Here is a 66,148-nt window from a genome sequence, read left to right as displayed (position 1 = left end):
GGGCAGAACAATGGCATGCCCATATTCCATGTGACCGCAGCACCTGGTAACTACAGTACTGGCTCTCCACAGTTATGTGTTGGATTGGATTCAGTTATCTCTGAAGTGGGCATCAGACATCCTTCTCCAAATATTATTCCACTGGATACTGCTGGAGGCTTTGACCTTGGAAATTCCAGCCAGACCCCGACCATGCACCCTCTGCAGGACCACTGTGTGATGTGGTGGGTGGCTTCAAGAGGAAAAAAGCAGTCCTTCAAGAAAAGTATTTATCCAGCACCTGCTCTGGGTGCAAGATAGAACAGTGGACAAGTCTGTCAAAAATCTGCTCTCAAGGACCCGGTGTCATTTTCCCATTCTCCTTCCACTTTGTAAATGACAAAGACATACTTAAATGCACTCATTGCTTTGGGAAGCACTCTTCCAGCCTTCTGTATTAAAACTTATTTTCCAGTGAGATGAGATGACCAGTAAATAAGATAATTTCAGATGGTGTAAAGATTATGAAGGAAAGAAAACAGGTTACTGGTTAGGGAATCTAAGCAATGGTGGTGGGGTGGGAGGGTGGGGGGGAAGGCACATGGATTCTGTGCCTAAATTGGAGTGGATAGAAGGTGACCAGAATGATGAATAGGTACCTTTTGTGCAAACATCAGGGAGATTCCCGGTAGGTAGGACATCAAGTTCAAAGGTGCTAATAGAAGAGGAGAGGAAGCAAGAGAACAGTCAGGAAGCTAATGCAGTGACTCCTGAGAGCTGACCGGTGCCAGGCCTGGTTCTGATCATTTTAACATACATTGTATTTTTAAAACCTCAAATACATTCATCCTTTATCAATAAAGGAGATTCTCTCTAGGAAGAGGCAAGCTCATGATCACATGGTTAGCTAGTAGCTGTGTAACTTTTAAGAACCCTAGTTTGGGACTCTGGTGACTGCACCCCTCTGGCTAGAAGCCCCCCACTGTGGCTTAGGGCAGCCTCCCTCCTTCCCTCCTCAGCTCTGCCTGGTCATGCCCCCATTAAATCATGTGTTGGAACACTAATTCTTTAGTGTAAGTCAATGTTTGCGTTTGTCTCCATGAGAAAGGGACCAAATTGCTGTTGTGCAACTTTTTCCAACCCCTTGAGCAGAGTTCCAAATTACAGGCTTTAATAATTCCAGCTAGTTAGGCATTTTGTGGTCCTCATACTGAACAGAAAGCACGAGTATGACAGTTGGATTCTGAGCAGCAATTATTACGAATGTTTATAATGCTTGTCATGAGCAACAGTAAGATCATTTACGTTTTTTCATTATTAGGTAGCAACATTTTGTGACTTTGGTCGTTGTGCTTAATTGGGAAATTTTGTTGGTAACATTGAAATATTCAAGCTCAAATTATCCAAAGGTTGGAGTTTACATTTTATTTTGGATAGGACATTTGTCTTTTGCAAATAAACTACTTACTTAGTACATTGGAGAGACCTTAAAAGGTATGGAAAATTACTACCCACCACCCCACTCACCCACCTCCATTTTGGGCCGAATGAGGGGTATGTGTCCTGGGAGAAGGGGTGGGGACCAAGGAGAGGGAGTTGGTAGGAGTTAGGTAGAGAGTAGTGGCTATTTACCAACTGACATGGCAGTGTCTCGATCTTTTAATAAATGATACAGCTAAACGGGCTGTTTCCCATTTCTGTCTGCAAGAATAGCAATGAAATCCAGACTTGTCCCTTGAGGTGGTGTAGACCAGGACTTTCCAGCTCATGTGTTCCAGCCCATATGAGGTCATCCTCATATGCCGATATATTGATCCCCTCATCTCTCAGTTCAGCTGCCTGGGGCCCAGAGAACAGAGTCCAGGGTGGGCCCTCTTGGGCAGTGAGCATCCTATCCATTTACCCTGGTGTTTTAGATGAACATTTTAATTTTGTGTCTGTGCCATTGCAGAAAAAACTTTGGGTGGTATGCAAATAGCAAATCCTTATGTCTACTTTTTATAAATGTTGACAAACTTGGAAACATTGGCAAAATCTTTCTTTTAGAATAAGGGAAACATGTTCAGGGCACAGTCTTCAGCTTGGATATATCGTTTCTTCTTGACATGAGCCAAACTCAGCTTTGCAAACTGAACAAAGGTCCACGAAATGAAACAGGCTTTCCTCTCTGATGCCTTCTCTCGGTATTGGACTTGTTCCCTAGCTGCTCCCCTAACTTTCTTCTTTCCCACCTTCTGCCTCTGACATTCCCTTGTATTTCTCACGAGGACCCAGTATACGTCTTTTGTTTTTTTTTTTTTGCGGGGGGGGGGGTGGGTCTGGCCTGTATTTGTCCCCACAGCTCAGCTGAAAATATCCTTAAGACTCTCTGTCAAATCAAGTCTCTCCCTCTACTCTTTTTTCTCAGAGACTTCTCTGAAGACCATGTCCGAGCTGGCATCTTTTGCCCTTATGTCCCTTCCAAGGTCCAAAGGGTGTTCTCTGCAATTACCTGCTAGCCATTCACACTTAGATTTTCCTTCAGTAGCATAAACTTTAGATGTTTAAAAGCAGTCCTTCACTTTTGCTTCTCTTCTACTTGTCAGCCCTTGCCTAATGTCACCACCTGCAACATGAACTTTTGGTCGTCTAGATTCCCTAATGTTTAATTATGTGACATGTCCCATCGATCCAGCCTCTACAATGTGTCCCATTCATTCCTTTCCATTTCATTATTTATCCCACCAGCTGAATACACATTCTCTTTATCTCCCACCCAGGTTTTTGAATTAGTCACCTCACTGGTCTCCCTTCCTCCATGCCACTCATCTTCCAATCTTCCCTTTGTGTGGTTCCAGAAGGGTCTTTCCAGCTCATAGTTTCCCTGTGGGCCCACGTAGTCTACTAAACCAAGCATCTATTTTCCAGCCTGGCATTTTAGATTTTGTTTCAATGTGAACTCAGTTTAACTTCACAGGCATACCTACCATAGCTCTAATTAATTATTCATGAAAACATTTACTAGCACCCACTCAATGCCAAACAATGGGCGGGTCAGTAATAAAATGATGAGTGTAGTGGGTGTACAGGCAGGAATAAGTTGTATCCGTAAGGTTCATAGGGGATCAGAACTTATCAAGAGAGACTTAACCCGGTCAATTAAGTCTGGGAAAATGTCCCAGAGAAAACCATGCGTGTACAAATAACAGGAAATTATTTTTTTGTTTTTGTTTTTGTTTTTTTTTCTTCAACGTTTTTATTTATTTTTTGGGGGACAGAGAGAGACAGAGCATGAACGGTGGAGGGGCAGAGAGAGAGGGAGACACAGAATCGGAAACAGGCTCTAGGCTCCGAGCCATCAGCCCAGAGCCCGATGCGGGGCTCGAACTCACGGACCGCGAGATTGTGACCTGGCTGAAGTCGGACGCTCAACCGACTGCGCCACCCAGGCGCCCCAGGAAATTATTTTCAAATGCTGCAGAAAAACCAAGACAAACAAGACCCATTAAAAATGAAGTTGAAGTGTAAGTGAGGGAAAAAGCTGGTGCACTAGCTCACAGACTCACACACCTCTACTCTGTTCTTTAAACAGTAGCTCGTTCCTACCTCAGGGACTTTGCACTTGTGTAGTGATTTTGCTCATCAGAATCTCATGGCAGGCTCCTTCATGTTCTTCTCAAATTCACCTGCCCCTGACCACCTTATCTAAACTAGTCCCCAGTTTATCATTCTCTCTTACAACACCCTGTTTATGTGTTTGTGGGTAATCATCTTGCTTTCTCTTCATTTTACTTGTTTATTGACTGTCTTCTCCAGTAGAATGTAAAATTCAAAAGACCAGTCTACCCACTCTTGATCACATCACCTCTCCAACGCCTGACGCATGGTAGGTACTCAATAAGTATTGCTAAATGAAAGCGAGTGATGAAAATAAATGTATATGAATAAGTGAAAAACAAAGAAAAATAAATGTGTGCATGGTGTTTATTGTTTTGAGTTAATAATTTTGCAGAAAGTTACATGCATTATATTCCCTTATAGGAAAATTCCCTTAAAATCCCTTCAAAGATGAAGCTGTTCCACGATGGTCACCAATTCTTTACCGAAGAAGAGGAATGTACTTTGTGGTTTGCATAATCTGAAGCTTATTTTTCAAAGTAAATTCCTGGAAATTTCCTTTGAAGCACATGCAAAAATCAGATGGACTAATAGACAGATAGGTAGACGATAGGAATGAAATGAGGTGAGTTTTATAAAATGTTAATGTTGAATTTAGGTGATAGATACTCAGATGCCTTACTCCTTTGTCCCAGTCACGCTATGATATGGACGGGCCAGCTAATACTAGGCACACCTGTTACACAGATTGAGGTAGGAGGGTATAAATGACCTGGCCAATTTCGCTGTAGGGTGTTAAGGAGCTGAAATTAGGATCTGGGTTCTGACTTCTATTCCAGTCACTCTTACTTAATGCCCAACTGACAGTGCGTGCAAGTTCTCACTGCCTCATTTTACCAAGAAGAATGGTGCTTTTGAGGAAATAGGGTTTCAGGGAAGACCATATGAAGACAGCCACAGGGAAGATGAAATTTCCTTTGGCTGAATTCATGTTAAATCACCACAAAATCTCAAATCCTGTTCCTCTACAGCTGATGCAGTGTCTATCATTTCTGAAAGCTTACATCTCAGCTTGCCCACTCCCAAGTGAAATTTTTTATGAGCAGGATACTCTTTTAGGACTGGTGAGTAGAAGTGAGTCAATAGGAATCTTCCTTCCTTCCTTCCTTCCTTCCTTCCTTCCTTCCTTCCTTCGTTTCTTTTTCTCTCTTTCTGTATATTTTACTTTCTTTTTTCAATGTTTATTTATTTTTGAGAGAGAGAGCGAGAGAGCGAGAGAGTGTGCGAGCAGGGGATGGGCATAGAGAGAGGGAGACACAGCAGGTTCCAGACTCTGAGCTGTCAGCACAGAGCCCGATGTGGGGCTCAGACTCACAAACTGTGACATCATGACCTGAGCCAACGTTGGATACTTAACTGACTGAGCCACCCAGGCACCTTACCAGGAATCCTTTCTGAGTTGGTGCTGTGCCTGTCATATGCAACTCTGGCCTTCCCTTCCCCGGGGCACCTGTTCCTGTTGAGGTGAAAAGATAACTATCTTAATACTTATTCCATCACCTCCTGGCAAGTGATTGAAATTATTCCAGAAATGCCCACTGTCAGTATCTACTAATGTCACTTAATTCCCCTTTGCTTTGAATTCCTTGACTTGGAAATTAATGAAGGTTGTCTATGGAGTCAGACATCGCTGGGTCTGAAACTACTCCAGCCACGTCCCATCTATAACATCAGGCAAGTTGTTTGGCCTGCCTAAGCCCCAAGTTTTTCATCTATAAAGTGAGATTAATTATAGGACTTGCCCCAAGGGGCTATTATGAAGATTAAATGGAATAATGTCCACAAAGGGGGTAGCTCAGTACTTACTGCTTAGTAGATGTTCTTATGTTTTGATGATAATTTTAATAATTCAGAGTTAGAATATAGAAATGCTTTTCATATATATGACATTTTTTTCCTTTCTATCAAATTAGAAAGAATTACATTCACATACTTGTCTTCCTCCTTTCCCTCCCTCTCTTCCTCCCTCCCTCCCTTCCTTCCACACATCTTTGTTATGCATCTCCAACAGATCAGACACTCCCTACTCTCATGGACTTTGCAGGCTGGGGTAGATGACAAACAAATTAATGAATCACACAAACAGATGTACAATTTTACCTGTAGTAATTGCTACAGAGTGTATAACAATAGGTCTTGATTTACAATAGGCCTTTAGTGTGGAGGCTGCCCTGAGATCAGCAGGTGAGTGGCAGGTAACCAGGAGAGAAGAAGTGAGGTCAGGGAGGGTGACAGAAGGGTTCAGACACTGGGCTTAGGGGCAAAGACCCTGTAGCAGAGCAAGTGTCATGACTGGAAGAAGCCACTGGGGCCGAAGCAGAGGGAACAAGGGCCAGTCTGGTACAAGGTAGGGGAGGGCAATGGGGAGGGGCCAATGCAAGCAAAGTCTGTTGGCCATCTGAGGGTTGGCTCTTCATTCCAAGAGCCATGAAAACCCATTGAACAGTTTCAGGTAAGGCTGTAACCCAATTCTCAGGAGTCATTTAGTTTAAAGACGCAGAGGTCTGGCCCGGCAAGCCACCTTCATTCAAGCAGCCATAGAGCAGAGAGGACAGAAATGAAATACCCTGAGGACTGACCATCTAGATTCTCCCTCAGCGCTCAGTGTTGTGGGAAGCTGTGAATGTGACAGGCCTTGGTTCTCCTTCTCCAAGAGGCTTGTTGAACAGGTAATAAAATGTAGTCACATTCCTCACCAAGTGCAAATACCTGTCAGCACAGGGTGAGGGAGAGAAATCAGTTGAGATAGTTCATGAAAATGACTACTATACTGACTTGGGACACCCTAAGCAGGTTAAAGTTTACCCACCATAAATTTTTATTCTTACCTAGCAACTTGCTTGAACTAATTTCGCATGTTTTCCCTACAAAATGTGTCAAAATCTCCCAGATGTGTTCAGTCCCCCAGTAACCAACTCCATTCAGGCAACTGCCAAGTGGTCTGGTCTCAACACAGAGAGGGATGCCTTTGAGTTACTGAGTCTGTCCAGGGAGAAGTTGACTTGCTATTTCTAGTGAACAGGAGGAGAAACAGGACTTGAGCAACTCTGGGGCTTGGACGAGACGAGGCAGAGAAAACAACCACTGTCTTCCACACCCACTTGCAGCCCTGATTTCCGGCAGGAGAAATCACTTATAGATCCACCAGTAGGTGGAATATGGGTTATGGCCATATCCATTAGGGCTTATATTACAAAGAATCATAAAACCAATAAAGCCTTTCTTCCTTTCTATCCTCTGCTTAACTTCCCTCTTCAATATTATTACCATTTCAATGCTCCTCCCCCCCCCCCCCAACCAGTTCTTGCTTTCCTGGCTTTGACATACATGGTTAACTCCCCTGGACCTGTGAGTCACTTCACATACTGTCCTTCATTGCCCCATCTTGTACCTCTCTGGCCCCTGCTCCCTCTGCTTCAGCACCAGTGGCTTCTTTCAAGTCATAACACTCACTTCTGCCACAGGATCTGTGCTCCTGAACCTGGGGATTTAATGAAGAACAAAGAAAAAGAGTATTTTGCAGGGTTTGGAGTAAGGGAATGAAATGCTTCCTGGTAGCATTTCAGACAACAGATAAATCCCTAATGCTGACTTGCCTGGAGCTGCAGATGGGAGTTTATACTGTTTGCTTTCCCTCCTCACAGCGAGGGTGAGCTCCAACATGACCCCATGAACAGATGAGCAAAAGCACCAAAGCCAGACATCAGTATGGTCTTGAGAGTGTCCACTCATCCTTCTAGCATTGAAACTCTCTTATCTTAAGAAATGCATAACTCGGTGCTAAGCTTGGAAAATGCCTTGACACAGCCTGGGGCCTACATTACAGAAAACAAATCTCTTTCCTTCATCAGAGTTACTCAATAGCAAGGCACAGTATTTCCGCTCTTGTGGGTAGGAATTAGGCAAATCAGTCTTATACTCAGGACCAGTTTATGCTTTAGCAGAAGGCCGGTAATGCTAAAATACAGAAGCTTAACCTCCTGTGTCAGTGGATATTGGGTCTGGATGTAGGGAGCTCCTTAAGAGCTTTTATAAGTTGGAAGAAAAATACATACACACCATAATTACACATATGCCATTACAATAAGAAAAATCCAAAGTGAAGATTGAAACATTTAAGGAGACTTTAATGTTAATTATGTTTAATTTTTAGAGAAAAAAGAGGCTCACACATTTAAGTAAGGAATAAGCAAAAATTTGTATGGTCAGCAGAAATTTCTTAAATACACCATTCTCTTCTAAGGGCAACCGTGCTGTTTTCCCAAGTGTCCATCAGAGGTCTCTCTTTTGTCCCAGTTCTTCTTATACCCAGTTTCTCAGTGAGACTTTTGCCTGGTTCCCTTGCATATGCCCCAGTGATGGAGATGATCTGATTAGGTCTATTAGTAGGACTAAGTTTAAGATTCTATAGAAGAAATAAAGAAAATTGGCACCCATTTCCCTTTTGGCACCCTAACCATCTTGTGTTTCCATTGCTTTGCAATTGCAGAGAAAACCTTCAGGGAAGGGGTTATCATGTGCCCTTGGGGTTCACACTCCTGGCACCGCAGGTATGCCTATGGCACCAGCAGGTAAGCAGGAAAGAGCTCTTGCACATTCATTAACCCCCTTCAGAGACACAGCTACATGTGTGTCAAGGCTGATGCTCTGCTTCATGTTTCATAGTAAGCATCCAACCAGAGGGCTGCAGATTTCTTCAAGTCCCTGTGGGAGAGGTAAACAAAATCATCAGTAGATGAGACTTTAATGTAAATGGAGATGCGCCATGGCCCATGCACTCCTTTACTTGGCTCAGGGAAATGTTGTCATTTTCAGTTATGGCTGAAAGATGTCTTTTCTGTTGCCCAGTGGAGGGAAACAAATACACTGCATTGCATGTTAGCAGATGATTTCACATTTCCTTTAGGGAGGGGGTTCAGTTTTTCTTTCATTTTATTCTTTTTTGTACCCCAGACTATCAACAGTCCTTTTCCCTAGCATTAAAAAAGAGCTTCTCTGAATCTCTGTAAGATAAAGCATATACCTCTATACCAACCCATCCTATTACACGCTCATCATATTTTACAATGTGAAAGGTGTTTTTCTAGGCTCTGGGAATACAGCAGTGAGTAGGAGCAACATGAGTCCCACCTATGTGGAGTTCCTCGTCTAGCTTGGGAGACACGTATTAAATAATTTATTACCCACGATGTTATTTGTTCATGATTGTGATAAAGCTCACAAGTGAAGAGAAGCTTGTGCTAGAGCACCTGCAAAAGCAGGTGACAGGTTGAGTCCTGGGGTTGAGGAAAGACCAAGATGAGGAAAAGGCATTTATGAGCCTTGGAGAAGGGATGGGAATTGACAGGTTTTTATGAGGGGAGGCCATGGACTGGAAGAACATTCTAGGCAGAAGATAAGGGGACAAAGGACAGGAGATGGCAAGGGACAGGGAGTTCTGTAGCAACTGAAGAAGGGCCAGATCTCTGGAGGGCAGAAAAGTAAGATGGGCATGGTAAAGAGTATGTAACTGGAGCACCATCTAATGGTCAGATCAGGCCAGGCCTGGCCTAGTTGGCTTCATTTAAGACACTGGCAATTTTTTTCCTAAGTCCAAAAGACAGGGAAACTTACTAAAGTCTGATCATAGGCTGTTAATGTTCTCTGTGGAGCTTTGAATGCACCAAGATGAGTACTGACTTTCAGTTCTGGTGGGTTTCTCTGCTCTTGGTCAGTCACCCCTCCCTGATCCATACAGTTATGTCCCTGGACCCTGTAGGCATTTAGTTTGCAACTCTGGACCATGATTTGAGAGTCCCTCCCAGCACATAAATTCTAAAGCAGGCCAAGGTTCTGTAGGGGATACAGAGTCAAATAACATGCAGCCCTGGTTTTAAGAAGCTAGATACTTAGTAGTAGGGTAGCAAGGCATTTTCACTAAGAAGTGCCCACAAGGCAGTAGGTAAATGGTAAGAATTATTTTTTAACATTGCATTGTTGATGTTCCCTGAAGGGTCTCATGTCCACGCTGGGCATACAGATGTCCCTTAATAAATAGCTTATGGGTAAGTGATTCACAAGCCAGTGAATAGTGTGGAGACAAGCAGTTAGGGGGAAATGAGAGCTACGAGCTGAGAGACTCTGTAATTACCTGGTGATTATCTCCAAATGCTTTCAACAGGGGCTTGTTCACATACTGCAATCCATGCTTGGCACACAGCGACCTCACCAAGGGTGCCACCTTGTGATAATTATGGCATGGCATTGTGGGAAACAGACTAGGGAAACAGATACAGGAGATACAAAACTTAGATCAAAGGAGCAACTTGAAGGAGTTTTTGTTCCCCTATTATTGGATAAAACTCTATTAGCAATGCAGACCTTGACATTGTACAATACTTCTGTTCCAGGAAGCTCAAAATCTGTTGCCAGAACACTCCAATCTTATCTCTCAACCCTCTGTAAGCCCTGTGGGTGGCTAATGTTTGGGAAGACCTAAGAGAATTACCTCTATCAAATATATTAATTTGACCAAGTCATATGAAAGTATAAGATTTTCTACCATTCTGAATTATCTAGAGAGCTGGAGGGGTGCCTAGCTGACTCAGTCAGTGGAGCATGGAACTCTTGATTTCAGGGTTGTAAATTCAAGCCCCACAGTGAGTGTAGAGATTACTTAACAATTAATTGCCTAGTGAGCTGGAGATACCCCCCCTCCAATTCTGTCTCTGTCTCTCTCTGTGGATACCTCTAACTCGTGTACAATAAATGAGTGAGTATTCAGTAAGTTTTAGTCAAGGTATATGGGGGAAAGTTCTAAGATAGGAATAAGAAGGGAGGAGAGATGGTTTTTTTTTTATATGAGATTTATTGACAAATTGGTTTCCATACAACACCCAGTGCTCATCCCAAAAGGTGCCCTCCTCAAAACCCATCACCCACCCTCTCCTCCCTCCCACCCCCCATCAACCCTCAGTTTGTTCTCAGTTTTTAACAGTCTCTTATCCTTTGGCTCTCTCCCACTCTAACCTGTTTTTTTTTTTCCTTCCCCTCCCCCATGGGTTCCTGTTAAGTTTCTCAGGATCCACATACGAGTGAAACCATATGGTATCTGTCTTTCTCTGTATGGCTTATTTCACTTAGCATCACACTCTCCAGTTCCATCCACGTTGCAACAAAAGGCCATATTTCATTTTTTCTCATTGCCACGTAATATTCCATTGTGTATATAAACCACAATTTCTTTATCCATTCATCAGTTGATGGACATTTAGGCTCTTTCCATAATTTGGCTATTGTTGAGAGTGCTGCTATGAACATTGGGGTACAAGTGGCCCTATGCATCAGTACTCCTGTATCCCTTGGGTAAATTCCTAGCAGTGCTATTGCTGGGTCATAGGGTAGGTCTATTTTTAATTTTCTGAGGAACCTCCACACTGTTTTCCAGAGCGGCTGCACCAATTTGCATTCCCACCAACAGTGCAAGAGGGTTCCCGTTTCTCCGCAACCTCGCCAGCATCTATAGTCTCCTGATTTGTTCATTTTGGCCACTCTGACTGGCGTGAGGTGATACCTGTGTGTGGTTTTGATTTGTATTTCCCTGATAAGGAGCGATGCTGAACATCTTTTCATGTGCCTGTTGGCCATCGGATGTCTTCTTTAGAGAAGTGTCTATTCATGTTTTCTGCCCATTTCTTCACTGGGTTATTTGTTTTTCCGGTGTGGAGTTTGGTGAGCTCTTTATAGATTTTGGATACTAGCCCTTCGTCCGATATGTCATTTGCGAATATCTTTTCCCATTCCGTTGGTTGCCTTTTAGTTTTGTTGGTTGTTTCCTTTGCTGTGCAGAAGCTTTTTATCTTCATAAGGTCCCAGTAATTCACTTTTGCTTTTAATTCCCTTGCCTTTGGGGATGTGTCGAGTAAGAGATTGCTACGGCTGAGGTCAGAGAGGTCTTTTCCTGCTTTCTCCTCTAGGGTTTTGATGGTTTCCTGTCTCACATTCAGGTCCTTTATCCATTTTGAGTTTATTTTTGTGAATGGTGTGAGAAAGTGGTCTAGTTTCAACCTTCTGCATGTTGCTGTCCAGTTCTCCCAGCACCATTTGTTAAAGAGGCTGTCTTTTTTCCATTGGATGTTCTTTCCTGCTTTGTCAAAGATGAGTTGGCCATATGTTTGTGGGTCTAGTTCTGGGGTTTCTATTCTATTCCATTGGTCTATGTGTCTGTTTTTGTGCCAATACCATGCTGTCTTGATGATGACAGCTTTGTAGTAGAGGCTAAAGTCTGGGATTGTGATGCCTCCTGCTTTGGTCTTCTTCTTCAAAATTCCTTTGGCTATTCGGGGCCTTTTGTAGTTCCATATGAATTTTAGGATTGCTTGTTCTAGTTTCGAGAAGAATGCTGGTGCAATTTTGATTGGGATTGCATTGAATGTGTAGATAGCTTTGGGTAGTATTGACATTTTGACAATATTTATTTTTCCAATCCATGAGCAGGGAATGTCTTTCCATTTCTTTAAATCTTCTTCAGTTACCTTCATAAGCTTTCTATAGTTGTCAGCATACAGATCCTTTACATCTTTGGTTAGATTTATTCCTAGGTATTTTATGCTTCTTGGTGCAATTGTGAATGGGATCAGTTTCTTTATTTGTCTTTCTGTTGCTTCATTGTTAGTGTATAAGAATGCAACTGATTTCTGTACATTGATTTTGTATCCTGCAACTTTGCTGAATTCATGTATCAGTTCTAGCAGACTTTTGGTGGAGTCTATCGGATGTTCCATGTATAATATCATGTCATCTGCAAAAAGCGAAAGCTTGACTTCATCTTTGCCAATTTTGATGCCTTTGATTTCCTTTTGTTGTATGATTGCTGATGCTAGAACGTCCAGCACTATGTTAAACAACAGCGGTGAGAGTGGGCATCCCTGTCGTGTTCCTGATCTCAGGGAAAAAGCTCTCAGTTTTTCCCCGTTGAGGATGATGTTAGCTGTGGGCTTTTCATAAATGGCTTTTATGATCTTTAAGTATGTTCCTCTATCCCGACTTTCTCAAGGGTTTTTATTAAGAAAGGGTGCTGGATTTTGTCAAAGGCCTTTTCTGCATCGATTGACAGGATCATATGGTTCTTCTCTTTTTTTTTTTGTTAATGTGATGTATCACGTTGATTGATTTGTGAATGTTGAACCAGCCCTGCATCCCAGGAATGAATCCCACTTGATCATGGTGAATAATTCTTTTTATATGCCGTTGAATTCGATTTGCTAGTATCTTATTGAGAATTTTTGCATCCATATTCATCAGGGATATTGGCCTGTAGTTCTCTTTTTTGACTGGGTCTCTGTCTGGTTTAGGAATCAAAGTAATACTGGCTTCATAGAATGAGTCTGGAAGTTTTCCTTCCCTTTCTATTTCTTGGAATAGCTTGAGAAGGATAGGTATTATCTCTGCTTTAAACGTCTGGTAGAACTCCCCTGGGAAGCCATCTGGTCCTGGACTCTTATTTGTTGGGAGATTTTTGATAACCGATTCAATTTCTTCGCTGGTTATGGGTCTGTTCAAGCTTTCTATTTCCTCCTGATTGAGTTTTGGAAGAGTGTGGGTGTTCAGGAATTTGTCCATTTCTTCCAGGTTGTCCAATTTGTTGGCATATAATTTTTCATAGTATTCCCTGATAATTGTTTGTATCTCTGAGGGATTGGTTGTAATAATTCCATTTTCACTCATGATTTTATCTATTTGGGTCATCTCCCTTTTCTTTTTGAGAAGCCTGGCTAGAGGTTTGTCAATTTTGTTTATTTTTTCAAAAAACCAACTCTTGGTTTCGTTGATATGCTCTACAGTTTTTTTAGATTCTATATTGTTTATTTCTGTTCTGATCTTTATTATTTCTCTTCTTCTGCTGGGTTTAGGCTGCCTTTGCTGTTCTGCTTCTAGTTCCTTTAGGTGTGCTGTTAGGTTTTGTATTTGGGATTTTTCTTGTTTCTTGAGGTAGTCCTGGATTGCAATGTATTTTCCTCTCAGGACTGCCTTCGCTGCGTCCCAAAGCTTTTGGATTGTTGTATTTTCATTTTCGTTTGTTTCCATATATTTTTTAATTTCTTCTCTAATAGCCTGGTTGACCCACTCATTCGTTAGTAGGGTGTTCTTTAACCTCCATGCCTTTGGAGGTTTTCCAGACTTTTTTCTGTGGTTGATTTCAAGCTTCATAGCATTGTGGTCTGAAAGTATGCATGGTATAATTTCAATTCTGGTAAACTTATGAAGGGCTGTTTTGTGACCCAGTATATGATCTATCTTGGAGAATGTTCCATGTGCACTCGAGAAGAAAGTATACTCTGTTGCTTTGGGATGCAGAGTTCTAAATATATCTGTCAAGTCCATCTGATCCAATGTCTCATTCAGGGCCCTTGTTTCTTTATTGACCGTGTGTCTAGATGATCTATCCATTTCTGTAAGTGGGGTGTTAAAGTCCCCTGCAATTACCACATTCTTATCAATAAGGTTGCTTATGTTTATGAGTAATTGTTTTATATATTTGGGGGCTCCGGTATTCGGCGCATAGACATTTATAATTGTTAGCTCTTCCTGATGGATAGACCCTGTAACTATTATATAATGTCCTTCTTCATCTCTTGTTACAGCCTTTAATTTAAAGTCTAGTTTGTCTGATATAAGTATGGCTACTCCAGCTTTCTTTTGGCTTCCAGTCGCATGATAAATAGTTCTCCATCCCCTCACTCTCAATCTAAAGGTGTCCTCAGGTCTAAAATGAGTCTCTTGTAGACAGCAAATAGATGGGTCTTGTTTTTTTATCCATTCTGATACCCTTTGTCTTTTGGTTGGCGCATTTAATCCATTTACATTCAGTGTTATTATAGAAAGATACGGGTTTAGAGTCATTGTGATGTCTGTATGTTTTATGCTTGTAGTGATGTCTCTGGGACTTTGTCTTACAGGGTCCCCCTTAGGATCTCTTGTAGGGCTGGTTTAGTGGTGACAAATTCCTTCAGTTTTTGTTTGTTTGGGAAGACCTTTATCTCTCCTTGTATTCTAAATGACAGACTTGCTGGATAAAGGATTCTCGGCTGCATATTTTTTCTGTCTAGCACCCTGAAAATCTCGTGCCAATTCTTTCTGGCCTGCCAAGTTTCAAAAGAGAGATCAGTCACGAGTCTTATAGGTCTCCCTTTATATGTGAGGGCACGTTTACCCCTTGCTGCTTTCAGAATTTTCTCTTTATCCTTGTATTTTGCCAGTTTCACTATGATATGTCGTGCAGAAGATCGATTCAAGTTACGTCTGAAGTGAGTTCTCTGTGCCTCTTGGATTTCAATGCCCTTTTCCTTCCCCAGTTCAGGGAAGTTCTCAGCTATTATTTCTTCAAGTACCCCTTCAGCACCTTTCCCTCTCTCTTCCTCCTCTGGGATACCAATTATGCGTATATTATTTCTTTTTAGTGTATCACTTAGTTCTCTAATTTTCCCCTCATACTCCTGGATTTTTTAATCTCTCTTTTTCTCAGCTTCCTCTTTTTCCATAACTTTATCTTCTAGTTCACCTATTCTCTCCTCTGCCTCTTCAAGCGGAGCTGTGGTGGTTTCCATTTTGTTATGCATTTCGTTTAAAGCGTTTTTCAGCTCCTCGTGACTGTTCCTTAGTCCCTTGATCTCTGTAGCAAGAGATTCTCTGCTGTCCTCTATACTGTTTTCAAGCCCAGCGATTAATTTTATGACTATTATTCTAAATTCACTTTCTGTTATATTATTTAAATCCTTTTTGATCAGCTCATTAGCTGTTGTTATTTCCTGGAGATTCTTCTGAGGGGAATTCTTCCGCTTGGTCATTTTGGATAGTCCCTGGCGTGGTGAGGACCTGCAGGGCACTTCCCCTGTGTTGTGGTGTATAACTGGAGTTGGTGGGCGGGGCCGCAGTCAGACCTGATGTCTGCCCCCAGCCCACCGCTGGGGCCACAGTCAGACTGGTGTGTGCCTTCTCTTCCCCTCTCCTAGGGGCGGGATTCACTGTGGGGTGGTGTGGCCCGTCTGGGCTACTTGCACACTGCCAGGCTTGTGATGCTGGGGATCTGGCGTATTAGCTGGGGTGGGTAGGCAAGGTGCACGGGGGCAGGAGGGGCAGGCTTAGATCGCTTCTCCTTAGGTGATCCACTTCAGGAGGGGCCCTGTGGCAGTGGGAGGGAGTCAGATCCGCTGCCGGAGGTTTGGCTCCGCAGAAGCACAGAGTTGGGTGTTTGCGCGGAGGGAGCAAGTTCCCTGGCAGGAACTGGTTCTCTTTGGGATTTTGGCTGGGGGATGGGCGGGGGAGATGGCGCTGGCGAGCGCCTTTGTTCCCCACCAAACTGAGCTCTGTCGTCAGGGGGCTCAGCAGCTCTCCCTCCCTTTGTCCTCCAGCCTTCCCGCTTTCCGAGCAGAGCTGTTAACTTATGACCTCCCAGACGCTAAGTCGCGCTTGCTGTCGGAACACAGTCCGTCAGGCCCCTCCGCTTTTGCCAGCCAGACTCGGGGGCTCTGCTTGGCCGGCGAGCCGCCCCTCCGCCCCGGCTCCCTCCCGCCAGTCCGTGGAGCGTGCACCGCCTCGCCGCCCTTCCTACCCTCTTCCGTGGGCCTCTCATCTGCATTTGGCTCCGGCGACTCCGTTCTGCTAATCCTCTGGAGGTTTTCTGGGTTATTTAGGCAGGTGTAGGTGGAATCTAAGTGATCAGCAGGACGTGTGGTGAGCCCAGCATCCTCCTAAGCCGCCATCTTGCCGCTTCCCCCGAGATGGGTTTTATTCAAAGCTTTTCATTACCAGCCAGGTGAACTTTTTAGGTTTTAAACTTTACTTTGATAACATATGAATAATAAGCTTTCTTGCTTTGCCGAGATTTTAAAGGAATACCATGAGAGAAAGGATGAGAAAATCCCATGAATAGGTATAAGAACTTTTTCCTTCTCTATCATAGATACAGCCTAGATGAAGAGGAAAGATGAATAGGAAAGTCTCTTCCTTGAATATTCTGCCGCGATTGACTTTCAAAGTACTATCGTTTTCTCCTTTGGTACATGTGCAGATAACTACCTATTGGTAGAGTAGTTCAAATATCATTTGGAAATTGCAGCAGAAACTGGATTTCAGTTGATTGTTTTGTAACCTTGGCTCTAAAGATATAGATACAGGTTGGTATTAAAAATAAAAATTAATTTCGACATAACTTTGTTACACAAGTATCATGATTTTTCTTGGGTTTTGCCAACAAACCACATGCAAAGAAAACAACCACCAATTCCTAAGTCCTTGGGAATCTACGAACTGAGTCATTGTTATTTTTCCAAGATTTCCCTCCATTTACTCAATTATTACGCCTTATGCTTTTCTTTCTTCACTTTCTTACCTTTGAAGTTAATAGAATTTAGAGAATTCTGATTCATTTTTTCCCTCTGAAATCCCTAGCCTAGGGCTCTGCTCTGGACTGTATGGGGGGTGGGGGACTGTTAGAAGTGACAGCCTTTGCCTTTTATCATGAACTGTTTCCATCACTTACTGGTGCTCGATCTGAAAATTCTGGTGCCCAGTGAACCAGTCATTGAAAATGGACTGTTCAACATTACAGGTGGTCAAGACCTGCAAAGAAAAAGCTTACATTAGATGTAAATAAGCCCATGTGTCAGATTAAACAAATTAAACCTTTATTTATTCTCTTTAAGTCAATTAGTCAACAAGTATCTATTTTCTGTAAGAAACTTTGAAGGATAAGAAAGATACACAGTGGGGCCCCTGGTGGCTCAATGCATTAAGTGTGCAACTCTTGATTTCAGCTCAGGTCATGATCTCATGGTTCATGAGTTTAAACCCCTGGTCGAGCTCTGCGCTGACAGTGAGAAGCCTGCTTGGTATTCTCTCTTTGTCCTTCCACCCACCCCACACTGTTTCTCTCTCTGTGTCTCAAAAAATAAATAAACGTTAAAAAAAAAAAAGCACAGTGTCCGGTCTCAAGGAGCTTATGATTTATATAGGCTTTTAATTATAGCTTTATAATTTAAAAAAAGTGATGAGGGGCGCCTGAGTGGCTCAGTTGGTTGCGCGTCTGACCTCAGCTCAGCTCATGATCTCGTGTTCGTGAGTTCAAGCCCTGCATTCGGCTCTGTGATGACAGCTCGGGGCCTGGAGCCTGCTTCAGATTCTTTGTCTCATCTCTGCCCCTCCCCTGCTCATACTCTGTCTTTCTCTGTCTCTCAAAAAATAAAGCGTTAAATTTTTTTTTCAAAAAATAAAAAGATGATAAGACATATTGCTAAGAAGTTTATGCAATGCAATAGATATGAAGAAGTATGTGGGATTTGAGGGGCTAAGTCACCATCAGCCCTTGGATACAGAAAGCTGTGTCACGAATGATGACTGGCAAATGGGAAGTGGGATTGTAGGATTTGGGTAGAGACTGTAGAGATTAGAATACCATTTCCATACAGTACATTTGAAGGGCTTCTAAATGAGAAGTAAGGCAGTTAATTGTTTGACCATGGGTTCTGAGAATAGAAATGCATTTCAGTAGAAGTAGTTTCCTTTGAAATCTAATGTATTTTATTTACACATTTAAAACCATTATCCTGAGAAGGAGTTCATAGGCTTCTCTAGGCTTCCAAGATTAAGAATCTTTATGATTGCCATTTTATTCGCTGCCTTTCTAAGGTTTAATTCCAGTTGGGGTTGTCGCTATTTTGAATGTCATTTTTGTGGTTGTTCTATGTCAGCATTTCTCAGAGTGTACTTCAGAGCACCCCAGGGTTCTCTAAGAACCTTTCAGGAGATCTGCAAAGTCAAAACTACTCCCAGAATACCTCTAATGCAGCATTTGCATTTTTCATTTCCAATTTCTGATGCTTGTGCAGTAGATTTTTTTTCCAGAGGACTCTAAACCTAGAATGGCATCATCAGTTTGATGTTTAAAATGTACTGGCTTTATTCTTGTTGTTTTAAAGTTAATTAATAAATAAACTTTAAAGATTCTCAGTTTTAGTTGCAAATATAGTAAATATCAATGGCTATAACCCACATTAAAAAAAAAAAGCTCATTGAGGTCCTCAAAAACTTGTACGAGTATAACTTTGCAGAGTGTAAGGTGGTCCGTGACCAAAAAGTTTTAGAACCAATACTCTGCTTTAATGTAAGGTCCACTGAATTTGGGAATGAGCTTGGAGAAGGAAGTGGTATAATCATGGCCTAACTACTGGAAGGCTTAGGAGTCAAGGGGATTCTATACTGATCATAACTCTGTTAATCATTAACTGCATGCTCAAAGAGCATGCCGTGTCTCCTCTCTGGGTCTTTCTACCTATAAAATGATGTGAAGTGACTTCCAGGGACCATCTAGGTGTAAAATTCATTTTGTGATTCTAAGAGCTCAGATTCACCTGAAAGACTGGGTCAGGTGGGAGACAGGTCAGCAAATATTTTCCAGAAAGTGCAAGGCAGTAAATATTTTACTTCTCTGTCATAGTTACTCTGTTTTTCTTTTATAGAATGAAAGCAGTCATATATAATCTGTAAATGTACAAGCACGGCTGTGTTCCAATAAAATTTGATTTACAAAAGCAGGCAACGAGCTCCATTTGGCCCTTGGACCGTAGTTTACTGACCCTTAGTTTAGAGCAAAGGCTCTGAAATCAGACTGCCCAGGTTTAAAACCTGCTTTCTACCACTTATTAGCTGGGCAATATCATACAAGGTACTCCACTTCTTCATGCCTTATTTTTATCATCTGTAAAGTGGTAATAATCATAGCACTCGCAAAGCAGTGGGCAGTGCCTGCCTCTTAGCAAGCATTTCATAAGCATAAATTATTATCATCTGAGGTAACTAGGCTCTAAATCAGTATAATCAGAAGGACCTTTTCCCAGGAACTCCACCATTACCTGAGCGCTGAGCCAGTCCCGGTTCTCCTCTTTGCTTATTCTCATAGGTACATGGCTCATCTGGGTAACATATGCTATCCAGGGACTTTCGAGAAACCTTTCAGAGAATAAAAGGAGAAAGTGATGACTTCTTGGGGTGTTTCAGTTCCCAACACTGGGCTGGCACAACTGCTGGAAGATCTGGCTGAGCAACTGAGGAAACGGAAGGGAATCAAAGATTCCGATAAAATGGAGGACACTTGTTTTCCTCTTTGGGGACACTTTATGTGTAGAGATGACACACTGAGTTTTGGGCACAAAACCAGCCTTGCAGCCTGATGTATGAGTGCAGTGACCCCAAAGTTTTCTGTGGCATCTGTGCAAGGATCAAAGGATACCTAGGGCATATGCAAAGTGATCGACAGCCTCGGCTTTGCCATCAGGTAGAACTTGGCTCAAGTTCTGGTGTGGCACTGCCACTGGCCCTTACTTGCTCTGTAAGTTTGACAAATGACTTAACCTCTCTGAGGTTTCGATCCCTTAGCAGAAAAATGAAGATGATGCTATCTACATTACAGGGAGGTGCAAGGATTACATCAAATAATATCATGCAGGTAAATCCTTTATCAAAGTTGTGATGCCTAGTAGTTGTCAATGGCATTATTATGTAAGATTTAGGATAATAATGTGAAAGAATGGGAGAGGAATAAATTGGGAAGTTGAAGAGAGCTGTTTAGTCTGAAGCCATTTTAGTTTTGGGGAAATCTCTAGTCATAAAGACTGTCCTTCCATTATTCTTGGCGAGGTTATGGTGTCCAACTGGATTACAATTCTAAAGAATTTGGGGATCAGATGGAATTCTTCAATTGAGAATTAAGTATGTAGGAAGAAAAGGACAAGATTGGGCAAACTCTTTTTTCAAACGACTCTTCTTATTCAACTATTTCAACTTAAAAAAAAACGTTTTTATGGAAATGTCTCAGCTACGGAGCTTGGGCATGGTGTTCCAATCTTCTGCTAATCACAAATATCTTAGATAAGGAATGTAGGAGAATCATACAGGTTATGGGAATAAAAGAATATTCTTGCTTTCTTACTTGACCAAAAATATGAGCAATATGGTTCCGAAGATTCCATAAAAAGGGCCAAACATGATAAAATAGTGGATATAAAAGCTGATGACCCAGGCAAACTCCTGCAGAGAAAAGTAATTGACAGTTAAATGCACTGGACACAATTTCATTTCCCCTTCCCCAGGTTAGGGCCCCTTCTCATACTGGCTAAATCTTATGCCTTATTGCTCAAGGAAGCTGCATCTAGAAGGAACCAGGCATTTTCCACCCCTTTTTCTACCTGATCTAGCTTCAGAGGATGAGTCAAGTTACTCACCCCCCAAGACTTTTGGAGGTACATCATTTCCATGGAATTCAGGTTGGCATACACAGGCATTAGGAGAGGGAGCCCAACTGAAAAAGAACACAAAGAAAAGATGGTGAGTAAAAGATGATGTAAGTAAGCAGAAATCTATCTCCTTAACATGCTACTCCTGGATGTTGCCCCTGAGAAGGGATGAAAAGTGGAGATCCACAACCACTTTCTGGACTCCATGGAGTTCTTTGAGTCTCTGAGGCTGAACCAGGTTTTGGGTCAAGCTCTCTCAAAGAGACTAAGAAAGAGGAAGCTTTGAAGATTTGAATCATTCTTGATGGAGCAACCCAGAAGAGCTTCTGCTGCAAAATTTCAAGCTTTCTCAAGGTCCATGGAATCCATCATCATCACAATTTTAGGAATGGACCCTGTCACAATATGTCAAGGTGGCAGAAACACAGAACCTGTACTCACTTTCTGACCGGATGGTTATTTACCTGCTTCTCCAGGACCAGGGGGGCTGTCTAGAGCACAAAACAGTGTGTTGGAGTCCTGACTTTAGTTGAGCCCTCTTTCTCCACTAGGTCTCAATACTGGGTTTCTGACTCTCAAACTCTACAAACTCTTAGCATGAATGATTTTGTCCAACCCCCACACTGAGATACTTCAACAAACATGAGCATAGTTAGAAAACTTACAATTGTAAAATACTTTCTCTGACTCCTTGTGATTGATCTTCTACAACCCATAAATGCCTTTATCAAAGACCTGAGAGTCATTCCTTTGAATGTAGTCAATCAGGATAGGATACTATCTCCCAGCCTCTGTACGGGGGGCAATAACCTGACATTTTTGTCTATGTCCCAGTAGGACAGTATTTTTTTGGTTGAGAACCACTGATCTAAAGTAAATGTCTGGGGCCTGCCCTAATTTTGTCTCATTTCTCAAATGTGTAAGCATGTTTAGGACGAGCATAGCTTGGGGTTTCATGAAAACTTTCTTTGTGAGTTGGTATGGGTTTGATTTTGGTTAAGAGCAAAGTATTTTTGCTTATGATATTTTATCATAGTCAGAATTATTTAGCTTCCCTATTTTCTTTCAAGCCAGAACACATATTCAGGTTTATATATATTTCTTTCAAGCCTGAACATGCATATATATTATATATATATTTGTACATACATATGATTTTCACTTAAATTGGGTGAAAATATCATAAAAGATTTCCGGTGACTTGTGGTTTTGTTGTTGTTGATTTTTAGAGAGCACCTGAGTAGAGGAGGGGCAGAGAAAGAAGGAGAGAGACTCTTAAGCAGTTGCACACTCAGCACAGAGCTCAACTTGGGGCTCAATCTCATGACCCTGGGATCACGACCTAAGCCCAAATCAAGAGTTGGGTACTTAACCAACTGAGCCAACCAGGTGCTCCATGTGACTTGTGTTTATGAAGCAGGCATTTAAACATTTGCAGGATTACTGAACCTCAAAGATTGGTTAGAAATGCCCTGTACTTTCTACTGAGAAACTGAACACATGTCTTAACAGTTATTATTGCTCCTCTTGAAAGCTTTTTAATTTTAGGTTTATTTATTTATAATCTCTGTACCCAACATGGGGCTCGAACTCACCACCCCAAGATCAAGAGACACATGGTCTGCCAACTGAGCCAGCCAGGAACCCTGAAAGCTTTTTGATACACATGATCCCAGTTTAGAAATTAAAAACCCTTTATGTTACAAAATATACTTTGAATGATGGAAGGTTTCCTTTGTGTTTTAAAATATCTTTACAGTTGATTGTTCAAATACTGGCTTTCTATAAAAAAAACTTATCATGATAATTTAGACTGTTTGTATTAGGATATCAATACATTTTGTTTGGGCTGTTTTAATTACTATCTTACACACACACACACACACACACACACACACACACACACACACACATTCTGCAGCTGTATGTAGACCATGGGAGCAACCCGCTTCCTCTCACACAGTAGCTCTCAGGTGCCGTTTATTCCTGAGCTTCTGTATTCTCTGGCTTCATAATGTCAGTGCTTTGGCATTCTTTTCCTACTTTTCCTCCCTATCAAAATACCATTATTCTTTTCTTCTTGACAGGTGTTTAGTTTTCCTATGATAGCCTCAGATGCAAGGCTTAGATTGGCATCCTGACTTCATCCCTCTTGAACTATCTCATTAGATGCACGTTAGAAGTACCTATTTGCAGGACGCCTGGGTGGTGCAGTCAGTGAAGCTTCTGACTTGGGCTTAGGTCATGATCTCATGGTGTGTGAGTTCAGGCCCTGCATCAGGCTCTGTGCTGACAGCTCAGTCTCAAGCCTGCTTCAGATTCTGTGTCTCCATCTCTCTCTCTGCCCCACTCCACTCACACTCTGTCTCACTCTTTCTCTATCAAAAATAAATAAATATTAAAAAAAAATTTTAAATACCTATTTGCTTTTTTTGCTTTCCTTTTCAGACTTTTGCCCCCAGGGAGTCTGAAATAAGACATGTTACTACTTTTCCAAGTCACAATAAGACATGGGCTGGTCTCTCTGTGAGAGCATTGCTGTTGTGCCGTCTGGCTTGACAACGGCTTGCTTCAAGGACATGGTATGATAAGGAAAGTGGCTCCAAGGAGACTCACCCATGTAGAAATGCAGGTGCTGCTTTTCATAGTTGATGTACCTGATTTTCTTCTTGCCATTCTGAAAGGAGAGAGCATAAAACTAAAATAAGAGACAGTACTTGTGGTCGTTAATACTCAAGAACATTGCTGTGTGTGTGTGTGTGTGTGTGTGTGTGTGTGTGTGTGTTTAAAATCTCTATGGAAAGAGCCATATGGTCAGAATTTGTTGGTTGTCACGCTCGAGGCACTGGAAGAACCAGAACTGGAATAAGAGGAATATTGCAGCATCTTTTTGCTTTAATTAAATGTGGGTAATTCTTGCATTTGACTATGGGGATTGTGATTTTTTAAAAATTCCCATGGAAGCCATTTTGAAATTTTTTTGTCCTTCTATGGAGTGGAGTGGTGATCAAAAGGGAATATTTCTGATGAGTTTTCCTAGCTTTTCTTCACTAGGGTGTTTAGAAGTCTGCTTGAAGCTCTGTCTCCATCTCTACTCATTCATTCAACAGATATTTGTCACATGGTCATGTGATAGAAGATAAAGGCATGGCCCCTCTTATCTGTTCCATCTTCCCTCCTTTGTGTTCTCATTGTGGATCTCACACTGTGATGAACTATTTCTAAGGTGTAATGATATTACTAAATCTTAATGCTGGTAATTTGATTCACTTTCTAGAGGAGTCTCCTTAGTTAATTTATTGTATGCTTAGTGCACAAGGACAGCAAACACCCTGAGGGGAGGCATAGAGGTAATGGTTAAACTTCCAGTACCTAGTAAACATACAATTAATGCTCAGTTGAAAGAAAGAATGAATGAATCAAATTTACATCTGCTCTGTAGTTTTATGGTCACAGCACTACGGGCAGTGTTTGATTTCTGCTGTCCCCCATTCTGCTGATACCTTCCCTCCTACATATAGATACCTTTTTGCATTTGGATGGCAGGGTTGACCTTTTCTGCTCTTACTATGATAGGTAAAAATAAATAGCATAATGATGATGTAATAAGAACCATTTCCAGTTACTCTCAAACCTGCAGACATTTAAGTAGTGGGAAACATGGGGAAAAGAGCAGGTGGAAATTCCTGGGAGCTGGCACACCTAAACAGAGGACTGATTTTGAGTATCACTCCAAAGGAGGACTCCAAGTCTTTCAGAACATGAGCACAGAACCTGGAAAGTAGAACGTTTGAAGAAAATGGTAGAAATATGACAGTAAAATGAGAATGAAGAAAAAGTTCAGGGCTCATCAGAACCATTTTTTATGTAAAACAACTGAATTTTAGAGTTTAAATAATTTCAAGCAATGTCTCGGACAGTAGTAGCTCTGCAACTGTATTAAATGGAGCCCTAGGGTCTAGCGAGATGTTGACGAGCAACTGTAAAACTTGGAGAGGTGACCTCCACCATTTGTGAAGAGGCAGCATGCATACTGAACACAGCCTTAAGGAGGTACTTCTGGGGAGGGGCAGCCTGCTTCATAAAATTCAGTAAGGCACACCCTTCTTTTTTTTTTTAATTTTTTTTTCAATGTTTATTTATTTTTGGGACAGAGAGAGACAGAGCATGAACGGGGGAGGGGCAGAGAGAGAGGGAGACACAGAATCGGAAACAGGCTCCAGGCTCTGAGCCATCAGGCCAGAGCCTGACTTGGGGCTCGAACTCACGGACCATGAGATCCTGACCTGGCTGAAGTCGGATGCTTAACCGACTGCGCCACCCAGGCGCCCCAAGGCAAACCCTTCTTACTCTGTGGGGATGATTAGAGAAATCAAAGTATCACACTTTTGTTGATGAGCGTAGGAGTCCACAAACATCAGGCAAGTCCAATTTGTTTGTGGAGCCATTGTCAAAAGCAACTGATTTGTGATGGCAGCCAGAGATTTTTTTAAGATTATTTATTTTGAGAGAGACAGAACAAGCAGTGGAGGGGCAGAGAGAGAATAGGAAAGAGGATCCAAAGCGGGGTCCCTGCTGACAGCAGTGAGCCTGATGTGGGGGTTCAAACTCAGGAACCATGAAGTCATGACCTGAGAGGAAGTCAGACGCTTAACCGACTGAGCCACCCAGGCACCCTCAGAGACTTTTAAAAATCTAGTCAAGGGATTGTTTCCTAATTCAGTGGAGAAGAACATTGGGTCTTCCAAAGCTGGGAAAGCTTATTTTCAAAAAGTTGCACAACTTTTGGTTTATGTAGCACAAACCACAGGCAGCAACTGACAGAGCTATTCTTACTTTTAATAAAACTCCTAAGTTGTTTTAGGAAATAGCAGCCTCTTCCTAAGCACCGGACTCTCGGGATCTACCATTTCCCTAGAGGGGGGAGATCTTTCTGTGATTATCCTCATAGCTCCTTTGTTGAAGTAAGACTTTCTCCTAAAAAAAATTGGTAATAGTCCTTTACATGATGATTTTAAGTGGAGGCTAAATAAAGTCAATAACTGAAAAATTCTGGAGTTGACTTTACCCTCCCTTTTCTATTGTTTAACAAGTCCAAACGAGAGGTGAGATCTCTAAGTGTCTTACAAAGCATTTGGGCTGTGGTTCATGTTTAAATGAAGAAAATGAACATGAACTAAAAATACCAGCACAGCCTTTCCTCACTGAGCTAGACTTAGTTGAGATAGCTAGTTATTCAGATATTTGTGATTTAGTGCTTATTGGATGTACTGATACGTTTTTTTCTGAGCGAATGTCTCATCCTCGTCCAACTTTGGAAAGTCATTGCCAACCTCAGTCATGTGGTTTCACTACCTAACATTAACTTTTGTTGCCTTACAAGTAGTGAGGGCCACTGGGCAGGGATCTATCTATCACCAGGATTGCTCAAGCAGAGTGATACGGGTTATCATATTTCCTGCTGTTGGAGATTGGCCACATGTCCTTTCAAGTCACAGAGTCCCATGCTTCACATCTTCTTCTATTCATACAACCCCAGAATCAGTTACTTCACATCTCTATACCAGACATAAAAGAAGGAGACATGTTCTGAGAACATGCTTGAAGTGGGAATTCTCAGCTCGATCTTTCCAGGACAAGACCATAGACGTTTCCAGGAACCACTTCCAGGAACGTTTCTCATGTTTGCAGCAGCTCTAAACATACCTGGGCAGGCTTCAAATATCCATTCACAATAAGTGGGCCTGTATCAATATCTGGGTCTTTGAGGTATATATTTGTTTTTACATGATGTTGGAAGTGTCGGTGATTCCACCAGGATGTTGACAGGCCCTGAGGAGAAGAGAGGGTTCATTAGCTGCAAGATTTCTCTCCTGGGATGTCCTTCGCTCTCAGAGTTTTCTGCATGCATCTCCAAAGTCAAAGTAAGATATCTGAGCTTCTGGAACTTGTTCCCTGACTGCTGGGTCACAGAATGGCTCATTGGACAGAGCCTTTCAAAGCCTACAATCAAATAATCATGGGATCCAGGAACACAAATTCAGGCTAATGCAACTCCTGATCATGAAAATTCACAAAAACCGGTAAAATGAAATGTTTTTCCATTCTTTATTTTGGGTGGGTTCCTCATTTAAAAAATTCTGAAGGTAGGAAGGGCAGTTAGTATTCTTATTTTACAAATAAAGAAAATTCAACTCTAAAACTTTAATTAGCTCTCGGGAAAAAACGGTCCTAGGAATCCTGCTTTAATCAGTATTTCAAAGAATCATGGATCTGAAATGATTTTGTAGGGGGCTTGGCTCAGATTCTTGCATGTTCAGGCTTCAATGATCTCATATAAATATAAATGAGAATAAAAATATTTTAACTGATGCCGAGTTCAAATCATCTCTGATTAGGTTGCTTATGATTTTCTTTCTCAATGACAGTATAAAGGTTTTAATAGAGCAAGGATTTGGTAGCACATCAGTGTGGTTTCATACCCTGGATATATAAATACTGCTGTGTGGCTTGGGTAAATTTCACCCTCTTTGAGGCTGTATTCCATCTGCAGTAATGACATTTACCTCCATGGGTTGTTTGGGGAGACATGAGATGATGTATGTAAAATGTTGGCATACTGAGATATTCAATTTCTTCTTTCCCCTATTACATAAATTATTACATAAGAATAAGCAGTATTTGGTTTTTATTGCATATTTGATATATCTCAATAACTGGCCTATACATGTTTTACATCATCACTGTCCAATATGGTAGCCATGAGCCACATGCTGGCTTTTGAGCACTTGAAGTGTGACCAGTCAAATTAAGATGGCTGTATGTGTATAATATTGGATTTTGAGGCATGGTATGAAAAAAGGAGTGTAAAATATCATATTAACAACTTTTATATTGATTACATGTAGAAATTATAATATTTTGAATATATATGTGGTAATAAAGTTATCTTTTAAGATGTGGCTATGAGAAAATTTAAAATGATTTATATCATTTTAATGTGGCTTAGAATTATATTTCTGTTGGACTATACTCATCTAGACACTATACATCCATGGTAGAGGGGGAAGGGAATGTTTGAAAATCATGTGAGCATTGCCTTCTAGTCTTATTGCAGAGTCCTCTCTTAGCAAACCCTCGTGTTATCATCCCTCCGGAGTGATAGTCTCTTTTTACCACTAACACTCCCTACCATCCTTATGGTGGAATCTCTCTTCCTGCATCCCACTTCTCTTCCCTGAATCTCATGCTTGAAAGGGAAATCACTTTCCAGACATTTCCTTGTGGGTGTTTCATGATATGTCAAACTCAAGGTGTACTCATCAATTTTCATTCCCCTGTGGGGTCTCCATTGCACTCTGCTCGTCTCCTACCAAACTGCATACCACCCACTCACCCTTACAATTGTGCACTTTCTCTTTGTTTATCCGTTCATTATTTATTTGGAAATACCTCCCATGCATCAGACACTGAGCCAAGTATTTGCTGTATAAAGTTAGACATGATAAAATGGAGCTCCCACACTTATGAAACATACAACCCAACAGGAGCAATACAGAAACAAGGGCACTGTGATAAACAATGATTCACTTTGTTAGTTTAATCCTTTGTGAGCTAACATTTTGACAGTACCCTTGCAGTCAATGATTATCTGTGGAAACTGGTAATGTCAGAGTAATTATGGGTGTGATAAGGCAGCTGGCTCTACCCTCACCCCTCGGTCTGGAAGCCACAATTACTGGAGGTGAGGGATAGTGATCCAGCTGAAAGTGAAGATAATCAGCTACATGCAAATAGGTTGCCCCTGTACCAAATTCCATATAAGAACCACCCTAAGTCATTCCTCATTTCCATGTTAGGTCCTTTCTTGGTGCATTATAAGGATTCTAAACATTGTTCTAAAGCCATTTTGGGGCTGAATTCAAATCCCTGCTACTGGGTGTATGTGGCGTTGGGTAATTTCCTCATCTGTGAAATGAATGAAAAAAATGTTACAGGAAATAACATACTTGACACTCCCCCCCCCAAAAAAATTATTTTAGGATGTAGTCATGGAAACAGGATGGGCCAGATTTTCAAGGCAGATCTTAATATCAAATATTTTATCTCTTTGTCCCTATAATGACACTTGATTCTTATAGTTTTCAAACTGGGCCTGCTGGGTGATGGGGAGGGGATGTCGAAAAATATGCTACAGGGAGTCCATTTTGATTTGAACATTGCACAGAAGTCCAAAATGTGTGCAGACATTTCAGAATGTACTTTCAGAAGGGCTCTTTTGCTGCACACACACACAAAAAAGCAAAGACCAGACGTACACCATTACTAGCACAGGTAGTGAAAGCATATTCCAACAAAATCTCAATATATATTTATGCTTTTCCATGGGGGAGGGTAAATTGGCATGAAATCAAGTTTTGAAATTTAAAATTGTAATGTATGTAGAAGGTGAAGTTGCTGCTTCTGTTATAATTTTCTTTGTTACCTCCCTCCTTCCCAACTTTCATTCCCCTGGGTAGTTTGCTGCAGATGATTGAAGCCTGTATTCATTTTGCTCACAAATTGCTGGTTTTGCCTGCAAAAGGCCCAGTGCACTCAATTAGCTTTTAGAGCATTTCCCATTTACTTCCTCTGTTCATGAGTTATCAAGGTTGTGTTCATTTCAACTAGTGCAAAACTTGTTTCTGGCAACACAACTCATAGAGAAAGAGCAGTGTACAAATTTGGACCAATGGAAAAGCAATGATTTTTTTTAAAGCACCAGCAAGGGTAGAGCTTGAAACATTATATATACTGACACCAGATCAACTGTCAATTATCTCCAGGTCACATGAGTCTCCTTTTCCCTCTGACTTCCTCAAAACAGGGGAGGGAGAGTGGGAGGGTCCATTACCTAATTCTTTCTGTGGGATTTCCTTCTTTTATTCTGTGGTAAGGATTTCTGATTGAACACAGAAACAGTGTCAATTTAGCACTAGTGGATGGAGGGCAGAACAGTGCACCTACAGGAATTTCCCAGTTAAATAAAACATCAAATAAAATGACAATATGTTATTCATTCTAACAATTTTGAGTAACAGGCATAATTCTAATAGGAACCCAGATCCCACTCAGTGTTACTGAATCTACTTAAACTTTGTTTGCTCGACTGGAAAGAGGATAGATAAGACGGTGATTTTACGTATCTTCCAGTTCAATATAAAACAACAGTGCTAAGACAAAACAAAAGTGCCTATGAGTTTTTTCTAAAATGAGCTGGCTTGAATGCAATATTTGGCTTAGTGGGAGGCTCAGAGGCATTTCCCCCCCGTCTGGGCCAGTGTACATAATCACTAAATCCTAGAATGTCCTAGAAAAGCAGACATCCGGTTTAACTCCTAATATTAGAGATAAGGACATGGAGAGTCAGATATCAGACAAGATCACACAAGGGGCCTTTTCAGAGTCAGATCTAGCACCCACTCTTAGCAGTCCTGTACTGTTACCTTGGTTCATCCATCCATCCATCCATCCATCCATCCATCCATCCACTCAACAAATGCTATTGAAGGCTTACTATGTGCCAAGCACTCTGCTAGGTGCTGTAGCATAGGTGCACGTAGGACAAAGTATATGCTCTCCTGGAGTTTGGGCAGGGATACAAGGCCAACTGCCATCATCATCACTGCTGTTTCCAGCCTTCTGGGATTTGTAGCCCTTGACTCTTGAACAGTGCCATCTGACCTGTCTTGTCCACTTTTTCTCTTTCTCTTCACTATTATCTCTTCTGCATCCTTTCCTATTTCTTCATAGACCTGTCCTTCTAAGACAAATCGGGCTTTGCTAGATTCCTGTAGCTTCCCAGCAGTAAATATTCAGACTCCTTCTAGAATCATTCCCATTCATGATTTTACAGAGTGCCTCTTCATTTATTAAGGTACAATTGTTCTCCTCCAAGGTGGTTTCTTAATTGGGTACCAGGGACTGGGCCAAAGACTTTATTAGTGTAAGAAAAAAAAAACTGTTGGAATTTCCTAAATAAAAATAAACCTTCCCTCAATAAAATTCCAAATTCTAATTTTAACATATATATTATAATGTCATATGTATATATATATATACATATATATGTATACATATATATATACACACATATATATACATATATATATATATATGGTATCTACATTTTTATTGTATTTATACTTATTTGCAAATATATTTATGCACAAACACTTTTTTACTCCTATCAGCACACAAATTTGGTAACCATAGTCTTAGGAAATGAGTTTTGAGAATTCCATCATGCTCCATGAACATCCTGTACCTTGAGATGACTCATCATAAATTTTTGCATCAAGCGGCTCCACTTGGAGTTTGGAAATATAGAAATGTGTCCAAAGTCATGTTGCAGAAGAAAACACTGAACCTAGAAGAGATTAAGTTGTTGTTAGAGAGGTTGAGGAGTTAAGAAGAAATTAATCAATGAGCCTGCCCATAGATTCAGGAGCCCATTGGAGAAGAATGGTGGGGGATCTCATGTGGCCCCAAGCCAAGTTCACTTTCTATTTCCCACACATTGCATTCTTTCCCACTTGTGTGCCTTTGTGAACTGAGTTCTTTCAGCCTAGAACATTTTCCTTACCACTGTCAAATCTTCCAGTGAGGAGGACAAAGAGTATGGCCTTTGGAGTCAGGCAGATTTGGGTTCTCAGCTGTTCTTTACCATGTATGTGTTGCGCAGATCTTGGCATGTTACTCAGTAGCTCTGAACCTCAGCTCTTCCTCTGATAGGTAGGGATAATAATACCTTACTCATGGACTGTTGGCAAACTTAAATACCTCCAAAGTGCTTGGCTTATGTTAAGCACCAAACAAATATTTGCTTCCTTTCCAGTTTCCAAAAGACTTGCTTTTCAAGGAATAAAGCAAGTTGACTTTACAAAAAATAAATAAATAACATATCATAAATTCTGGAATTAACTTTGACATTAATTTTCCATAAAACCTTCCCCAGTTATCCCCATGAGAATTAAATGCCTCTTTCTGCTTTAACAGCATATGCTGGTTCCTCTCTTTGGCACTGATGTCATTCTGTCACATAGAATGTTTACCAGTGTGAACATCGGTCTCCCCAGTGGAAGACTCTTTTCCCCAGGGAAGGAACCAGGTGCATTTCCTTTCGTGTCCCCCCCCCCCCACACAGTGTTGTGCTCACAGAAAGCCGTGTTCAGAGATTCACACTTCATTCAACAAAGATTTATCCAATGCTCTGCTGGTGCCAGTTGTTGATTACAATTTATGGTGGAATCCATGTTCAGGTTTTAAAGTTTTTATATAAATTCCATTTAGTTAATATACAGTGTAATGCTAGTTTCAGATATACAATACAGTGATTTGACACCTCCGTACAACCCCCAGTGCTCATCGTGACAAGTTCACTCCTCAATCCCCATCACCTGTTTCATACATCCCCCCACCCCCTCTCCTTTGGTAACCATCAGTTCATTCTCCGTAGTTAAGATTCTGTTTCTTGATTTGCCTTTCTCTCTTTTTATTGGTTGGAAGATGAATAAAAGATAAAGGTGAGTGTTACATGGCTGAGAAACGACTTCAGTTACTGAACTGGTATGGATACAATTGGGCAAAGACGAGCATCTGTCATAAATTAAATATTTCTTATGTGGTAGTCATTGTGCTAAGTGTTTTACACGTTAACTTGTTTAGTAGAGAATATTTACATAAAAATTGTTATCCCGTTTTACAGACAAAAGACTGGGGCCTGGCAAGATGTGATAACTTGCTGGTGTCAGATGTGGATTCGTAGCTTGCCAGGAAGTGTCAGGAAGCACCTGGTGCAGGTCTAAAGGGAGAAGGAAACAATTCTGAATCGTCCCCTAAAGCCACTGCTTGGTTTTAGGGTATGTGCTTACCTGGGAAATTGTGAGAAGGCAGGAGATGAATATTGTCACAGGCCAGCCACTGCCAAAATGCCACACTATTAGCCAAGCCAGAGTTTCTAAAATCAAGATCTGGGCGATGTGAAGGAAGAAGAACACTGGGTTGACCTTGAACATGTTCATGGCCTCTAATGTTCTCCGCAATTCTCGGAAATCTTCCACCAGCTGGGACTGAGAAATAAATGTTCAAGGAAGGAATTAGTTCCCTCAGGGAACACAAATGAACACAATTAATAATCTCTTTTATTACTTTATTAATACCTTACTTTTAGGACTAGAAATTTAAGGATATTAACAAATTTAATTGAGCAAAATTAAAAACATAAAACTATGAGCAAACAAAACCTTTTAAAAAGGTTATGATAATATTTTTTTTTCAGGAGAAGAGAAAAAATGGGTAGTGATTTGTAAACCGTCCTCAAACTGTTTTGGAACTCAGAAAGAGTAGGGTTTGGGGGGGCAGGGAATCTAGGGAGTTATTGTCTAACAGTTGTCTTTTAACCATCAGTATTGTTTCAGGTATTGATTGATCACCGATTATGCTTCAGGGAACTGTGTGGTCTATATGGACTTGTGTTACCATACTTAGTGGTACACTTTACACAGAATTTTCTACCTCATCATCAGATCAGTTTGTGCAAAGGGCCCTTTCATTAAAGATGATGAACATAGAAAAATGCAGTTCATGTAAATTAGTTCAAAGGAAGACTTTCCTATGAGCTGCTTGATGGGTCCCTAGGCACAAGGCAGGATCTCTTGTGGCATTAGTGTGTGTGTGCTGATGTGTATGTGTGTCAGTGTGTGTGGGGGCAGGTAAGTTTCCTTGTCCTGTGTGTGTGTAACATGCATATGTGCATGTGTGTGCATGGTCAAGGCTAGTATTGGTTTACAAGCTTGCCAATCAAACTGGAGAGTCAGTGCAAGAGATGGGAAGACATATCTCTTAGCTTAATGACTAATGGGTTTGAAAACAGGACAGTTGACACAGTGACCAGGGTATAAGAAAGAAAACAAGACTGTTCAAGGAGATACACAAAAGGAGAGAAATTTGTAGCATAAAATGTAAAAGCTATGAACATAATTCTAGAAGCAAAATTTTCATTTGGATTGGGGCCAGAAATAAGTGACTTGGAATCCCAGTTTTCTGATACACCAACTATGGGACTTTCAGATAGCAATTTATTTTCCTTGGACTATAGTTTCACCAAATGTAGAAAGGGCTTCTGTTATGATATATTCACATCTTTAATTCAATAGCTATTTATGGAGTCCGTACTATATGTCTGATCCTGTGCAGGTGGGTTCTTGAGTACACAGAGATAAGCAATATAGATAGATAGATAGATAGATAGATAGATACATACATACATACATACATACATAGATACATAGATACATAGATACATAGATAGATATTCCCTGCTCTCATGGAACTTACTTTAAAAGTGAACATAGACACAGACATCAAACATTTTTACAATCAGTCACTGGACAAAAATTGTATCTAGATATATCTGGGCAAAAAAAGAGGTACTTGGAGACATGGAAATTCTGTTTGGTACAGGCCCAAACATTTCTTTCCTTTTTACACAGAGGTTTAAGAATTCTGAGTGTCTAAGGAGGATGATGTTATACTGTAATATGTAGAAGCTACTCATTTATGGTATAGCAGGTTCACCCAGCCATGATGTCAGGCATCTCACAGAAAATGATCAATTCTTGGATATGTCAGGAAACGATCAGCTGGCCTTTGTCCTCATCCCTCCACATGTTTCTGAGTCCTGAGACCCCACTCACACTTTTGTGTCTCTCCTGGCTAGGCTCTTCTGGGGCAAGCTCTCCGATGAGCAGCGGCTTAAGGTACAATTTTACAATGTCAAGGTCCAGGTGCATGGCTCTGAAGACGTCCTGTAAATCACAGAGAATTGATAGAGGCTTAGGAGACACATGCTTATCTACAGAATAGTCCCCTTCCTTACCTTATCCTGTGCCCATCTTGGGAATCAGCAGACTCTATTACAGAGGATTTCTTCTAACCCCAGGTTGATGTCTCCAGTTGAACAATCAAAATTACCCTGGGAGATACTTTGTGAAAGCTTCATTCTGGAGATCCCCCAGCTTGACGCACTGCTTCATTAGGCAAGCCCAACACAGCCAGGATATTCCTGATCATTGGAAGGGATCGCTGTTTACTTTATTGAGCACCAGAAGAATTAATTTGCTGGAATTAATAAGCCATGATGAATCCTTAAAGTCCAACATCAGGCTTGGTGGAAGTTGCCCACACAGAAACATGCAGCAACCATGACTAGCTGTGAAAAGTACATCTCCCATCAAATCTCCCTCTTGGTTCCTGGCCAAAGCCAAGAGGAATGAAACATTTGAATTAAGTTATTTTTAAAAAAACTGGTTAAAGTTGACATTGATAGTGTAGGATTAATTCACAGGAGAGAAAGGGAGCACAGCCCTTGAGGTCTGAGCTGTCTAAAGTACACGCTTTTCACAAAGTTTTTCACTGGAGGGGTCTCATCACTCTAAACAGTGCTAGGGCAGTCTCTGCAAGGGTTGTGACAGCCAGGCACATAGAGGTGACCAACTGCTTTTCCCCATCTCATGTCCATGTTAAGCAGCACCTTGTGGGTAGAGGCTATGTGAAGTGTGGTGGTTCCTATATCCTGCTTATATTTGGAACTAAAAGATATTCTCTTTCCTTCCAGGGATTTAAACCATTTTGGGGGAAGGAAAATTCTCCAAGAGGTGGACTTTCTAGGCTTTCTGCTAATGTGACTTTGGGTACAGGAGTTATTAACAGTGAGGGAATATAATCAACATCATAAGTTGAAAACATGGAAGCCACACCCACGACTCTAAAGTGCTGGTATCCCATAGTACTGACTAGGAAAATGGACCCTGGAGTGGCCTTTCTTCATTTAAATTCTGGTTTCTACTTACTAGCTGTGGAGCTATGAAGCTATGGACAAGTCTCTTGACCTTGTCTGTGCTTCTGTTTTCTCTAACAGAAGGGTGATGACAATAGCCAACCAATTCATAAAGTTACTTTAGGGATTAAGCGAGTCAACATATTAGCCATCTTTCTTGTATGTATACTTCTAGTGCTAAGAACTTACTACCTACATTCCCTTCAATACAGCACCTCAGAGATTTTCTTCCTATACTCCAATGCTTAATGTGTAATGAACTCTGAATTATTTTAGTGAATATAATGAAACTTCCAAGTTCAAAGTGCAAAGCAATTTTAGATACACCTAAGAACTATGTAGAAGCCTACTTTCTAATAAGGTGTTTATGTAATGAATAACATGAATTAGAAGGGTGCAATATCAGGTTTTTAGACTTACTTATTCTTATGGTCTCTAGGTTCAATGATATAAAAAGGGCTTTGTATTTGCTAGAACCAGTCCAGTCCCTACTTTCCATTCTGCTTCTGAGTACGTTACTCTGACCCCCTTTGGAAATGCTATACTATATAATTTCACATTCTACAACTTTAAAACTTAGTTTCCTGAGCCAGGAAGACAGCCATCCAGTGATTAAGATGGCTATTAAGTATTTCAGAATGATCCATATTGGCAAAATATTCTACCTGTTCTTTAAGAGCAGATAGGATGGAAAACATGCTGGTGGATCAAGATAAGAAGGTATAAGAAAGGTAAGCCATTGAAATTTTATTTTACTATAAGCAGTCATTCAGAACCCTGGAGCAGTGTGCTGACAAAAACATTCTTCTGGGTTCATCGTTTGTTTGTTTGTTTGTTTGTTTTGTTGGTTGGTTTTGGTGGGGGTTTATTTGTTTGTCTTTTGATTCACAGCAAAATCCATAGGCAACACTGCAATAACAGATCCTAAAGACCAACAGAGTTTTTCCAGAATAGTAAGCCTTGCCCTGCCATGTGGACCTCTTTTCATTGTACTGATGAGCAGTACAACAAAGGAGTTTACGTAGTCTTAGAATATTCAATGTAAAAGAATTTCCTAATAGAGTCTGGATATTGTGGAAGTTGTGAAATTCTCTTTTTGAAACACCTGTAAAAACAGGTTATGTTATCAACACACTTGGGCAAGTATATTCGTGCTGAAGGAAGGAGAGGGGGTAAAATGAAGGGGAGAGGGGATAGTGCTAACTTCTGTTGAGCGTATCTTGTGTACCAGACAATCTATGGGCCAACTCATAATCGTCACCTTAGATCTGTGAGGTTCCATCATTTGTGCTATAAAGATAAAAATACCAAGTCTTTGAGGAGAGAAAGTCTTGTCCAAAATGTCACAGCAAATAGGTAAATAGTAGAGCCAACATTTGAACTAAAGTCTATGTGACTTTAAAGCCATGAATCTGTAACAATTTATTCTATCCTTAACATGTATAATTCTTTTTCTGAAAGGCCTCTCAAGAGAGAAGTGATGCCAGATTGTTTGGGGTGATGCAAAAATCTGTATGTATCTGCTGGGCATATAGTAATGATACCTCTCCATATTAGGTTTTAATCCCCTGAATTGCTTTGCCTCTGGCTTCAACCTGCCTCTCCAGGCTTACCTTTCACTATCACCCTTCATGAGCCATTTGTCCACCAGACATCTTCCCATTCAATGAACATTCCATGCCTGTCTATTGTTCTGAAGCTTGTCACATACTGTTTCCTTTGTCTTAACTACCTTCCTCCATTTTCTCTCTATAAATACTCTTCCTCACCCCTCAAGATTCAGATTAAATAATGCCTCCACCTAACTTAGGAAAGTTATTTACCATCTCCTGTGGCTCCTGTAGCCCCTAGAGCTTTTCAAATTATATTATAATGAAACTGTGTACCTGCCCCCTTCTCTAGTCGTCTTTGTGTTTTTCTTTTTTAAAAATTAGTATAATATTCATATAGCCTTATATTGGCTTCAGGTGTACAAAAGAACGATTTGATATTTGCATGCATTGCAAAATAATCACCACAATAAGTCTGGTTAACATCTGCCCCCTTACATAGTTACCAAATTCTTTTTCTGGTGATGATAACTTGTATCATTTAATGATACAAGAGATTTAATCTCTCAACACTTTTCAAATACACAATACAGTATTATTAACTATAGTCACCATGCAAAACATTACAACCCCCATTATTTATTTATTGTAGCTGGAAGTTTGCACTTTTGAACTCCTTCACCCTTTTATCCCACCCGTACCTCCTGCCTCTGGTAACCACCAATTGGTTTTCTGTATCTATGAGCTTGATATTTTGTTTTCTTTCTTAGATTCCACATATAAGTGAAATCATATGCTATTTTTCTTCCTCTGTCTGACATATTTCAATTAGCATAATGCCTTCTGGGTCCATCCAGTTTGTTGCAAATGGCAGGATTTCGTTCTTTTTTATGGCTGAATAGTATTCTATCGTGTGTGTGTGTGTGTGTGTGTGTGTGTGTGTGTGCACGCGCACGCATGCATGTGCATCACATTTTCTTTATACATTCATCTGTAGCTTTGTAGTGTGTACTGATATCAGGGAATCCAGGTGGGTTATTTCTCAAGGTTGCTTTGACTATTTGGGGTCATTTATGGTTCCAATACAAATTTTAGGATTATTTAATCTATTTTCATGAAAAATGCCATTGGAATTCTGATAGAGAATGCATGGAGCCTGTGGATTGTTTTAGGTAGAATGTACATTTTAACAGATTAAATCTTCCAACCCATGAGCACAGAATACCTTTCCATTTGTTTGTATCTTCCTCAATTTCTTTCATTAATGTCTTAGTTTCTAGTGTGCAGGTCTTTCACCTTCTTGGATAAATTTGTTCCAACGTATGTTAGAGTTATTGAAGACGAAAGCCATGTACTATTGATTAAATTATTCCTACTGTCTCGTTTTGCCTGGAATATGGCATGTGGCTCAGTGGATGCCTGATGAATAAGGGAAAGGAGGAATGAAGAGATGAATATAAGCTTTCTCTAACAAAGAAAAAGTTGGGAGCATTCAAAAGTGTTGAGGTCAGAGGATACAGGTCTTAAGAACCAGTGTCTCTTCCCTACCCAGCATCTCCCATTTTCATCTGTTAGCTTTTTGACTCCCTTCTTAACCATAATCTCTACTCCTTAATCTATTCATAAATTTGTACCAACATTCATTTCAAAACGGGTTATTTCGACACAGGCCTGAGACAAACCCCTGCATTTACAAACTTAAGTACTATCAAGAGGTTGTCCCCTGCACAAAGGCACCCATCCAGGAGGCTAAGTATGGGCTGAAATCCAGCAAACATTCTGTTTGCCAAATCTTGTGCTGCAACCACCCAAGGAGTGTGCCTTCCTAATTCACACTAAGGCACAGTGCAGGGTAGCAAAGGACTAAGCTGCCTTATATTGGGGAAATTACTTAATTTCTCAAGCCTCAGGGTTTTTTTCTAAATGAGGATAATAATGTCACCCACTCTGCCTAATGGGTTTACTAATGCTTCCATTTATTTATTCAGTCATTCTATAAAAACTTATTGAGGATCTTAGCCTAGTAGCTAAGGGATTTGGTTTTGAAAGCCAGACCAAATAAATTAATAAGTGATTGCACTTTTTGTATTATATTTAGTTTGTCTGGGGGAAGAAATTCTGGAAATAAAACACCAGTGAGAAATATATATACACACAGTCACAAAACAAGGTAACTAGAACATGGATTTTGATTTACTCACCTCACAAAAGCTCACCAGACTAGTCAACATCCAACCACATATGCATTCCCACATCTCTGAGTAATTTCTCTTATGCTTACTCTTCTCTGGTCTCATGTGCTCCAAGGCAAAGGCTAGAACAAGCCCCCTCATATTTTGGGTAGTACATGAGTTGTGAATAGGTCAGTTTGTAAGGAGAATGCCGTCTTTGCCCTTCATCTGGGAGAAAGCCTTTTTGGAATGGAGAATGTTCACTTAAAGTCACCCAGATTCCCCTTCACCCACAGGAATAAGCAGAGGGTTATTTTTCCACTGCAACTCATTTCATTGTTTGAGAACTTTCATTATTTGAAAGCTCTTCCCTATACCAAGGTTTTTTCTGCGATACTTTCTGCTGAGCTCCAGCCCCAGTTCTCTCTCTCTCTGCTCTCCTTCCCAAACCTGCTCATCCTCCTGGCTTCCCTATTCTGTCATGGATATAGTCACCTAGTTCACTATGTCACATATGCACAAGTCAGACAGACTGTTTCTCCACGATTACTCAACCAGTCACTCATCACATTTTATAAATTATGTCTCATAGACATCCTTTGCAGCTACCCCGTCTTTTCCATTCCTGTGGTCAGTGCCTTGTTAGGACTTTCAACGTGTTCCCTGGGCTCCCTCCTTCATTTTGGCTGACTGTTCTTCAGTACAGCCATCACTTAGCTGCCAGACTGGCCTTTCTGAAAGAAAGCATGTCCTCATGGCTCATCTTCACCTTTAGTGCCTCAGCACCCCCTCTCTCTACTTCTCCACCTATTTTCTACTTGAATCGTTGTTCTGGTGAGAACCAGATAATTTAAGAAATGTTGACAACCCAGAGAAGATGCAACTACTCGTACTGATTACTACTTTCACTTTCACTAATGCTTAGAAATCTGGGTTGGTTTTGTCGTGGTGATTGCCGATGGGGATGGATGCTGTGCTAGGGAAGTGTTATTATGTGTAGTGGAAGAGGAGAAAGAAGAGGAAGGCATGGCTCAGCTCTCAAGAACCTTCCTCTCCCTCTCCTTTCTCTTTTCTCTTTCTCTACCTCTCCTTTCTCACATTCTGTCCTCCTTATGCCATGATAGTCAATGACGCTAATTGAGCACATACCATGGGCCAATATTGTGCTAAGCAAAAGAAGTGGTTAAGCTGGGATGCCCATTCTGGCTGGGTGTTTACTCCTGACGTGAATCCTGCTTTCATTCCACCTCTGTGAAAAATCCTCTCTTCCTCCAGCCCTACCCTCACCTCCACTGACTGCATGCCACTCTTCTGAACTGCATACAGCTCCCCTGTCTTCCACATGGTAGTCCTCCAAATAGCTGGATGAACTTTTCTATATTTCCTCTAAGTTTTGGTTATCCTTTCCCTGTCATATTGGCCTTTGACCATCATGAGAAAGAACTTGAGCTTCCCAGTGTCTTTCTTAGAGTGGGGACTTCAGAGATAATAAGTGGGTTGAACAGCACTAGGATACGAACTTGTTTTCTTTGTTCTAGATATTTCGTTCATGTACATGTATCACAAGGTTGCATTTATGCCTTTCATGGAACCCAGAACATAGTGTTGTCTTACATGAAGACTGTGCCCAACTATTGTTTCATAAGCATGTCTCATCCTCAAATGCTTTGTAATCCTATTTTAATAATTGCAAAATAGCCCATCATATGGATATATTGATAACTATATAATCAGTTCTTCTTGGACTTACAGGTTGTTTCTGACTTTTCCCCAGTGAACTCTTCTCAGGTAAAAATACTGGGCCTAGACTCTAATTATTACCACCATGCCGTTAGTTTTAAATCATATAGTTTGAAAACAATCAGACAACTCATATGGGAAATAACAGGAACTTATGTACCCATTTTGTTTTGTGGATTTATCTGTCTTGCCTTTTCTTTGGAGAAAATTACAACCCATCTCAGAAATAAGTAATAATAAAACAAAAGCACTGCTATTTTTTTTCTTAGTTTTTAATCTCTGCCAAGCGAGATGAAGGTATCATGATCCCTAATTTCTAGATGAGGAAGCCAAAGCTACAAGAGTTTCATCAACCTTCTCAACACATTCTTAGTAAGTAGTTGAGCTCAGATACAAGCCAACCCTTTTCCATTCCCAAACCTGTACTCTTAATCATTACGCTGGACCCTTAACAAGGGTTTTAGAATAGCTGACTACATGAATGAGTGAATTAATGATCTATCACTATTCAGCATTCATGAGGAAAGTAGAAGCTTCAAGGAGAGTTTCCATGTAAATAAAGGAATGGTGCTCTTCACTGGGCAGGTGCGGTCATGGGTTGAGGGCCAGCTAACAGAGACTATGCTTTCTTTGGTCCACAGTTGCCTTTCAGGGCACAACCTGCAAACACGTCTTAGGTTGTAGAGTAAGTCTCTGATTGTAGGTCCTTTATGTCCTGCCCTCCTTCACTAGAGAGAATGATGCTTCTCCACCATGGGCTTCTCTGTTCCCAATCAGATGACACCAAATATAATCAAGATTTCTAAGCCGGTGGTAAACAGGAAATAATAATCACACCTCTGAGGCTATGGATGCCAGTGAGATAAATCATAATAGTTAAAATTTAATGAAACTTTATTAAGTGTTTGGCATTGTGCTAAACACTTTACAAGCATTAGTCCCATTTACCATAAACCAGTTAGATTGGTAAGGTCATTTCCATTTTACAAATGATGAAGCAGAGGCTGTGAGCATTTTAACAACTTTCCCACGTTCATATATCCAGGTGCCAAGCTCAGGCTCCCTGAATTCTGAGTAGCTATGGGGTATTATATTTGTCAGAACTCCTCTGGAGCCTCCCATTCTTCTTGAACCATCTTCCTTTGCGAGAAACTTTTCTCCAAACACTTTTGGATTTACTTACATGAAGTCCAGGGTACATGGCTGGCCACGCTCAGGATTTTCATTCTTAAGATATGAATCCCAAGGTGGCATGGGTATTTTATCTTAAAGTCCTGATGGTTTTATTTTATTAATTAATTCCATCTTGTTGGCTAGAATTGGATGTGGAATCATGGTTTTTTCCCCTAACTTCTTTAAAAATTTTTTTTCAGCGTTTTTATTTATTTTTGGGACAGAGAGAGACAGAGCATGAACGGGGGAGGGGCAGAGAGAGAGGGAGACACAGAATCGGAAACAGGCTCCAGGCTCCGAGCCATCAGCCCAGAGCCCGACGTGGGGCTCGAACTCACGGACCGCGAGATCGTGACCTGGCTGAAGTCGGACGCTTAACCGACTGCGCCACCCAGGCGCCCCTACCTAACTTCTTACAGATAAACATCATCAGAAAATTAAAGATTCATCAGCTCAGCTGTCTCAAGCTGAGTGAGTTTATCAGTTATTTCCAAGGTGGTTGAAGGCCTGCATCTTTGCCAACACATCATCTGAGCTGATCCTGTGACTTGGGTTAGAAAAGCACTATCCATAATTGTAGGTTTGTGTTATTGTTATTAACATTTTGATGCCTATCATGTGAATTGCTGTCTTCCTTTTACACACCCCATTTATAAGAGTCTGAGAAATTTCTAGATGGGCACAGACGTGATTTTTCCCAAACTTTACTCATGCATTTGTAACTTTCTTCTTAAAAGACAGTGACAGATGGTAGCCACACTTGTGGTGAGCATAGCCTGGTGTATAGAGCTGTTGAATCACTATATTGTACACTTGAACTAATGAAATGTTGTGTGTCAACTATACTAAACCAGGAAGCAAACGGTGACTCCAATTCAAAACACAACACCAAGAGAAAACAAAATCCAAAATACACAAACAGTATCCACTGTCAGCATCTGAGCCCATCCCAAAATGAGCTAGTCCTTGAGGCTTATTTAGTTTCAGGTTCTTGCTGGATAGGAATCCTGAAAAATTGGTTTGGGAGGAGATGAGCAATTGTGGAGTTTGAGCACGTACTCAAAATGCTTTGGGAAAGAGAGCCAAGTCCCAGCCACCCCCCAGTCGGAAGAGAGAAGGCAGAGCTTTGAGTTCCTTACCGTGGCATCTTCCCCAGCATAGTGGTTGAGGACTTGGCTCCCCCCTGGATGCTTGTTGGCCCAGCCAGTAACATCGTAGACCTTGCGATTGATCACCAGCCACTGATCAGCCTTCTGATTGTGTTTCTGGATCTCCTGCCAGCTGTACATGTTGAGACTTTTTCTGGGCATGCCACGCGTTCCATTTGCCTCCTGCTTTACAGAGATCTCTCCTCTCCCATTTGCTACTGGTTTCCCATTCTCTTGATAGTTCTCACCCAGGTATGGCTGACCCTCTCCTACAAGGTCCCCATTCCCTGCATGCTTGTCTTCAAGCTTCGTCGTCATTGTACCCCTCTGATTTCTAGGTTGGATCCTGAAATTTCTAATATTTGCCTCTGATTAGACCATAAAATGACACTTTTCCTTCCTTCTTATTCTACTGCAGTAGAATACTGCAGTAGAATACTACTGATGCCTGCACAGAAAACTTTTTAACCTAGTTATCTCTTCACATCCTGAGAATGAGCTCATCCCCAGCCTCACACTTCTCTGTCTGTCCTGTTTTCTCTGCCCAGATAGAGGCTTGGTCACTCCCTTCTCTCTGCTGGCTGATGTCTCAGCAGCATCCTCTTTCATCATTAAATGTCCCCTGGTAAAGAGCTTGGATCAATCACAGTTGGTCTGAAAGTTGTGGCCTGCCCCAGGGCCGTGGGGCAAGGCTCAGGTCACAGGGCTGTCCTACACTGCCACTCCATGGAGTTGGGTTCCCCAGCTCTCTGGCGTGCCTGTGGATAGAGACATTTAGGTTTGTTAATTCCACGTGTGGTTGAAGTGTATTAAATTGTCTTTCCATCATCTCTGTGTAATGGAATTGCCCAACCTTTGTCTGAATGATATAGTTGACCCTTGAACAACACACAGTCAAAAAATCCACGTATAAAACTTGGACTCTCCCAAAACGTAACCACTAATAGCCTAGTACTGAAGAAGCCTGACTGATAGTATAAAAGGTCCATTAACACAGATTGTGTATGTTACATGTATCATATACTTTATCTTACAATAAAGTAAGCTAAAGAAAACAAATAATTAAGAAAATCATAAGGAAGATAAAGTGTATTTACAGTACTGTACTGCATTTGTTAGAAAAACATGGATATAAGTGGACCCACAGAAGTCAAACCTGTGTTGTTAAGGATACACTGTATTTCCATTAGAACAACCACATCCCTCTCCTCCAGGCCACAGAGGCTGATCCAGGAGAGCTACCCAACCTTAGCTGAACCAAGATCTCCTTCTGGAATTGTCTAATATCTTGAATTGAGGAGATGTAAATTTAGGATATTAACAAGGGTTACTTTCTATCATTTGGACTGGGAAGCCAAAACGTTTGTCCGTACCAAGTGCAAAAAGTAAGGAGATACCAGGAAAAAAATTTCAAGGTTATAAATTTCGGAAGTTTTCCTGGATAGAATTCTCATAATACTACAAAGACTGATACCACATGCTCCATGAGAAAATGGAGATTTGTATCGTGTTTACTATTGTATCCTTAGGTCTAGCACAGTATGCATTTAATAATTATTTGTTCAATGGTTGAACAAGTAGGGCACCGAGCAGAGGAAATAGCTGGATGAAGGAACTGGACATCTGGTCCCAATTACCTTGATCCTGGAAGGTCTTATATCTCATGGAGGATTATTTGACTACCATAGCTGATTTCATCAAAGTTCCCCAAAGAATTTTGCTGAACAGCAAGTACTTATGAACCTTGCCCTGTGTTTCCACGAATCCCCCTACCCAGTAGTTCACTCACCTCCCAGTTCTAATTCGATCATATATTTTATTAAATGGGTGTTTGAGGTAACATCGATTTGCCATTCATTCAGTGACCACTTATGAAGTTCAAATATGTGTAAAGCACAGCAAAAATTGATTGTTTCCTCTGCTTTAAAAGTGTCCTAATAGGAAAGCAGTTACTACCTGCTTCAACAAACAAAATAGCAATACCTACTTTAGGATCAACAGTGTCATGGTATCATCTCATCAGAACATAAGAAATCTCCCACGTATATATGTGGAGTCATGAATTCCATCATATGAGAGACTCAGAGAGTGAGGATTTTTTAAAAAAAAAAAACAATTTTAATTATCCCAAGCTTGAGTAATTTATCTTGACTTTTTCTGCTTGCTTCTCAGAGAGGTGGGGCACAGACCTCGTCTGAGATAAACTAGAAGATGATTCTCTGGCCATAAAGGTAAATTGCATTGCTGTGAATTATGAAGTTGGATGTGTAATTAGAGACCCTAAAGGTCATGGGACTTGTGGCTGCCTGTTCAGAGGGGTGGTGGCCGACCTGTGTTAAAACAAATGCTGAACCAGTCATCTGGGCTTCTAGTCCCCATTACTGATTAACTGGATGCATTTCAAAGCCATTTTCCCTTTCTGGGTCTCCAAATCCTCACCTCACATTGAGAGATTGCATCAGATAAAGTTGTTCTCAAACTTGAGAACTTGGAGATCCCGAAGAATAAGAAGCCAAAAACTATCACTTTGGCTGATCATTTGGTATCAAAATATTCAGGACCACAAACACAAAACACTTGAACACCAAAATTACATAACAGAATTTGCTAGAAGTTGGTCATCCTAATACACATATTATTTTTTATAACTCAAATGAAACCAGAATCCTTCACAGAGTACTTGAGGATGCCAAGAAATACTATATTGGATAGTATCTGAGTTTCCTTCCAGCTCTCAGATAAAAAGAAACCATGTCTGAAAAACTTCTTTTTTCTTTTTCAGTAGTAGAACGTAGTGATTCATCATTTATACATAACATCCAGTGCTCACCCCAATAAGTGCCCTCCTTAATACCCATCACTGATCTAGCCCATCCCCTGATGAATCTCCCCTCCAGCAACCCTCGGTTTGTCCTCTGTATTTAAAAGTCTTACCAACGGATGTTGAAACTATTGTGGTAACCATTTCACAATATATGTAAATCACATCATCATGCTATTTGCCTTAAACTTATATAGTGATGTATGTCAATTAGGTTTTAATAAAACTATAAAATATATTTTTAAAAAAGAAACCATATCTGATTTCCCTGGTATGATAATTTCTTCAATGCTCTTCTGTGACGATAGCTGAAGCACACTTCTGATTCTGCTCTATCATATGTGGAGATTAAGCCTACAGATAACATGAGGTTTCATAATAAACACTCCTCTCCTGAGAACATATGTGGCAAACATTTAACTAAGCATTTTTGGAGGATCCACAAGAAAGGGTGAATGTGTGACTTCTGCTCACCACTGTTTTAGCATCTGCTACCCTTTTGTATTTTCTGTGCTCCTACATTAGACTATGTGTGGACTCACAAAGGGGACTCCGTGCATGCTGGCGCGTGCCACCCTGCCTACCCGGGGACTCCTGTTAATGCTTCAAAACTCGGGTTAAGCAGCACTTTTAGTTTCTCATGATCCACCTTGCTAGAGCTGGATCCCCTCTGTGCTCTCTCCGTCCCTCCAGCACAGTGTGATTGTAGCTCTTGTTGCGCCTTGACTGAACTGTTGTCTATTTCCGCCATGAGTTCGTGAGTTATTTGAGGGACAAGCCATTTTCCTCCTGCATTTTTCAGACCTGACACTGCCTAGCGCTCAGTACTGCACTGTTTTTGTTGTTTCTTTCCTCCACAAGTCCATGAATCATTTGAGGGATAGCCACTTTCATTCCTGCATTTTTCAAACCTGGCACATCCTAATCCTCAGTACATGAGGACAGAGTGAATGAGTGGCTCAATGGATAACAAAGACTCAGAAATGTTCACATTCTCCTCTGTCATATATTCTCTGTGATGAACGGGGCAAGTCTCAGTTAACGCCTGGCTCCCTTCCCGTATTGGCAGTGCCAGGCCTTGGGACTCATTTCAGTGCTGTCCCTGCTTCTTCTCTCCCACTCTCATTAGAAGTGTCCTTAGGTCTTTCATTCCAGGTGTGTTCATTTTGTTTTGTTTTGTTTTTTTGTTTTTGTTTCTGTTGTGTTTTTTTTTTTTTTTGGATGTGCTGTTCACAGTCTTGTGTCATCTGCATCATCTTTAGATCTGATGATAAATGGGAAGCCTGCAAAAAAGGAGGAAAGGTGATTTCTGAAGACTTAAAAAACCCTTCAGATGACAAGACAAAGACCCAAACTTTGGGTTTCTAACAGGTGTTTGCTGCTGCAAATGGCTGTTTCATGCCGGTGGGGAATGATTTCAGTAATAAATACTCAGCTCTGCAGTTGATTTTCTGATTCTTGTCGTTTTGTTACTTTTTATGGCAGAAGTATTAGGTTCCAAAGTATTAATTACCATTTCTCAGGCAGTTTGCACAGCTGACCCTGAGCCTGGTTTTGCAGGAAAGATTCAGAATAGTTAGGAACCTGCTCAAAGTCACAGAGCTAGAAAGTGACTTGACCAGGATTTGGACATGGCTCCAACTGGCTCCATCTAAGGCTCTTTCTATTTTGTCACAGTGTCAGCTGTCTATAACTAACTTTATTGGATGTCAGTTTATTGTCAAGGTGCATCCTAGTGACCCTCCATCTTTACCCCTCTGTTTGGGAAGAGGCTTTGAATATTTCATAGAGGAATTTCTCTTCAAATTCTGACCTATTGCCTGTGGGCTAATCCCAAACTGGGGGAATGGAATACTGAGGATCTCCCAGTCCTGTCCTTTCATCAAATCAGGTGCCAAACACTCACTGTGTCCCTGGAATTGTGAATTGTGTGAGGCCCTTTAGGAGATACCAAGATATATAGATTAGCTCTTCCCTTACAATATATAAGGGGAACAAAATAGTTCACAAATAGCAATAACACAAGACAGCATCTTAGAACTATCATTAAAGTGGTATAACAACCAGTGTGGGTAGCGAAAGTTGGAAGAATTCTTATTTGCTTGCCATAAACAAAGAGACCTTCATAACGGAGATCTCATTGAATTAGACCATGAAACACAGAGAAGCTGTCCAATGGCAGTGCTCAGGGGGAACACGTGGGCAGAGGTGAAGAGCAAAGATCTATGTTTGCAAAAATAAAGAGCACAGTGTGGGAATGAAGAACACTCAAACTTTCTGGGTCACAGCATGAATAAAAGCAGGAGTTGGAGACAAAATGGGAATTATTACAAAAGCTTTGGATCACAAAAAGCTTTGAATGCTGAATTTAGAGGATTGGATCCACATATTCTTGGAGATTCTGGGATTTCTATAATTTTATTTATAGGAGAGATTGTGCGTGAAGGAGCATGTTTTTATAAGAGCTTTACTTGAAAGGTGATGAATTGGGCAAGACTGGATGGCAGTCTAGAATGGGGAAAGACTGGAGGCAGAGAGAACAATTGATAGTTTGTGCAATGGTTTAAGCTGAGATGTAATGAGGATTTGAAAAAGGCTAATGGTGGTGGGAGTGGAAGGGGAAGGAAGCTGATACCTCCTAGCCTTTTCATCACAACCACATGCACCATACCTTGACTCTTGTCGACATATCAAGAAATAATATTCCTAGTAGCAGCTCCAGTTGGTAGAATTCACAGCTGTAGAAGAGTCACTTTTCTCTTTCTCAACTTCCACTGTGACAGATGGAGCATATATTACCTTGAACAGGTTGTACAGATCTCTGCTTTGTCTCATTAGCTGGGTAGAAAATAAAAATTGGTGAAAATACAGCTATAGTGCATTTAAAACAACATCAAAATTCTCAAAGAAAACTTACTGAAGATTAAAAATGGATGAGGTATGGCCTCCTGGGAAGAGCTCTAGCATGGGAGCCAGGAGTTTGGAGTTCTTGCAATGGTCTGTCCCATCTAATTGTGGCTTTAGGACAATTAGCTCTTTTTGAGCTTCAGTGTCCTTCAGATCAAAGGGTAAGGTTGGGGTTCTGTATGTTTACAACTTTTCCCAGTGATAGAGCCCTTGTTTCAAGTAAGTCCTTGTGAGGAATCCAGGGCATAAAATAGATACATGAAACATGCTGTAGTAAGGCTGGAGTGAGAAGCTTGAATCTTGCTTGGCCTCTCTATAAACTTCCCTGACCCCAATTTCTGGGGGTCTATCAGGCATTGTCAGAATTCTAGTGGGCATTGCAGCTTATCTGATGGTCTCACATGTTTCTTTAAGCTCGTCATAATGATGCATGAGTTTCCAGGCAGAAGTTCCACACTGAGTTACTTATCACTTTCATGCTCCCAAGTTTGCTAGAAAGATGAAGCTACATCCTATACATGGTGGCTTTCTCTCAATGCCTTAGACATCTCAAATTTCTTCTTGCTTTGAGCCTTTGCACTGGTTGAACCAGTGCAATCTCTTCTAAAGATACTGTTTCTCCATATTTTCACATGACTTGTTTCTTTCTCATCATTTAAATCTCTAAATAAATAGGTTCCCAAGGAGTCCTTCCTTTAGAGGCCAATTTTCCAGGAATCCCTTCACTTTGGATCAGTCCCTTCCCAGGCCCCTATGAGGAACCCCAGGAATGTGTCACACAGTCATATGTTTTTGCAAAAGTTCCAAAAGTAAGATATTTTAATTTCAATTGATTATGACCGCCCTGTCCTCCTTCTCTCGCTTTTTCCTCTGTCACAGTTTTCCTTGTGGGTGGCTTTTGAAGCATTGTGCCTCACTTTCTTCACCCACAAAACAAGAATAATAACAGTGTCTACCTCCCAGTGCTGTTGAGGATTAAGTACATTTATACATGCAAAATGCTTGGAATTGTGAGCGACCGGTATGCAATAAATGCTTATTATTTTATTGTTATCACCATACCGAGAAATAGACACAACAGTAGACATCCCCCTGGATTCAAGTTCTGGCCAAGCCACAGAAGTCTGTGAGTAACCTACTAATACAGTAGCCACACAGCCCTCATCTGCTGTTTCACTTTCTATACTTGCAGTTATCTATGGTCAATAGAGTCAAGAATCAGACGATTCTCTTTCTGATGTATTGTCAGAGGGTCAGTAGTAGCCTAACACCACGTCACAACGCCTATGTCATTCACCTGTCTTCATCTCATCAGGTAAGCATTTTACCATCTCACATTATCACGAGAAGAGGGTGTGTACAATACAATAAGATATTTTGAGAGAGAGAAAGAGACCACATTCACATAACTTCCACTACAGTATATTGCTATAATTGTAATATTTTATTATTAATATTGTTAAACTCTTACTGTGCCTAATTTATGGGTTCAGCTTTATTATAAGTATTTAGGTATAGGGAAAAACTGAGTATATATAGAATTTGGTACTGTCTTGTTTTCAGGCATCCCCTGGAGGTCTTGGGATGTACCCCCATGGGTAAATGGAGACAAAGCACAAATGGCCCAAATTCCTTCTCCTACACTTGATGTAACTTAGGCCAAGGGAAATGAAGTGGCTTGTCCAAATCTCATAGCTAGGAAGGGCCCAAGGTAGGACTCGGACCCGAGTTTCCTGAGAGAAAGTGAATTGACTCACAAGCACACCATCATGAGCTTATATTTTACATAGAAGAAGGCTGCCTTCTTTTGACAAAACAGTTGTTCAGTCCCTTCCTTCGTGACTTATTTTGTGGAGTCCAGTCACGTGGGCTCTAGCCCTTAGAACAGGCTGGAAACGAACAGGGTATCACAAAATAGCCTGCCAAGAACCCTGCAAAAACTTCAGACACTTGGACCTCCAACCTCATTTTCACTGGTCAGATCCATATTTTGGAGTTTGAGTAGATTTCTCTTAGAGGCTACTGCCCAACTTTAGGGCACAGCCAGACAGATTCAGTAGATCTGAGTTTATACCCCAGCTCCTAGAAGTTAGATTCATACCTCACTACCATATACAAGGATAAACTCTACCTGATGCAATAATATAAAAAAACAAAGCCAAAATAGTGTTTGTAGAATGCAGGGGTGAAGTCTTTATAATCCTGAGTTGGTAAACTACTTTTTAACTATGACACAAACACCCACATACCATAAAAGAAATACTGATAAATTTGATCACCTTAAAGAACAAAACATAAGAAAAAATTAAGTCTTCCTTATGGCAAGAAAAAGAACCATCATAAGTAAAATGAAAAAACAAGTGATAAATTGAGGAAAAAAAATTGCAGCTCCCGTCTCAGACAAAAGCTTAATTTCTTAAAATCAGGAGAGCTTCTATGAATTGAGACCAACAGGGATCACATTTCTCACTTTTCAGATGGGCAAAAATCCAAAAGTTTACAAAACACTGTTTGAATGAGCTTTGAGGACATTCTGTGAGGTACTGGTAGGAGTAGAAATCTATTACTCCAGTGGACGTGAAATGGCAACTTTTGGCAATACTCCGACCAGGTGATTTCCCTTAAGCAAAATGAAATATATTAATTGCATCAGCGAAGAGCTAGGAACAACCTAGATTTTCATCAAAAGAAGACATTACATAAATGGTTCTTCTGTCTACGGGGGAGTGGTTTATGGAAAAATGAGAAACTCTCTAGGTAGCCATGGAACAGTCGCCAGGATATATTTTTAAGTGAAATAGAACAGCCATATGTTTTATGTAGTACATATCGTTTGGGGATAATGAAGGAGGATGGGAATATGAAAATGTATTTGCTTGTATTTGCATTAACACTTGAGTGATACAAAACCCAAACTAAACCCCTTTTGGTTAGCGCTGGGCATGGGGAAGAGGGATGAGATGGTATCACAGGGAAGAAGGGGAAGCAAGACCACCAAATGAATGTGGCTTCATATTGCTTCAATGAAACGTAAATAAGTTGCCTCCCCCAAAAGGAAAAGTAAAGTTAAATGAATTCCCAGAAGTGGAACATAGTTGTAAAGAACTTTGGGCAAGTTGTTTAAACTCAAATTTCTCAGCTATAAGATGGGGAAAACCAGCATTTACTTAACACCCTTTTTTCAGTTGTTCCCACAAATCAAGCTTCTTCTTGATTCAGGACACACACTTGTGCCTTCTGTGTGGACTGTGCTGTCACTAGGGGTTTGGAGAGCCCTGTTCTTGATCATTCCACACTCTGCTCTGTTGTCAGTCTCCTCCTCACAAAAGCCTTCTCCCTGTTCCACTCATTAGCGTCTGGACTATTTCTCTATTTTGTTTTCTCATAACTTCGTATCCTTAGCTAAACTTCTCTCTTTTCCTCTTTTTTTACTTGTTTAACATTCGGGTATTGAATTCCCAAAACCCAGAGCCATGTCTCACGTCTAAGATATTTTCCAAATATTCCAAATGTTTGTACCCAATGCAAGATGCACAGAAGAGACCCGGTCCATTTTAGCCATTTCTGTCATGGGCTACATATCAGGGATCAGACCATGCTGGACATTACCGCCATACCTCTGCAGCCAAATATTAGCTTGTGAGAATATATGTCTTTGTTTAACCTTCACAGCAAGAGTTAACTATATGAATAGCATTTGGAGTAAGAATTAAATAAAATTAAAAGACTTTCTAAAAGCAAGGCCACTCTCCTGCTCCCTGGATCGACCCCTCACATTTAATTAGACTTTTGGTGTTCACCCAGCCCCATTAAAATCTCACTCTGATTTTATTCCATAACAGACGGAAACCAAAGCGCTGTGCCCTCTCCAGGATGTAGGCTCAGTGAAAGCAGCCCTGCAGCTGCTTGTACCTTGGTGTCAGATAATTGCTCGTAATTAGTTTGCATATCTTATCAGAGAGAAGGAGCTTAATTATCTCCCTGTGCAAAATCTCTGCAGAGAAAGCTCAGTGTCTGTTTTTCTTTTTTCTTTTTTCCTCCTTAAGAAAAGTACTATCTTTGAACTTGATTTCACCTTGGGGATGGAGGCAGGAGAGGGAAAAAAAAACCCAGTTATACAAATATCATCTGATTTGTGTGTGTGTAAATTGATTTTTTTACCGCCCCCCCCCCCCCCCCGGCTTTCTGGTTTTGTAGAGAAGTATTTAGAGTGGCAGAAGGGAGTTATACCCTTAAATACAATATGTGTGCAGTGGTGTAAGTTAAATTCTTTCTATTTCATATATTTTTTCCTTTGGACTTTCCTCCCCCCATGCCCACGTATGGTGGGTCCTATGGGAGGTTTATCTTGTGCTTAATTTACAATGTGTGTAATAATGATAAAATTAATGCTAATTAAATATCATGAAAATAAGTTAATACAAAATGATAAAATACAATAAGTATGTTATGTGTGAAAAAAGCTTCTAAACTGGAGTAAGCATCACTAGGGGCATCATTCAGAATAGGGTGGGGAGGATATTGGGGAAGCAGGATGGATCCACTTCCCCTGCTTCCATTTTGAAAAACCACGGGCTTGTGAATTTTGTGATTTGCAGCTTGTCAGCTGCACCTCAACCACCTCCAGGAACACATCCTTCCAATTTGGACTGAAACAGAGATAATACAACATCTGTTCACTAAATGGCCAGTCGTGTCTAAGAGAGTCATTTTAACCCTGTCAGCACCAATCTTAGTTCCTTCAAAGCAACTTATGTAACTTCGTGGTTTCTGCTTTTCTAAGCCTGCACTCACCGCTTGCAATTCAGAGCACACTTTCAATTTCTGGCCTCTCTGCATCTCCCAGATTGCAAGCCCCAAACTCCAAATAAACACTTTTGGTTGTTTTACAGATTCTTCTTGGTCAACATATGTTAATATAACATTATGTATACATCTATCTGTGTGTGTGGTTGTGTGTGTGTATACTTTTAACAAAATGAAGAGGTGAATTAGTTTCCTGCCACTTGGCCCACTGTTACCAGCTTCTCTGACTAATTCCAGGTCTGGCAATAGCAAAATTTCAGGTGTTCATTATTTGGTGGGTTACTTCAATTTCCCACTACACGGATACAGACTTATGCAAGGCAATCTTTAAAGATCTTCCTTTGTGCTTGAGAGCTTAACAGAGATGTCCAAGGTGGGAGTTTAGAGAGGCAGAGTCATTTCAGTCCCTCTGCACTTGTGTGTGAGTGTCTGTGTCATATTTCTTGCCTACCTGGTGTGTGAGCAAACAGCATTTTGTGCAGGTGCTGGATCGGGGATCAGGGAATTGTACACAATCAAGTAACTCATTTCAGGATAAGAGACTGGAGCCAAACCTCAGTCTAAACTTTACTCCCTTCTCAGCATGAAGTGAACAGATTTCTGAAAAGCCAGAGTAAGACTCAGAGGGTAAGCCTGATGAACCTAAGGAATGACTGCATTAGATTATAAAAAACTCGAGGCAGGGATTATGTCTTGTTCAGATTTGCACCCTGTAATAGTGTAAGTGGGCAACCAACTGATGGTACTTTTAGTATCCATAATAACAATGTCCTAAGTTTACAGAGCACTTTGAAATGCACCAATCTCACTCATATTTGTTTACTTTTTTATTTAATACAAATTCCAGTAGTTCAAAGTTGGGTATATTATGCTTATTTTACAGATAAGGAAACAGATTCAGAGAAGTTAAGGTGCTGCCCAAGTCACGGTGCAGGTAGCAATTAATGGCTCTGAAGGCTGGAACAGCTCTTTTATCTCTAAATGGACTCTTCTTATGTCTTAACTGCCTTCATTCTAATACTTGAAAGAAAAATGAATGACTAAATGCACGATGCCGTGGGTAGTGTGCAATGCCTCAGGATTGGAGAGGCTAGCCTGGCAGAGAGGACCCAGACAGACGATCCATTAGGATCCCTTTGAGGAATCCACACTATGGTGTTGGATTATAAGTGGCAAATTCAGCAGGAGGAAATCCATTTATATTGCACTCAGATGTAATGCAATACAGATCAATCTGTTAAATGCTAATTAACCATTCTCTTAAGGTGCTGTCTTTCAGTTGTCTCATTTCTCTGCTTCTCTCCAGGTTAGCCTGTTGAAGTATGGGGAAGGGGCCCCAGGAAACTGTATTGTGAAGGACATGGGAGGAGTCTCTTGGGATCACCTGTGGGAACTTGTCTTATCTTCTGGCATCCTAGTCTCTGTGGTAACTTTCCTGCCAACCTGGTTGTTTTCTCATCATCTGGAGGCTGCTGGCTTCTTCAGCTAGTGATTGCTGGGTCTCTTTCTGACATGGGAACTATGCTGTGGACTTGTTTGTCTTCAAGTCTTCACTCTGGTCTTGCTGGTGAAGATGACATGGGTTATAAGAAGAGGTGAAAGAGGGTCTGTGAAGGCTCTGGGGTACCTACTGATTGAGTCTGTAGGTACTAGGATACCTAGATGGGGTCTGTATTCTTAAGTGTTCAGAGCAAACTATCTCCAACTGCTCTTGCTGTTGAACCTATGAGAGCACCCTCTACCCCCCATCCTATCATATCACATCTCTCTCCATGTTAACTGCCTCGGCCCTGCAGAGTTGAACGGAGGAGAAGTGGTGAAAACTCAGGTTCATCATGAGATCTTGGGGGGTAACCAGTTCTTGTAGAAAGATTTGATTAGTATCCCAAGGAAGCCTCCAGGGCCAGTGGACTCAAATTTTCACAAAAAGGACTGTAAAACACCAGTAGCCATCACCCAACTTCTGAGCATGTGCCTATATAGATGAGGTGGTCTCTATATAGGTGAAATAGCTAGCTGCGAGGGCCTTTGGATCCTGGATAGTGGCTGGATATTGGCCGGGGAGGAACATCTAGTTTTGACCCAGAGTTATGAACCTCAGAGTCTCTTGACTTACCCCAGGAAAACTTACTGCAAATTCAGGGTTGGGGTGAAATGAGAACTTAGAATGAGTTCTCATAGCACCTTCTAAAATACAAATGAGTGTTTATTATCTACAATATGCCGTACACTATTCTAGGTACTAGGGAAAAACCAAGGGAGTGGGAGTAGGGGTGTTAGGAGGAGAAAAAATATCCACCTTCACAGAGTTTATATTAAAAAATGGGTGTCAGATAATAAGTAAAATAACGAAGCAAAATATATAGTACCTTAACTGGTGATGATTGTTGCAGACAAAGCAATGAAGGAGAAGAGAGGGAGTGTGGGGGTGCAGTTGAAGTCGATCTGGTCAGGAAACATTTCCGAATGAATGAAATTGGAAGCAAAAATTGAAGGAGTTGAAGAAGTGAGTCACGTGGATATCTGGAAGTAGAGACTTCCAGGTGGAAGGTAGGACTGTATCTGGTATGTGTTGGAGGAACAGGAAGGAGACCAGTGGGGCTGGAAAGTCATCAGTCAGGAGAAAAGAAATTGCAAATAAGGTAAGATAAACAAAGGACCGCGATCATGGAACGGGTTTTTGGTTTTATTCCAGGTGAGATGAGAGTCACTGAGGTCTTGAGCAGAGGAGTTACCTGTTTTGACTTCTTTTCTTAAAGGATCATGTGGTTGCTGTTCTGAGATTTGACTTCATTCCTGAGAGGAAAAGGTGGAAGCAGAAAAACCAGTTAGGAGAATGTACCAATAATTCCAGTGAGGGAGCTTATTAATGACTTGGACCAGAGTGGTAGCAAAGGAGGGAGTGGGCCAATAGCATTGATGAGTGGATTGGATGTGGGGCAGAAGATGAGGAGGAAAATGAGGATAACTTCAAAATTTTTGTCTTGAGTAACTAGAAAAATGGAAATGTGATTAAGATGTGGAAGGCTGTGGTTGTATCAGAGGAATATCAGGAGTTTGTTTTTGAATGTATGAATTTTGAGATGTCTCTGAAAAATCTAAGAATATTTGCTGAGTAGGTGTTTGAAGTCTGTGTTTTGGGGGAGGTCTTAACTGGACATATAAATTTAGGAGATATTGATATATGACAGTGGAACCAGATGAGTCCATCAAAGGAGTAAGTGGAGACAGAAGCAAAAAACTTAATAGCATAGCAGAGCAGAACAAATCCATCAACAAAACCTGCATAATTTCCCCAAAGCATATGAGTTAGTCTTTACCCACTTGAAACCCAGAAGCTCATTTCCCCTTTGGTATCTTGGTGTCCCAAAGCATTTTTTTTATGTCATATAGATAGATTTTGTCTGTGTTGAACATTTATCCTGGTCCATAAACTTCTCCACAATGAGCCTCTTCCACTTTTCAGGTTAGGACAAAAAATAAACTAAAAAATAATGGATAGGTAGAGAAGTCAATTGATACTATTTCTTCTATTAAATGTACATTAAACAAGTAAAAATGGTTCTTAAAATTTTCCCACCAATCTTTACTCAATGGTAGACATGGGCGGGTACACAGTAGTCTCACCATTTATAATTAAAGGATGTGTACTTGCAAGTTCCTGACTTTTCTACCTGAAGTACTTTTCTACCCAGAGGCATTTGTCCCCTGAGTTTATCCTTGTGTGACAAGTAAACCACCTTTTCAGCTTTCACAAATTTTTACTCTCATTTCATGAGTAATTTTTTTGCTGAGACAGTTCTGTTAAGTTTTCCTGCTTTTGTGTAGAGGGTACGAGAAGATCTAAGCCATTGCTAAATTTAATATTCCACCCTTACACTGAAGCATCCCTGTTACTTGAAAACCATTACTTTCTCAGCATCTCCATTCCCATCTCCAAAACTAGGATCAGGCTTTCTTGATAGAGCCATTTTTAAAAATCACATCCACCTCTCTCCAAAAAGGGGGTTTATCCATTTAGGTGAGTTACCATGTTCACAATGAGGATAAAATGACAAAGCTTCATAAATATGGGCGTATGTCTAGGCTTCCTCATTAGCTAAGTGATCCTGCTTATGTAGGCAGAGTGGGACAAAAACTTATGATATAAGAAAATAAAAGGTAGTTGCATATTGTAAGACGGGCACACTGCCTGAGGATCTCAATCCCCTATCAAAGGCCATAAACTTATGATAGGTCTTTATCCTTACAAACTCCCAAAATGACACTGGGTCCTTTATTTTTAGAAATGTCCATTTCCCCCCTGCTAATGTAGAGATGGTTTTCATGTTAGTCATTTCGGGTCTGTACTGGTACCAGAAGTCTGCCTCGCTGTTAGAACATTTCTTTTTGTTTTAACAAAGTTTTGTTTTAACACATTTTTCGTGTGTTAATAGGCATCCATTAATCTTTTGTGAACATCTCACTTATCTTCTTTTTTCATTTTTAAAAATTTTCTTTAGCTCTTCAAAGGAAAGAACTGTGCCTTTAACACTTACATAAAGCCTAACAAACTCATATTTAGAGTGAATATTCTTCCCCTGTCCTGTTCTGTCATTTTCTAGCACTTACAGCTTCCAGGAGCCATTTAGTTTTTACTTTAGAATTTTCCTTCTCATTTCTGCCATCCCATGTCTGATCTCTCCTCTCCTTCTGTAGTCTCCTGTCCAAGTATTGCCTTCTGTGTGATGAACTGCTCACTTAATATCTAGATTCCCTGGTCCCAGCTCCTTGGAAAGGGGAGTTAGTCCTCCGCTCTGACTTCTTTTCTTGCAAGTGTCTGTTCAAACCACTTCTGACTCTTCTTTCCTCTTTGTGAGTTAGAAAAAAGGGGCACAACACTAAGCAGGCTGTGGTTAAATTCTGTGGGTGGATTGAGAAACTGAGGAGGGAATGTTGTAAATCTAAATGTGATAATGCTCTCACTATGATCAATCTCTGGGCATTCCTGTGGAGTGGTGTCCAATATCTAGCTTGCTCCTCTAGCTTTTTCCTGAAATGTAAATTCATCCTTGATGATTCTGGAATTGCTGCTGAGTGGAGCCTGACCAAAAGCATCTCAGTCCCTCCTGCATAAACCTTGAGGCTGGGGAATAGTCTTGCTCAGGAGCAAATTCATTAGAATTAGAATTTAGTCTTTCTGTCCAAGACCAGGCTCTTTACTATGAGTAAGAAAGGGAATAAGGAGGAAAGCAACCACTAGATATCCATGTCTTACCCTTCAGTACTTAGATTTAGAGCATGCCCATTGGGGCTCACAGTTAGTCAGAGGGTGGGTGTAAATCACTAGGTGATCTGACCATCCCTTTATGGCTGCCTGTGTTGCACTGGGAGGCAGCCAGAGACATGAGTCTCTATCCCACACCCAGGCTTCTTTGGGGTGGAGATGACATTTGCTCATCTCCACCTTCTAGGGCCCTCCTTGAATTCCATTCCTCCTTGAATTCCATTCCTCCAGTCTACATCCTATTTCTCATGAGATTTTCTTCCCTGTGTTGCCAAGTCAAGTTACAATTCAATTAACAGTTGGCTCTTTTTTTAAAGTTTATTTATTTTTGACAGAGAGAGAGAGAGAGAGAGAGACAGAGCATGAGCGAGGTAGGGGCAGAGAGAGAGAGAGACACAGAATCTGAAGCAGGCTCCAGGCTCTGAGCTGTCAGCACAGAGCCCGACGCGGGGCTCGAACTCACAAACTGTGAGATCATGACCTGAGCCAAAGTCAGACGCTCAATCGACTGAGCCACCCAGGCACCCCAACAATTGGCTCTTAAAAACATGGTGCCTGTAGCTAACACTGCTATACAATGTACAGAACAGTTGTTAGGAGAGTAAATCCTAGGAGTTCTCATCACAAGGAGAAAAGTTTTTTTTCTTCACTCTATCTTCCTTCTTTTTCTCTTTATTTCTTCTAAGTGAGAAGGTGGATGTTAGCTGAACTTACTGTGCTAATCCTTTTACGATACGTACAAGTGAAACCATTATGCTGTACGCCTTAAACTTTACAGAAATGTATGTCATTTATTTCTCAATAAAACTGGAAAAAAAAACCCAGTTTGCTCTTGGCATTGGGATAATTCCCAGAATTATTTAATAAGTCTTGATTATACATTACTTAATAAAAAACTCAGCTGCTTACGAGTTTCGAAGCATTATTCTATTTGTGGTTGGACAATGGCATGCTGTAGTGGTTTTTCAAGTCAGGACTTTAATTGCTAACCTTTCATTTGGATCCTGCTTTCCACCTTAATAAACACAGTTTATAGAAAAGCACGTCAGTCTTTCAGAGAAGCATCAATTTTAGTGGATTTGAATCCATCAACAGCCCTTAGGAGAGGGCCTCACAAACGAAACTTCACAGACAGAGGCATCTCTGGACTCGTGAATGTTTGCACTGTCTGCTTTATATTCTAACCTTGACTCAAAGTCCTTTCCACTTCAATCACTGGCAAGTTAACCATGTGACAGTGGAAAACAATTTATACCAGTGGCTCCAAAGTTTATGTGTAGCCAACCTCACATCAGCAGCCAAGGTCCAGAATATCCAGCCTTAACTTGATTAGCTTTTGTCATAGAAGATCAAATGGTTTTATGTGTGGCAGGGAGAAAGCAGTGATTCGCCCTCTTGTGCTTGAGAGCAGCATAGTTTCTGAGGTTGGAGAGAGGACCCACTTCCTCCAGCAACAGAGCTGGGAGTGGTCAGCCATGAGTTGGATGTACTAGTTGGAGGTACTTAGTGGAAACTAAGTCTGGCCACAAGAGGAAGAGCAGGTGTCAGCCTCAACTGCAGCCAGTTGCCCTTCAGGCAACAAGGGCTGAAAGGAAATATTTGAATCGGGAGAATGAAGGGTTGAGGGGTAGGAATACAGCCAAAAGATGTTTTTCTTACCATTGTGTTAGCACTTTACCCTAAATTGTCCTCTTCTGGTTTGAGGAAATGTAGATTATATGTGTAGATACATATAGCAGATGATCTGTTGAATCATCTGCTTATTTCCAGGGATGATTGGAGCCAAGGTGCAGATTCTTGGCCAAATCAGAGTGAAAGCAACTAACTACTGATAAATGTTCCTGTTCTAGGATCTAAGAGAGACATGGTAGACAATTTGTACTGGTTTATTAGCTTTGCTTATAAAAAACAGATAGATGGTTTGCACTTGGCTTCTGTTATGCTCTCTTGGTTTCTTCTCTTTCTCTTGGTCATGTAGCCTAATTTTGGCTATGTAAGCAGAGGGGTAGAAACCCACTCACTGGAGAAGACTGTGGCTCTCCTGAGCCCAAGGTATCCTGCATGTATCTTAGTAGTTCATGATTCAGATACAAAAGTGCATCCTATGTGATTGAGGAAGCACCCTGCCGTCTGTGTCTGGAAGTCTGGATCTCTTTGAGTTTGCCCGTGCTTCCTTTTTCCTGCTATACCTGTGTCTCATGAGTTATTCCAATTATCAAACCCTGTGTAATTGATGCTTTATGTTAGTTTTGTGTTCACTCTGGAATACGATGTAGTAAAAAGTCTATATATATTTTCAGCTCATGTCTAGAGCAAATGTTAGGTTTAGCTGGACAAGGTCACATGGGCAATTGATAAAGTCAGCCTTTGAGTAACCCACAGACTTGATTTTCTCCTCTCTTCTTCCCTTCACACTGTTTTTCCTCCATCCCCCTCTGACCCTGAATGCACTCATATTTTTCTCTAACATTCCCCATCAAAATCTTCTGTGGATTGCTCTAGGAAACCTTCCTAATTCTCCCCTACCTGATTCCCCTTAAATAAAATTAGATCTCAGTCCTCTGTGGCAGCAAGAGTATGTTTTCACAGAACTTCTGTGACATGTCACATCCTATCAGGCCACTTTTCTCCTGATAGACTGTAAAATCTGTGAAGACAGCAATCCTGTCTATTCATTTCCATGAAATCCACCAGCTCTTGGCACAGTCTCTTATAGGAGCAGGTAATCATTAAATAAATGATCAAAGACATCAATGAATTAACAAATAACTTTTTAAAAAGAAAGGAGTTCTTTCACTTTGAAGAGTTACTGAGGGTTGACTGGTGACGTATCTCCCAGGTGCACTTGCATTCCAAATGTAACAGGTGGAGAAGACCTTAAGCTAAACTAATGTTATTTTAATCACAGCTTGTCAGACATTGCCAGAATGTAGGTGAGTCAAATGATCAGGTGTTTGCAAATGTTCTTAAATGGGGCACCAGGGATTTTCAAGAAACTTGAAATGATATCATGTAGATTACTGTGGCCATGGATCCACTTTGGAACCTGGAAAGGTCAATGAACACCCACTTGTTTGAGTTGGGGTCAGTTTTACCCCATTAAACCTCAGTATTATTTTTACTGAGGTCATTTCTAACATGGCATCAGTGTCTCCTATGGTGAGCCTGGAACTCTCACCAAATAGTCACGTTGCATGCGCAAGACCTTCATTTCCTTATTTGTAACATAAGAGGTCTCTAAAGTGATCTCTAAAGTGCCCTTCAGCTAAATATTTTATATAAGCATGAATAAATAAACCACCCAAATATACTTGACTAGGAAGGGCAGTGCTTTGTGTGAAATTAGTGAGATCAATCACCTTTTACTTTTTTGGCTAATGGAAGGGAGGGGCTGAGGCAGGGAGGATTCATAAGTCACCTTTAAATTGGAAAATAGATGTGCGATTATAACAGATTTTCAGTTGTCAATTTATTTCACCTAAAACAATATTACATCAAATTTGCTCCTTTTGGGGATATATTTCTCCAATGGACCTTAGTATTTTTTTCTGATACCATGCAATTAATTATCCGAAGGCACATATGGCTGAGGAAGAGGCTACATGGCACTGTGTGAGCCATCATTAAGTCTATGAAATAGCGAGGCGACCACTTATTTCCATCACTGCAGAGAACAAAAACAGGAGCATATATGTATGTAAGCTGAATATTCACCGAAGAAGATTTGTTGATGTTTGAAAGTTAAGTCTATGGACTTATAGTGTCATAGAGGAAGCTAAGAGGTTGCCCATAGACTTTGGACACTTCTTCTAGTCCAGGATCTAGTTAGGTTTTCAAGTACAGAATTTTGGTCTCAAGGGCAATGGGTTGATGAGTTCTGATTTGAACTAAAGGATATCGCAAGAGAGTAATACAAAAAGCCCCCCAAAGCTCATGTTGAATGACAGATAAAAGGAGGGTATCACTTTATGATTTTATCATTAGGTATTTAGTTTCCATAGATAGTGAAACTCACATGGGCCTCATTCATTCAGGCTCCCCAGAGAGTATCTACATATGTTTGTGTGAGGTGTCACTTACTAGTTTGAAGCTTGCTTGGTGGATATGGAAATGAATAATGAATTTGTGACTAAAATTTGAATATTTAGTGGCAGCTGGCTAAGCTGCCATAAGAATGGTACTCTAGAGTTCCTTACCCCATGTAATACGTTTGAATAGGAACTTCAATTTTAGCCTCTGTTATTAGAGTTCCCTCCCTCCCTCCCTCTCTCTCCCTTCCTCCCTCCCTTCCTTCCTTCCTTCCTTCCTTCCTTCCTTCCTTCCTCCCTCCCTCCCTCCCTCCCTCCCTCCCTTCCTCCTTTCTTTCTTCCTTTCTTTCTTTCTTTCTTTCTTTCTTTCTTTCTTTCTTTCTTTCTTTCTTTCTTTCTTTCTTTCTTTCTTCTCTTTCTCTTTCTTTCTTTCTTTCTTTCTTTCTTTCTTTCTTTCTTTCTTTCTTTCTTTCTTTCTTTCTTTCTTTCTTCTTCTCTTGTGATTGCATTACTAGCAAACTCCCCTCCTAATGGATGTACTTTATCATTAGATAAGGAGGTAATTGAATCTTATTTCTGACCAGTCTCAGGACAGATCTTTCAACAGTGGCTTTGTATATTTTTGTTCCCAATTATTTTTCTCAATTACATTTCTCACTTATAGTTGTGCTCTCAATGGTTAACCTCAATTTCCTTTTATTTCAAATATTTTATTTTTTAGAGGGGAGGGGCTATGAAGGTAGCAGTGAGGAGTCTTAATGTTATCCCCATGAACTGCTTGTACAACATAAGGTTATGTTTTCTACTTGGTAATCACTAGAAAGATTTAATGAGTAAACCTTATATGCAGTGATGCTTTTTAAGTTCTTAAAAAGCCTGTTTTTGCCTCAACAAATAAATTCATTAACAATAAGGATTTCAGGAACACTGCTGTGGGAAATTCTGTTCTGATTTGGTGGTAGAGTTCATAATTAGGGATATCTGAAGCTTTCACAGGCAAAAGAGGTACTGTGGTGTGGGGAACATATTAATAGTTGAGTTTAGATTTTCTGCTGTGATTTTGCATCAGGAGAGGAAAAGCATTTGAAGACTGTCAATCAATACAACCAACCTCTTTGTACATGAATATACTGCCACCTGTTGGTATTTTCTTGTCTTTGGCCAGGTTTAGAAGGTTGCTCCTGTGGATTGTTAAGTATGGTTGAATCTAGACTCATTCTAGTTATGACTTCTTGTTTTGAAATCCTAGCAGGCTTTTTAATATGTGTGTGTTTTTTTTTCCACTGGGGTGGCATTCAGGAAACTTGGATTCTAGTGCCAAATTCCCAGCTGCTTTGGGTGGTGGTTTTCTCTTTTGCAAAACAGCCAAAAAATTGATTATGATAGCCAAATATTTATTGAGCTTACAAATGACATTTATTAAATACTTTAGATGTATTGAATTACTGAGGGCAAACAATTCTATCCACTTACAAATGAGGATGCTGGAAAAGAGACAGCAAGCAAGCAAACTATTTGGCAAATGACAGAGAAGGGGTTTGATCTTAGGAAGTTCTGATTTAAGGGCACATATCCCTGAACATGATGCTAAGTATTTTTATATTTTTAAAAATTTTTTTAAACATTTATTTATTTTTGAGACAGAGAAAGACAGAGCATGAACGGGGGAGGGGCAGAGAGAGAGGGAGACACAGAATCGGAAGCAGGCTCCAGGCTCTGGGCCATCAGCCCAGAGACCAACGCGGGGCTCGAACTCACGGACCACAAGATCGTGACCTGAGTCGAAGTCGGACGCTCAACCAGCTGAGCCACCCAGGCGCCCCTAAATATTTTAAAAAATATTTCTTCTGGCTCTGGTTTTTTCTTCATTTTGTTTCCTAAATAAATAAATTATAATAATAGCTAGCGATTATTGACAAATTTCTATTTGACAGGCAATATTCTAATATTTTTACAAGTTCTCTCATTAGATCGTTGTTATTATTCTATGAAGCAGATACTGTTATTATTCCCATTTTATACACCAGAACACTAAGTCTTATATTCATTGATTCCTGAATTCCTTAATTGTTTACAGTAGCCCACTTTTAGTTTTTCTTCCTGGTTCAGTGGACATTACTGTGCCATCAAGCTTTTAAAGATAGCACCTGAGAATACATATCTTAGTGAGTTCTTCTTCTTCTTCTTCTTCTTTTTTGTACAAATAATTGCACTAGGAGGCATAGGGAGGGGAAATATAGAACTTAATTCCAGTATAGACCCAGTCCTGAAGGGGACTTCTATCTAGAACAGAACGGTGCCTTGTAATATGGTTTATTATGTGTCCTTGTGATGTCTGCAGTGAGAAGGGTCTAGCTAGAACATCAAAGAATTCAGTGCCTGGGAGATGATAGAAATATGGGAACAGGGGAAACTTTCATGGCAAAGACGACAGTAAACTCACCCTGTAAGCACTGGCACTCTGAGTAACTATGAGCCCAGCTTTGTGCAGCTGGGACATAAGCCCATCGAGCCTTTTGTAAGCCACCTGAGCCACATCTGTTGCACCCAAGCATCTATTTCTATTCCTAACTGTATAGACAATTTCTACTTTCTATACGCCAGTATGAGGGATGCTGCTAATTGCTGCTAATACATCCTGAGGTATATATAAACCCTTATATCTCTAGCTCTAGCTCTAGCTGTAGCTCTAGCTCTAGCTATCTCTATCTGAAATCTCTATATCATCTATATATGGAAGCAACCTAAGTGTCTAAC

At 40.7% G+C, this 66,148-nt stretch overlaps 1 protein-coding gene across 3 annotated transcripts; it reads right to left on the bottom strand.

Annotated features, from left to right (window-relative positions):
• Positions 1–7,742: 7,742 nt before the first annotated feature.
• Positions 7,743–44,075, bottom strand: LOC109492298 (fatty acid desaturase 2-like protein FADS2B). Of its 3 annotated transcripts, XM_045039306.1 has the most exons (12): positions 43,555–44,075; positions 34,640–34,750; positions 32,816–33,013; positions 31,210–31,311; positions 26,610–26,735; positions 23,520–23,580; positions 20,892–20,968; positions 20,600–20,697; positions 19,524–19,620; positions 17,156–17,235; positions 9,767–9,893; positions 7,743–8,340 (listed from the first exon to the last, which is right to left on the bottom strand). In XM_045039306.1, exons 1-12 carry the CDS (start codon positions 43,879–43,881, stop codon positions 8,296–8,298), a joined length of 1,449 nt encoding a protein of 482 aa, XP_044895241.1. In that variant the 5' UTR covers positions 43,882–44,075; the 3' UTR covers positions 7,743–8,295. The 3 variants fall into 3 exon arrangements, 2 of the variants coding, with proteins under 2 accessions (XP_044895241.1, XP_044895242.1); XR_006586623.1 differs by lacking the exon at positions 17,156–17,235 and having other exon boundaries at positions 43,555–44,067; XM_045039307.1 differs by lacking the exons at positions 17,156–17,235; positions 19,524–19,620 and having other exon boundaries at positions 43,555–44,069.
• Positions 44,076–66,148: the final 22,073 nt, after the last annotated feature.

Source organism: Felis catus, chromosome D1, assembly GCF_018350175.1.
Source record: "Felis catus isolate Fca126 chromosome D1, F.catus_Fca126_mat1.0, whole genome shotgun sequence".
NCBI lineage: Eukaryota > Metazoa > Chordata > Mammalia > Carnivora > Felidae > Felis > Felis catus.
The sequence above is the reverse complement of the archived record's forward strand: the minus strand, read 5'-3'. Positions and strand labels throughout refer to the sequence as shown.

Coding starts and splice junctions, on each gene's coding strand:
- LOC109492298 (XM_045039306.1), bottom strand. CDS start 43,881: ATGACGACGAAGCTTGAAGACAAGCATGCAGGGAATGGGGACCTTGTA. Junction 20,698..20,891: donor ACCTCCAAAAGTCTTGGGGG/GTGAGTAACTTG, acceptor TTTTCTCTGCAG/GAGTTTGCCTGGGTCATCAG. Junction 17,236..19,523: donor GGGACTGGCTCAGCGCTCAG/GTAATGGTGGAG, acceptor TTTTCTTTGCAG/GTCTTGACCACCTGTAATGT.